At 31.3% G+C, this 71,445-nt stretch overlaps 6 protein-coding genes and 4 non-coding genes across 12 annotated transcripts; 6 read left to right on the top strand and 4 right to left on the bottom strand.

Annotated features, from left to right (window-relative positions):
* The first annotated feature begins 8,679 nt into the window (after positions 1–8,679).
* Positions 8,680–13,216, top strand: PSY (PHYTOENE SYNTHASE). Its single transcript, XM_022285988.2, has 7 exons — positions 8,680–8,993; positions 9,331–9,958; positions 10,070–10,120; positions 10,502–10,674; positions 10,810–11,045; positions 11,797–11,989; positions 12,944–13,216. The coding sequence occupies exons 2-7, from the start codon at positions 9,526–9,528 to the stop codon at positions 13,094–13,096; spliced, it is 1,239 nt and encodes a 412-aa protein (XP_022141680.1). The 5' UTR covers positions 8,680–8,993; positions 9,331–9,525; the 3' UTR covers positions 13,097–13,216.
* Positions 13,217–14,346: 1,130 nt separating this feature from the next.
* LOC148212028 (small nucleolar RNA Z103) lies at positions 14,347–14,429 on the top strand. The gene has a single exon (XR_015790619.1). It is a non-coding gene; the product is annotated as a small nucleolar RNA Z103 (small nucleolar RNA).
* Positions 14,430–14,611: 182 nt separating this feature from the next.
* On the top strand, positions 14,612–14,692 carry LOC148212029 (small nucleolar RNA Z103). Its single transcript, XR_015790622.1, has one exon. It is a non-coding gene; the product is annotated as a small nucleolar RNA Z103 (small nucleolar RNA).
* A 153-nt stretch (positions 14,693–14,845) lies between these two features.
* On the top strand, positions 14,846–14,927 carry LOC148212030 (small nucleolar RNA Z103). The gene has a single exon (XR_015790618.1). It is a non-coding gene; the product is annotated as a small nucleolar RNA Z103 (small nucleolar RNA).
* A 132-nt stretch (positions 14,928–15,059) lies between these two features.
* LOC148212031 (small nucleolar RNA Z103) lies at positions 15,060–15,140 on the top strand. The gene has a single exon (XR_015790623.1). It is a non-coding gene; the product is annotated as a small nucleolar RNA Z103 (small nucleolar RNA).
* Positions 15,141–21,826: 6,686 nt separating this feature from the next.
* SUS5 (sucrose synthase 5) lies at positions 21,827–27,253 on the top strand. 3 transcript variants are annotated; one of them, XM_088122668.1, is made up of 15 exons: positions 21,827–22,170; positions 22,839–22,993; positions 23,105–23,297; positions 23,531–23,649; positions 23,839–24,055; positions 24,222–24,317; positions 24,449–24,622; positions 25,018–25,134; positions 25,240–25,475; positions 25,550–25,774; positions 25,876–26,442; positions 26,536–26,674; positions 26,773–26,822; positions 26,921–26,950; positions 27,060–27,253. In XM_088122668.1, exons 1-15 carry the CDS (start codon positions 21,931–21,933, stop codon positions 27,082–27,084), a joined length of 2,583 nt encoding a protein of 860 aa, XP_087978794.1. In that variant the 5' UTR covers positions 21,827–21,930; the 3' UTR covers positions 27,085–27,253. The 3 variants fall into 3 exon arrangements, with proteins under 3 accessions (XP_087978794.1, XP_087978795.1, XP_022141346.1); XM_088122669.1 differs by having other exon boundaries at positions 21,828–22,170; positions 26,921–26,974; XM_022285654.2 differs by having other exon boundaries at positions 21,829–22,170; positions 25,240–25,406.
* A 1,923-nt stretch (positions 27,254–29,176) lies between these two features.
* Positions 29,177–33,828, bottom strand: LOC111011903 (NAC domain-containing protein 86). The gene is made up of 7 exons (XM_022285881.2): positions 33,681–33,828; positions 33,349–33,594; positions 32,304–32,584; positions 31,878–32,222; positions 30,708–31,172; positions 30,280–30,358; positions 29,177–29,879 (listed from the first exon to the last, which is right to left on the bottom strand). Exons 2-7 carry the CDS (start codon positions 33,503–33,505, stop codon positions 29,302–29,304), a joined length of 1,905 nt encoding a protein of 634 aa, XP_022141573.1. The 5' UTR covers positions 33,506–33,594; positions 33,681–33,828; the 3' UTR covers positions 29,177–29,301.
* Positions 33,829–39,584: 5,756 nt separating this feature from the next.
* LOC111011946 (putative glutathione S-transferase) lies at positions 39,585–42,536 on the bottom strand. Its single transcript, XM_022285950.2, has 2 exons — positions 40,828–42,536; positions 39,585–40,154 (listed from the first exon to the last, which is right to left on the bottom strand). The coding sequence occupies exons 1-2, from the start codon at positions 41,155–41,157 to the stop codon at positions 39,810–39,812; spliced, it is 675 nt and encodes a 224-aa protein (XP_022141642.1). The 5' UTR covers positions 41,158–42,536; the 3' UTR covers positions 39,585–39,809.
* Positions 42,537–42,688: 152 nt separating this feature from the next.
* EXPA13 (expansin A13) lies at positions 42,689–47,090 on the bottom strand. The gene is made up of 2 exons (XM_022285676.2): positions 46,536–47,090; positions 42,689–43,238 (listed from the first exon to the last, which is right to left on the bottom strand). The coding sequence occupies exons 1-2, from the start codon at positions 47,033–47,035 to the stop codon at positions 42,929–42,931; spliced, it is 810 nt and encodes a 269-aa protein (XP_022141368.1). The 5' UTR covers positions 47,036–47,090; the 3' UTR covers positions 42,689–42,928.
* Positions 47,091–52,741: 5,651 nt separating this feature from the next.
* On the bottom strand, positions 52,742–56,472 carry LOC111011777 (uncharacterized). The gene is made up of 6 exons (XM_022285666.2): positions 55,558–56,472; positions 54,709–54,931; positions 54,501–54,612; positions 54,333–54,394; positions 53,778–54,161; positions 52,742–53,665 (listed from the first exon to the last, which is right to left on the bottom strand). Exons 2-6 carry the CDS (start codon positions 54,814–54,816, stop codon positions 52,982–52,984), a joined length of 1,350 nt encoding a protein of 449 aa, XP_022141358.1. The 5' UTR covers positions 54,817–54,931; positions 55,558–56,472; the 3' UTR covers positions 52,742–52,981.
* Positions 56,473–71,445: the final 14,973 nt, after the last annotated feature.

Raw genomic sequence — 71,445 nt, forward strand, 5'->3', positions numbered from 1 at the left:
AAAAATACTAATCTTTTAACATCGTTTCTTTGTCCATGTGAGCATCTCATGAGCTGTGATATTTTTGTGATCAAATTTATTTTTTCTAATTTTTCATGTAGGGATATTTTTATTATTATTGTTTTTTTAATTCAACAATGTAGTATATGAATTTGAATTTACAACGGTTAATCAGTTGAAACTATCAAGCTATTTCCTTCAAAAATTTGGTAGTCTTTTATCTTTTCAAGTTAAGTTGGTCTTACCTCTCTCCTACTTTAGTTAAGTATAACTTTGGATTTGACATTAGTGAGATTATGAAAATAAATAAATAAAAGATGTTATCCAATTTAGTTACCTAGCAAAGTTGAAGGCAAATATACATTAATTATTAAGATTGATAATTATATTTTAGAAGTTTCAATTACTATGGTTATTTTTTATTGTTATTGAATCTTTTTTTACTGGTGCACAACAAATGTGGGTAGGAATTTAATCTCCGGCCTCAAAGAATATAACATGCATCTTATTCACCCTGCTATTTTCCGACTAGGAGATGTTGTTTCAATGAATTATATAAATTGTGAAATATACTGCCAACTTGACATCAGTGGTTAAATATATCTCTACTTTCTAAAAAATTGTAGGAGTGAAGTTTCACCCTACATTTCTGATGTAACATTCTAGAAAGATTATGTAGTAGAAGTTGTGGATGTTCTCAAGACGTATTCACAAAAAAATATGCTTTCAAATATACAAATTCTCTAAACGACACTCACAAATATTAAGAAAAAACAATATATATATATATATATATATATAAAAGTAGTTATTTAAAATTTGGAGTTAAGCGTACTCTGGAAACTTTTTTGGGATGATATATAATCTCTCTCACTACATGGTAGGTACGAATCGTTTTCAATTACTCATTCGAGTATAGTTCATTGACAAGCATTCTCTTTTTATTAGATGGATATAACAACGTCATAGAAGTATCGTTCTATCTCTATCTCACAGTCTAGTCCAATTAAAAAATAAATAAAAGGATTAACAATACATTAAATTCACTATAATTCAGAAGAATTAATAGCATTCAATATTTTAGAAGTCAAAAATACTAAAATTAATTATAGCGACAAGTATTAGTAATAGATAGATAAATAGCCCTTAAGAAAAAGATGGATAAATAACACACCTGTAATAGACAGTGGTTTGGTTAATTACTTAATCTAGAAGGGTTCCAACATCAAAATTGAATAGATAAAAATATCTTTTAGGGCTCGTTGATATGCCATCTAAATTCTGTTTATTGTTTTTAGATTCGGTACACATGTATATTTATTTTTAAAAATTGTATTTGGATTTTGATATCTAATGAAAATTTTGAAAACAATACTTTTATATGTTTTCAATGTTTCATATTTTGAATTTGAAACTTTAAAATGCAATAATGTTATAAATTCATTTCATTTTTTACTAAAATTAGAATAGGTAAATTTTTACATATCATAAACTATATAATATTTTAAAATAATAATTTTACAAAATTTATAACATAATAATATTTTAGATTGAACTAAATATTAGATAGTTACTACTTACTACTAGTTTACCAATAGTTTACAAATATATAACCGAACAAACAATTTTTTTAAAATTGAGATTAAACTTTCAATTTATTATCAAACACATGAACGAATACAGTGCAAACATGGAATACCACTTTGTTTTCTATTGAATCAATTTTTTGTTTTCAAACCATCAACCAAACCTATCTTTAATTTGTATTTTTTCATATATTAGAACTTAATTCAGTTATTTGCACTCTTTACATGAGAGTAATATTAAAAAAAAAATCCAACAATTATTTTTTTAGAATTAAACTTAATCTTCTAATAATTTGAACATTCAAATTGCCAACGAGTTGAGATTTATTCAATTTGCTTATGGATCTCGTTCATTGATAAGTTATACCTGAGATTTATTTTTATAATTGAGTTGTTACTATTATTTTTATTGTTTTTGTTGTAGGATACGTTTCATATGATATTTGCTTCAGTTATGTTGTTTTTTTATTGTTTTATTAGAGCATTATTTTTTTTCTATTCTCTTTATTTATTTTGTGTTTTAATCTCAGGCAGAGATCCATCTCTTGCTTGCAATATATCTTAAATAAATAAATGGCTTAAAAAAAAGCCTTTAATCAGGCCATTTTCTAAATCGTCATCGCTATGGGGGATAGGAGGTCGGAAAATCGATCCGACCTATTGAAATGTATCGAACTGACATTAGTTGGTCGATTTTAACGACAGATCAGTCGATAGTCGATATGTGATTTTCCCAAACTATTGGTTGTTTAAAGTGAATATATATATGTGTGTGTGTGTATGTATGCTATTCAATTTGCTGATATAAAGGAAATTGACCCAACCAACGAGTACGCCTCTACTTGATCGTCTCAGAATTTGATTCAATGGCACAATATACATATAAATATTGTACGATAAGAACTTTTCAAAATATTAACTTCATAAATATTGAACAAATTTAATAGCATTGCAATTGTCCTCCAATGAGTCCATCCATGATAATGTTATTATTTAACCTATCAAATAAATATGGGATGCAATCAATTTTAAATTTTTATGAGCATTTTTCAAAATCCAACTTTAATTTTATTGTTGTGGTCTTATAGTCATGGTAAAAGTTAAGGAAAATTACCTTAATTTTTTTTAATCATTTGTCTCATCATGCCCACCAAATGAAAATATGAAAATCTTTGTCGTAATAAAAACTTATTTTTTACCAAGTTAATTATATTATATTTAATATATCTAATTTTAGAGGCCACATGACCGTGCCCTGTATCCGCCCCTAATTATTATCAAAATTTTCCAATTTCAAAGATGAGATTTTTAGAAAAATTAAAAAAAAATTATAGTTGAAAAATACAACTATATTTATTAAAATAATGTTATTTTGTTAAAAAGGTAATTTTAGAAAGGAAAGAAATAAAGAGAAACTAAAAAACACTACGAAAATAATAAGAGTGAAATGAACCTTTATGATCATAATTTATTTGTGTAATTACAAATAAAGGTATTTCAAGTAAATATTGAAAAACAAACACATTAAGACAAAAGTATCTCACTTAGTGGCAATTAACATATATCTCCAACAAACATGATACTCGTTGATAGTCTCAACCGAATTTTTTTATGGCTTATTCGGAGGCGAAATGGAGCCCCAACTTGAATCTCCTTCCATCCATAAACACGTGCTTGCATGGTGCAATAAGCAAAAGAACAAAATTAATATCTTTTTTCTTTTTTCCAGTTCAAATATGAGGGGCATAAGCTTAGATTAAGATCGGAATCACTCCACAAATCAACTGGATCAATTATTACAGTCACAAAATTGTAAAATTATTTTCATATAATATAAATTAGGTATGGAAGTGGAGATTGAATATTGGACGTAACGGAATTCGACAACTAGTATCACATCCGCTAAATGACAAATTTAGTTGGGATTAGTCAATTAAATAAAATTAAAGGAAAAAAAAAAAGGAAAGGAAACGTGTCAAACGGGTGACCCTCTAGCTCTGGTGGTGGAGGGGACGCTGTTTCGTTTCGGTCTCTGCTTTTGTATTGGTCATGGCTTTGGCCTCTTCTTCCCCACTCGCTTTTCCTTTACTTTCCTTTCTGCACCGCCAATGGTCCCACCAACTTCCGTGTTCATTTTCCGTCGTCCTAATTGGTGATGATCTATCTCCATGTTTCTGTAATTCATAAATTCATTTTCTCTCTTTGAGTTGTCAAGTTTCTAACGGTGTATTCCTCGTCAAGTCCCAAATATTTTTCTTTTATACTTTTATCTTTATAAAAATTTATGAAATTTTCATTTTCGATTATTCATTGTTTTGCTATATATGCACGTGTCCTAAAAATTTATATAGTCTTACAGTATTTGTTCAATATAAAATTTAGAATGTAACTAATTGGCGTTGTTTTGGAATTCAAACTCATGATCAGATATAATATATCAATCAACAACGTTGAGTTAAATTCATATTGGTCTCATAAATTACTTTTTTTTTACTTCTAGATACTGGATGGCTGATCGGTGTTGACACCTAAACCTCTTATCAGTGCACCAACCGTAAGGTATCATAAATACTTTTTTTAATGTTGTTCGACTGACTTTTATACAATTATTAAATAATGCGGACTATCTGTATGGTAGATAAATTTTCTCCAACTTCTCCCGTTTTGGACGTCAAAATAACTCGATTTCTTTTCCTTATTCCTTCTCTCTTTAAAAGAAAGGTCATTTTCTTTCTGCACATTTGATTTTCAGCTTTTTAAGGTTTTTTTATTTAATTATTTTTATATTTAATAGTTTGGATACTGCTTTTCTCTTTGTAAATAACCAAAAACATGTGAAGAATGTTTGCTTCCTTTGGTTTACTTTAATCAGTTACAAATAATTACAGAGAATATAGAGAATATGAACCTAAAACAATTAAGACATTTAGATAATTTTTAAAGGTTAGAAGTTCAATCTCTTATCTATAGATTTGTTCTATTAAGAAAAAAAGAAAAAATTACAACTACTCAGTATTAGAAACTTGTAAACTGTGTATATATTATAACAACAAAAATGTAAAGTTGAAGCATAAAGATAAATATAAAAATTGTTATGGTTGTAAATAATCAGATTGATAGCGACAACGACCGCGAACAAATTAAACCTAGTGAACATCGTAAAAAAGTAACGAAAAGATAGTCGTGTCATGTATTTCAAATGACTTATTTTATTTGAAGTAATATTTGTGATGGGATCTTTCTCTAACAAACTTTAGTCCTTTCATTTTTTTTATATCTACTCTCTCAAAAATAGATATATATCTCTTAGGTCATTAATTGCTAAATTGATATAAGAAAAGGTACCACATTAGTATAGTATAGAGTTAAATCATTAAACTCTCCTTTCTCCCGATTTGATTGGGTGATCCAACCAATTTATCAGTTATTTTTCTATCCTCCAATGGATCATTGTCATTTCTTTTCATTTAAGTTTATCACAAATTTGGATACTTGGGGAATTTTATGATAATTAGGCTAAAGAGAGTGTGTTACGTAAGTAAACACCCACCAGGAGGAAAATATTAATAACTTTCTTCATGTAAGTATGAGAGTCCATGCTTCGATATTTGTTTAGATATTTTAATAACCGATGCATATCTATTTATATCTCTTTTATCCACCTTCATATGTATTTATGATGTAATATTATAAAAAAAACATGTACATATGCTTAATAGTAAATTTGGTTGTAATCAAATATCTACTCAAATTTTCCCTCCATATTTGTAACGTAATATTCTAAACAAAAAAAAGTTTATAAATGTTTAGTCTTTGATTCTGCGAACACGTTGTCGTTCAATACAATTAAAAGGAAAGGACACGTGGACAAACATAAGATGAAGCCGGTTCGTCCAAGACCGAACTGTGCGTCTGTCTAGCAGAGCTCATTTCAAGGTGTACCACCGTTTCCTCCACTAAGTTCGTGATTTCCTATTTTCACGCAAAATGAACCGTCTAATTCAAACGGGAGTCTCCCTCTCTCCTCTCCAACGGTTACTTTCCCATCCACTATAAATACCAAATTGAACTAAGGTGGCTGGTATGCGAAAACTTGCTAACTGTTTACTTATTTTTTATCACTTAGCACAAAGACTAATAGGATCGTCAAAGTGCTTATTCATTTTTCCAGGTTTTCCAATCTTGGAGTGATTTCGAAGATTTATTGCGACTATCAATATTTTTTTCGATAGGAACAATAAATATTTGAATAATTGATTATTTTTATGCTGATTTTTTTTCCTTTTCTTAGTTCAACAAATTCGGGGTGAGAGATAAAAATCTTCCACTTAGAAAAATAATATACATCTTATCAACTAAGCTATGCTCATATTTGAAATACTTTTACTCTTTAATGTTTTTCTATATCTATTTTTGAATGATTTGATTGCCTTCTAATATTGTCCTTGCAATAAAAATTCGACCCATATTAACAAGGCTGGGTGTAGTTTGAATTTAACATAAGATCCAATGAGTCACTTATCCTACTATTTATTTGTTTATACACTTTTCCTAAGATCATCAATATGATCAGCATAGTTGAGTTGATAAGACGTATTTTATTTTTATCAAATCTTGGAGTGTTTTTCTTTGTCGTTTGGGTGTAGTTTGAATTTAACATAGTCCTTATAAATTTTCAAAATTAATAGTGGTCCTAGTGATTTGATCAAACTCACAAATTTTTCCTAAGACCATTTTTACCCCCTAAAAAAAGTGTTTTTACTCTCTTAAAATCTAGTACAATTAGTTGACATTCTAATAGGGAACGTGGCACGTATAATTAAGAGTTTGTGAGATTAAAAATGAAAATTGAAAATTTTTAAAACTATAAAAATCAAATGAAAATTGAAAACTTTTAAACTATACAAATCAAATGAAAAGAAATACATAAAACTTGATAACCCACGTGGTTGAACAAATAGAAAACACACTCTGAGTACCACTTACGTATAAAATATGTCACATCTTCAATATGACAAAGACTGTGACAATTTATGAGGTTCGGTAAGAACCAAATTTCAACTTTCAAAATTTATTGAATTAAATGAAAGTTAAACTCAAATCATAAGTACTAAATTAAAAATGTTTAAATCACAATAACCAAATTGAAATCAAACCAAAACTATATTGACTATTTAATTTATGGAATTTGTAACGGATTTTTGATTTTTGTGTTTTGCAAATATGACAAAATATTTGAAATCTTATTACCAATCTAGTTATTCCGATTTTACTATTTCAATTTTTTAAGTATGTGAATTATACATCGTAGGGTACATAATATTGTTTGCACTCCATGTCCATTAAAGACATATTAGACTTTTGTTTATGCTGGAGTCAAAACTCCAAATTTTGCTATTTTTATAAAATCCACAAGTAGTTACATGCAAATTCCTATTGTTTATTTATTGTTTATATACTTTTGAAAAGGCTCCATTAATTAATTTGGACGACAAATTAGCCGAGATTTGTCCTCATTTTCATGAAACATAACCATCACAAATTTTTTTGTTTTAGTTCATTTTTCCTTTTTTTTTTTTCAAAAAACAATGTTTTGTTTAGGTCTCTCATCTCACGATCCCTTAACTAGAGTGGGGCCCACTAGGGTCGGTACCCTATTAGTAGAAGTACTCGATCTTCCTGCTTGCTTGCTTGCCACGTGTACAGCTGACGGTACATTGCATCTCGCGGTAAAGTGAATTTTGATAACGTTATCCTCCGCTGATTGGGCTGACTTGTCCACGTGTCGTCCACTTGTCATCTTCCCACATTTCTCCTTTATCTTCTTTGATCCTCTAATTAGTTGAATGAATCATACAAATATAATATGACACCTCTTTCCATATTTTAAAGTTTTTTTTATATATAATTTATAAAATTGCTCCAAAAAGGAGTTTGTTAGGTAAATAATTGTATATTTATTATAAAAGCATAATTTACTTTAGAATAAATTACACATTTAGAACTTTGTAGTTGTAGTTGGGTTTATTTGGTAGGTGCGTTTGAAACAAATAGTTTCAATTAAATTTGTAATTTTTAGAATTTCATTTCGATAGTAGAAAGTCGTTGCTATTAACGTCTCAATCCTTATCTTATAGCTAATATGAACTTAACGGTTGATTTATTAAAATTTGAAAGTTCAATCTCCGATCTCTACATTTGTAGAAAAAAAAAACTCTTATCTTATACAATTTGACCTATTCTCTCGTATCAAATCAACATTTACTAGTCTAATCGACCTACTACATCATAATTTATGTAAGTTAAAAATACAAAAATACCCTTGGCATATTAAAAGTTTAAGTAAAAACTTCAACTTTATACTGTAGGTACGTTTGAATTGTGAAAAAAAAAACATAGTTTCGTTGTTGCAAGGAGAAAAACATAAGATTTTTTTTTTGGTAAAAATGAAAAAATATTCTTTTTGAAACATAAATATGTGGTATTGAAAAGTACAGTAAAAAATATACAATAAAATTGAAGAGAAGATATAGTAAATTTGAATTAAAAAATGTAGTAAGAGATAAAAAAGAATGAAGGTGAAGCACTGCAAAAGAGTTTAAAAAGGGGAGAGATGAGACATAATAGAGATAGAGAGAATCAACAGTTGTTTATACATTATGGAGCCATGTTCAGAGCATTCACAAAGGAAGTTTTTTTTCCAAGTTTCAATACTACTTTAAAAAACGTACAAACTTTACAAACAGTTGGCAATTATCATTTGACCGTAGTTAGGAATATTTTTTTAAACAAAAGCCAATATTTACAAATATATATTTTTAATTTAGTGTTGAAGTAATATGTCAAGATTATTATAATTAAAATAAAAAGTTTTATGAACAGAGGATTGAATTATCAAGGTTTGGATGGTAATAGATTTAAAGTCGACTACTAACTTAACGGTTGATTCAAAATTGAGAGAGAGAGAGAGAGAGAGAGAGAGAGAGAGAGAGAGAGAGAGAGAGAGAGAGAGAGAGAGAGAGAGAGAACAATTTATTGGGCGAAATTCGGAAGCTACAATTCTGACACTATCATTCAAAAGTTTGTGCTGTCTCAGCCCCGTTTAAAAACTGAGCCGCAACTTGCAAAGCTCCATCGGGCTCAAGCAGTTTGCGGACCAAATTCTTCCACCACCATCCATCAAATTCAAGCCATACACCACCAAAAAGCGCACAGCAACCGCAACTCAATTCCCCACAAGAAAATAAAACACACCCAATTCAATCACTTTTTAGTTTTGTACATCAATTCTCGCAGTGGGAACGAAACCCACAAACTCCAATCCTCTGGAACACCCCAGAGAGAGAGAGAGAGCGAGAGAGAGAGAGAGCTTCCTCTTCTCTGCTTCATTGCTGTTATTCAACAATCGTGAGTGTTTCTCTCTGTTTTTTCATTTGATTCTGTTTTTAATTTAGGGTATATTTCGTCTGATTCTGGGGATTCGTTGAACCCTTAAGTCAAAATTTCCCAAATGACGAAAGAAACCGACCCCATTACCATTTTCCCCAAAAAAGAGAAGCAGTGAACTCAGCGTTCAATTTCTCTGCCCTTTCTCGAGGATTATCATCATGTGGGTGTTGGGTATTTTATTTGTTGGTTGTGGACTTTTTCTTTTAATAATACTCGAAATCGGGATCTTATATAATTAATATTGTTGGGACTGTATTGGGTGTATTTTAAGTATTATCTTTTGGACGAATTACAGGCGCGATACAAAAGAGATAACCAAGTGGGAGCTTCCTCTGTGTCGAATCAGCGCTGAGGATTTCTTGGGCGGTTCAATCGGATTCTTAAGCTGCTTTTTCCATTTCATTTCGCAGTTGGGTTTCTAGTTTCCTCTTCGATTTGCTAATTATAACTCCGAATCGTCGAGTGGGAAGTGGGATTTGAATCGTTTGATATGTCTTTTGCTTCATCGTTGGTTGTCTCTCTCAACGTCGAAGTTTCGCTGAGCTTCGGATTTCTTGATTCAGTCCGTGATGGAACCCAATTTCCCGATTCTTCTAGATTCTTCTTCTCCCGAAATCGAACGAACCAGATGAGTAAGAGGCAGAAATGGAGCAACAATTCGCTCTCTACAGAATTGAAATACCCATTTCTTATAGCAGCGAGCATGGTGGCGAATCCCGCCGGAGAAATGGCCATCTCATCGGAGCAGAAGGTGTACAACGTAGTTATGAAACAGGCGGCTCTGGTGAAGCGGCAGCTGCGGACCGCCGGAGAACTGGACGTGAAGCCGGATATTGTTCTTCCGGGGACTCTCAGTTTGTTGAACGAAGCTTATGATCGCTGTGGAGAAGTTTGTGCAGAGTATGCCAAGACATTTTATCTGGGTTAGCCTTTTCTGTAAACATTCTTACCAAAAATTTCAGCCATGTTTGGAGATGGAATTAAGTATCTCTGTTGCTTAAATTCTTCTCTGATTCATTTTTTTTTTCTTTCAGGAACTATGCTGATGACACCTGAGAGGCAAAAGGCTATCTGGGCAATATATGGTAAGTGGTATGAACATTTTTTTTGGTCAGAATTTCCATTGTTTCGTCTTTGTAGCTTTCATACATATCCGTTGCTGCAAATACAGCGTGTGGTTTTGGAATTACTGTGCTTTACTGAGTGCATCCTGCTTAAAGCATGTATACTTCTTCGAGTATGTGTTTCACGAACGTTTTCATTTTCGTTCTCAAGAAATTGGGTGCTTATGTTATGGCTTCGTTGTCGAAATCAACCACCGTAGATTAGTCCAGTGGTTAAAATAGTAAATTATGAACTAAGATACATTTGAAGGTCATAACCAGATATATAAGGAATGTTTTTGCTACACTCTTTTGATTGACTGTGGACTGATTTTCTCCTTATTCTTTGTTTATGGCATGCAGTGTGGTGTAGGAGGACAGATGAGCTTGTTGATGGGCCAAATGCTTCGCACATAACACCTACAGCATTGGATAGATGGGAGGCGAGGTTGGAAGAGCTTTTCCAGGGGAGGCCTTTCGACATGCTCGATGCCGCTTTAGCCGATACCGTTACTAAGTTTCCCGTCGACATTCAGGTTAGCGATGGTTTAATCAACGCAGATGCCATACACAATCTTATATGTTGTTATTTCTTGAAAATTTGGTGTCTCTAGTAGATGTGTGTGGCTGCAAGTTGTTTGAAGTCTAATAAGTTTCATGTGTCTTCTCAGCCTTTTAAAGATATGATCGAAGGGATGAGGACGGACCTGAGGAAGTCGAGATACAAGAACTTCGACGAACTGTATCTGTACTGCTATTATGTGGCTGGGACAGTTGGGTTGATGAGTGTTCCTGTTATGGGGATTGCACCTGACTCAGAAGCAAGCACAGAGAGTGTATACAATGCTGCCTTGGCTTTGGGCATTGCTAATCAGCTTACAAACATACTCAGAGATGTTGGAGAAGAGTAAGTACTATGGCCCTTCCCCCTTGAGTAATTTTGTTAAGCTGAAAACATAATGAAATTGGTAATTAAGTAGGTAAGAAAAACGCCAATTAGAAAGAATAATGATATTTGTTGTTCGAGAATCGTATTTAATAGGTATCTGAACTTTAGAAAATGTCTCCGTTTGATAAGCTTGTGTTCTTTTGTTTTGTTATATAGTTCTTCATAAAAATTTTCAAAATATAGGGCAAATTTTGGAAAAAAAAATGGTTTTCATTTTTTTTTTTAATTTGGCTAAAAATTCGAATATGTTTTGAAGAGAGGTGAAAAACTTACTAATGAAATTGTAGAAAATAGAAACATAAAATTAAAAACGAAATAGTTATCAAAAGACAACTAAACATCCAATTTTGTGTCTAATAGGTCTTTAACGGACAATTTTACCTATCTATTATAGACAAAATTGAAATGTTAGGATCCGATTAGGCACATACCTATTAAACACAACTTTAAAAGTTCAAGAACAGAAGTTGTAATTTAACCAAAAAACAAATAGACTTTGAGGGCCCAAATAGCCTTTACCTACAAGTTTCTCGACAAGCAAACGTTGTTTTGGTGAGGTAGTGGAGATGTTGGACGAGACAATTTTCGGTGGTGTGAGGTGTTTTAAGGGCTTATGTTTGTTTGTTTAGAAATTAGAGTGTTGTGATTTAATGAGATGAAAAATGTTAGATGTGATGCTAATAGAATACATGTGGTGGGTGTTGTGAAGTGCTAGAAGGGGAAGAATTTATCTACCACAAGATGAGCTAGCACAGGCAGGAATTTCAGAAGAGGACATTTTTGGGGGAAGAGTGACTGATAAATGGAGAAACTTCATGAAGAATCAAATCAAGAGGGCCAGAATGTTCTTCGACGACGCCGAGAAAGGAGTCTTGGAGCTTAACAAAGCTAGCAGATGGCCGGTAAACCATACTATTTTTACTTTTTACGATCTTTTTAGACCTGCTAATCACACTAGTTGACGAGAAATGGATAATGAGAGTTCTTTTAAAATATATATATAGGTCCTCACCGGTTATAAAATTAAGGTCCTCATGGGTTTTAAAATATATATATATATATATAATTAGGATGGATTCTTCAGACTGTTTTTGAAAAGTGAAAAACAAAATCCAATAAAAGTGCTACTAATAAAGCCTAAAAGACTAGATTCTTAAAACAATATGGCTTCAAAAAAAGAAAACGCTTCTAACAAACAAAAATAAATGAAAGAATTAGAAATTTCATTTCAAAATTTAATATGTATTTTAATAAATGTCACAACTTTTCATTTTTTCTTTTCAAATTTAGTATAAGTTTGACATTTTTTTTAATATTATCTTACACTACATTTAAGTTTTAGTTAAAGATCATCAACCATGTAGTAAGTTTGAATCTCCACCCACGTGCTTAAAAAAATAAAAGTTTAGTTTTAATTTAGACATGATATTTTTTGTAAGATTTTAAAATTTCTGAAAATGACTCTTAAAACCTTGGTTAGTAGTTCACTTTTTCTTTTTGGTTTGTTTATTATTGGAAAAAGGAAAACCATGAATAAAATTGCAATTGAACAACATGTTTATAATTTCAATTTAACTTTGCACGATCAGAGTGAATAATATGTGGAAGTTGAGAGGCAAACCCACAACCAAAGTCGGGATATATGCTTTAAACAGTAGCGTCATATTCAAGATGACTAATAAAATTTTTTGTTGTTGTTGTAAACTCACGGATCAAATGACTAATCGTACAACGATCTCAATAAAACCAAATTTGTTATCACAAACTCGCCAATTGAATGACTAAGAAGAGAATGTTGGCTTATATCCTTTAGTTTGTTCCCTTTAAAATAAGAATGTTGGTTATGATATTTGCAGGTGTGGGCATCATTGCTATTATATCGCCAAATATTGGACGAGATAGAAGCAAATGACTACAACAACTTCACAAAGAGGGCCTATGTGAGCAAGGCCAAGAAATTGATGGCTTTGCCAATGGCTTATGCAAGGTCTCTTATGGGCCCTTCTTGAACTTACACCACTACTAATTACTATACCAACTCAACAAGCACAATGAAATTTCAACAAGAAAATTTGTATATTAGCATATTCCTTCTTCAATTAGCCATAGTCGATTCCAAAATTTTATTATCGAGGCGTTTCAATCTATATTCTTTAGCAATATCGTTGCTGGTGATTTAAATGTGTTATTTGATGGATGGCCGTAGAGCTCATAGTTTACTTAGGGTTTTGTTTCCATTTTTTTAGACGATAGATAAGATATGTCAATTAACTAGCTTGGAGTGAAAAAAATACGACCTAATTAGCGTAATTTTAGCCCAATGGCTAGATGCACAGCGTGCTAAAAGCCACACTCTAATTTTGATTGTGATTCCTAATCTATATTTTTAAGTTAAGATTGGTATTTTGTGTAAACCTGATAATGTTGTTTTTTCTCTCTTAACAATTTACTCTACAGGCTCTTATCTATTTATTTATCTTTCAAATGAGTATTTTTGTGATCTATTTCTTTTTGCTTTCATCATACTAGACTATTAGCAGAGTGCAGTTTAATAAAATGATCTTCAACATAATAAAATTAGCTATGAATATATACTTTTGATCACGATACATTTTTTGTTGAAAAAAAAAGATCAAGCTGCTTATAATTTGCACATTATTTTGAATCTAAAAGGGAAAAAATTAGTTTTTAAACTACATTATTTAAAACAAAAACCTAGTTTTGTTGGCAAATGCAAACGGCTAACAAAAAGAAAAAAAAAAGGAAAAAAAAGAAATTTAAAAACGCGCGCAAGTAAACGAGAGTGAGAAGACGTGGTCCGTACACGTGGCATGAGATAAACGATAGCTGTGTAAACCCTAAAATCCGATTTTAGGGTTTTGTTGTTCTTCCAGTTCTATATATAAGTTGCTTAGCCCGTCGTCCTCTCAAGCAACCCCCTCGTTTCCACGGCCAATCTGCAAGGTATGGTGTTAGGGTTTTGATCTGAATCAGGTGTACTTTCTTTCTCATCTTCGTAGTGGTTTTAATGGCGTCGAATACTGATTACGAACATCCGCGAGACTCTGTTTCACAATCGGATGCTGCGTATGAGCCGACGCGATAGTTGTTCCGATTCTGTGAACTGCAGAGGCTTTCACTGCTTCCATACGAAGCCGGTCGCTGAATCGCAGTTTTGGAAAAATTCAAGGCCACTACTGCGTTCTCTGTTTTTGATGTTGCTTTTGTACTGTTTGAAACGTATAACTGTCAATCGAAGATGGATGTGATGACACTTTCCCCAAATGATCGAAGCTGATTATACTATGCTCTGGTGTATTATCACATTCTGTTCTGATCCATCTACTTTGATATTGATTGAATTGATTTTCCTCCATTTGAATTTGGCTTTACATCTTCATCTTACTATTTGGCATGCATATATGCGAACCTACTACTCTTCGATTGATCTATTGCTGATCTTCTTACTGGTTGATGACTTGAGATGTTTCTACATAGTAGTTAACTGAATGTTTGCAATGAAGATGGAAGTGATGATACTTTCCCCAAATGATCGAAGCTGATTTTACTATGCTGGTGTATTATCACAATCTCTTCTGATCCATCTTCTTTGTTCTTTATTTAATTCATTTCACTCCATATTTACTTGTCTTGACATTATTCATAGATGCGAATGCTACTGCTCTTCGAATCTAATTCCGATTTTCTTACTTGTAATTGACTTGAGATTTTTGTACATAGTAGTTATCTGAATGAAGATGGAAGTGATGATACTTTCCCCAAATGATCGACGCTGATTATACTATGCTGGTGTTTTTATCACATTTTGTTCTGATCCATCTTTCATCTTGATTGATTTGATTTCTTTCTTAGTTATATTTGTTTCCGTAATTGTATTTTATAGTTTTATTTCTGGTAATTAACTTGTGATGTTTGCATTGAGTTGTTTCAAATTGAATACTTTCTGTGAAGATGGAAGTGATGATACTTTCCCCATACGAACGACGCTGATTTTACTTTGCTGGTGTTTCTTAACACTTTTATCTGATCCATCTTCTAGCAGATTCAGTTTTTTGCCTCTATTATGTGTTTTTATCGTTTTTTAATCTTTCCTAATTTTTACTTGTTTATGCGTACTTTTGCTAAATTGCTTTTGAAAATTTAATTCCATTTCATTCTATAGTTGTGAAATTCCATTCAAATATAAGTTGGTTTGTTAAATTTACAGAATCAAGATTTCTACTAATAATTTGAAATACACTTTGACTACAAACGATATATATATATATATATATATATATATATATATATATTTTGTGGAATTGGTAATTGCTGAAACATCGAAATTTTACAAAGAATTTATTTGAATTGTTAACTTCAAAGTATTTGATTCTTCTAATTGTGGTATGTAGCTTAAATCAATGGATAATAAAAATTAAACTGGTTGTGTTGTGAAAAATAACTTGGTTTTATATTTTAAAATTTAAAGAAAAGAGGAAGTTTAACCATTAACTTTTGTGGACCCTTTTATAATATGGATTACACAATTTATTTTCTTGTAAGCGTTTAAAAATATACATAAGAATTACATTTTTATTTTTGACCTATAAAAGCATTATAGTTTTATGAAAAAAATTTTCTAGAAGAAAATTATATATATATATATATATATATATAAGATTGACAACTTAATAAAATACTTTGTACAAAATTAAGTAGAGAGGAAGTATAGATTGAGCAATGATAAATGAAACAAACTTCATCTTTAGAAGGATTTAACATGGTAAGTTAAATGCAATCAATAATTGAGAAGGCCTGCAAATTAATAATAATTTGGCAGTTTTCATAAGAAAGCAGTGTTTGTTGGAAGTTTGATTGGCACATTTGTATGTATCAAATAATGGTGGTAGAACAAGATAAAGGGAGCATACCATAATGCCTATTATTATTTAGCAAGTTTTTTAAAAACGGACTCTAGCTAATTAGAAATTGAGGGATATCCATTTGTTTTTAAATAACCTTGAAAGAAGAAAAGAATGAATAAGGTTGATAAAAAGCAATTTAGGAAAATGTCAAGCTAGAGAAGTTATATTTATTTAGTTTTTTTATTTTATTAATTTTTTTTAACTAGGGAGAGGGTACGAAATTTATTGTAAAATTGTGTGGAAGGACTACTGATTACCGAATAATGGTTAGCATTGATTTTCAGAATCTAACAATGTTTGAGATTTGATTGTAGCCAGAAATGGTTGCAGCAAAATACGTCAATAATAAAATACGGAACAATGAAAACATCCTCTAGCAATATGGCTTTAACAATTTAATTAATTGGGTCTGTAAAATTTTGATCTCCATTAACGTAGGCACTGCATAAAAAGTAAATTAGCGTTAGGAAAATACATTTTGGTTTTTATAACAGGTGTTTCTAGTTCTTGAGGTTAGAAAAATGTTCATAAATGGCGCATTAGTTTCTTTTACTATTGGTTTATTAATGGTAAATTGTTGATTTGATGAGTTGTCTTAAATTAAAGATGTTTTTTTGTCCTCAGATTTTTTATTTTCTAAAGGAATTTAAGCATTTTGCAATTGATTTTGTTTATTATTTCTCTTTATTTGAGAATATTCTTACCATTATATAGAAGTTTTGGAAATAATCAAAACATGTTTCTTCTCTAATGTTTTTTAAAACATTAATAAAAATAATTGTTTTATCATATTTGACTTAATGGATGCTCATTGTTCTTAGATAAAAATGAAGATAAACAAGAACCATGAAACTTACCAAATGGGGTTTTATATTTCTCTTTCCAGCTCAGGTTTCTTCCTCCTCTCCTCAACTTAACTGTGCCAGCTGTGCTGTTGTTGATGTTACATTCATTGCCTTGGTTTGTAATGGCCGTTCAATAAGGTGAGGTTGGTGACACTTTATTCCAGAGAAAGATTGTTGGGTATGCACCTAGAGTTTCACGTAGGCTAGAAAATGAGGACGTCACGGGTATATAAGTGATGAACATCTGTAACATCTTTGATAGTATTATACCATTATGGAAATGTGGATGGTCTCTTGTCTCTAACATTATTCATTTTTTATGATTCCAATGGGGGAAGTTAAATAAAAATATGCTATAGATTGATTTTTCCATAATTTGGAAAAAGAGAGTCCCATCGCTGCAAAAATAAAACTTAATTAATCCGTGTTTGCTCGCTCAACAATATATTTTTTGGACTTACACTGCCACTAAGAATATTATCATGTTTTTCTTTCTACACTGTCATCCTCTTTGTTATTCTCTCTTTTGGTCTTGTTCTTTCCTTCTTCATCCCACTCTTCTTTATCAACATGAAAAGACAACCCAAAATAAAATTAAAAAACAACCTAAAATTGTTTGCCTCATTGTGCTTCATTTTGTAAATTGTTTGTTGCATAGTGAAACATCTTTTCAATATCAAATTCTTTTTCCAAATTGTTCAGTTCTTCAAGCTATGGTTTACTTTATTCCTCTTTCATATAATGTAGTCTCATCTTGTGATTCCTTCTACATCTTCATATTGTAGTCCTCTAAGAATCTCTTGTTCAATGCCTTGGTTAGGTCTTTGATGAGAGATTGAAAAGTTTGATGGGTATATCATTTTCTAAAATTATTTTTATAAAAAATTTATTTATAATAAATTTGTCTTTCGCTTTTGGTAGAATACACTTTTTGTTGAGGATAAATATCTATTTGGTTCATAAGTCTGGAGAGAGAAGAGAGGAAGAAGAGGGAAAAATGCTTAAAAACGAAATAAGGGACATTTTAAAAATATTTTCTAATGGTCAAATTAAGGGACAAAAAATGTAATTTACCTTTTTTTTTCATACTTCTGATTTTTTTTTAATAGCTTCAACAATTTTTTTTGTTATTAAAAAATTTATGACTACATGACAAAAATGTAGGCTTAAAATACATCAACTAAGTTGGGAGGCATTAGGCGTATGTCCATAAATTCAAATCCTCATTTCCCTGAGATAAAAAAAAGTTGGAGGGATTGGTATGGTTAAAGTGAACAAAAATTTCCAAAAATTTCCAAAAATATACTATTTATTATTTTTTTTTGGAGACACCAAAATTATATTATTAAAGTTCCACATTTTAAATTTTGATAATGCAATTATTTTACTTTTGGAATCAATTTCAGTAATATTTTGCATTTTCATAAAATATAATTTGCTTGACTTATTTTTCATTTTATATTTTGCCCTTTTCAGCTAGATGCCTACTCTCTATTTTCCACTTGAACTTTTTGACTTTTATTTTTATTTATATTTCTTTTTATCATCTTCTATCATTCTCTCTTTAAATTCAAGTCCTTTGATTCCATTTACTCACTTGGGATGTTTGGATCTTCTCACCCACCCACCCATCAATTGATAGAAGTACTTTTATTTTCCAAATTCCTTTAGGATCAAATTCAAAATTTTAAAAAATTCAAAAAGAAAAAAACTAAATATAATTTGTGTCTGAAATGATATGCATATAACTTTAGTAGTAGTACCAGTTTGAGGAAGGGTGATCTAAACTTTTCAATAGATTAAATTATAAATTTTATTTTTTTACTTTGAAAATTGAACTTAATATCTTAACTACATCCTAAAAATTCATATCATGCTTACCTTTAAAATGCTAATGTCCATATTCTATTAGATATAATTTAAGTGAGTGACATGATCTGTAATTAGAGATATTCTAAACCATAATAATTAAACTTTAAACCCTAATTCAATCCTAATTGTATTTTCCTATAGACTAAGATGTAATTGAAAGTATTTTAAAACCAAGGATTAAATAAACACAATAATGGGGAAATAGAACAACATAATAGCTTAGAAATGAAAAATAAAAATGAAAAGGTATACAAATTTATTCTCTTCTGCCGCGTAAGCTTTTGATATTTGTCTTTTTTATATCATGTTTTGGTGTGTGTGTCACATCTATAGGGTTCTCCTTGTCTAAAGTTTACAATCATATTTCCTTATATCTTCATAGCTTTAGGTACATACCATAGAATATACTATTTTTACTATATATTAATATTAAAAAAAAAACTATCACCATTCCTAAAATTGATGGTTTGATTTCCATTTTTGCAATTGCTGAATTAGAAAAAAAAGAAAAAAAAATAGATGTGCACGATAAAATTATTTAAAAAAAAATTAAAAAATGTCATTAGAACATATTTGGCACATAGTTTAACTAGTCAAGATATTAACATTCTCTTTTATATATCTCTACTCCATTATTTGAATAATTGTAATACTTTAAAGAAAGAAGTTATTGGTAAATTGGCTGATTTTGTTAATCACTAATTGTTTTGGTAATAGTATCTTTTTTTTTTCCACCTCAAAGAAAAAAAAATAGTATGTTTATTTAGATATTGATTAACTATAATCTAATAACTTTTGATTAATTCATTATATAATGATTAGACTATAATTGGATGCGTATTTTTTCGTGAGTGTCAGCACCAACTTCCATACATCTCGATTAATCTCGCTACTTGCTAAGTTATGCTAGATTTGTAGCTATACAAGATTACAAAACTTTAGTTGGATTTGTATTAACTTTTTTATTCTTAAAACTAGAATAATGAATATGAAAATGCATCACACTTTGAACCTTTGTATCTTACCCATTCCCTCTTTTCTCCTTCTATCTTCCATCTATCACCATAGTTGGCAACCCAATTGCCACAAGACCATTATCCTCTGATGCTTCTTTTAAAAAATTTTCCTCCTTTATTCAACGAGAAATAAGAAACGAAAAACTAAAAACAAAAAATAAAAAAACTTGTTATTTATATTGAGTCTAGTATAATTAGAGTGATAAACATGACAAGAATTATTCCTATTATAATATTATTAATAAGTAGAATTATAAAATATTTCAAGAAAATATGAGGGTTTCAAATAAAAAAAAAAGAATGATTGAAAAAAAGATGACTATTCTAACTATATTTGGATCGCTTGTTGTATTAAAACAACTTTCAACTTGATACGTGAATATTTTATTCTCATTAATCGAAAAATAGATCATGTTTTATAATTGGTTTTTAAAATAAAGTTATGCTTAGACAATAACTTAATTAACAACCAAAATAATGTTCCAAACTTTATATATCTTAATCAATTGAACTATTATTTAAAAAAGCGTAAATATTAACAACTAAGCATCAACTCAACAATCATTTTTCTTTACATGCAAAACTAGACACCTAGAGAGAGAGAGAGAGAGAGAAAAGATCAATTTGAATACCAAAAATTTGGAGATAGGTAGATGAATGATTTTGGTGGTTTTGATTGAAAGTTCCTTTCTTTTCAACCATTTGATGAGGAATAGTATATTCTACTGGTTTGGTAAAGGACACCAAATCTTGGAATAAGGAATAAGCTTTAACTATACCTTAGGTATGTTTGTGGAAAAAGGAAAAAAAAATTTAATAAAAAAAGGGCAAACTAATTTAAGGTTACTGTACTTTGATCTTAAATTTAGAACAATAGTTAAAGGTAATAAGTTCAAACTCAACTTTACCTCTAATGGCAACTTGAGCATAAATCAACTTATTAAGACATAAGTTCCCGACCCAAATGTCGCAAGTTTAGAATTCCCCTCATCCACATATGTCGTTGTAGCAAAAAAAGAAAAAAAATCCACCCCTCGTACTTGAGAAATGTAATATTAAAAAAAAACTCTCTTGAATAGGTAATAGGTGTCTTATACATCAAAATGTTTATAATGAAGTTACATAAATATAAATATAACATAGAGTTTGAAAATAAGGATTTAGAAAATAAAAACATTATATTTTATTTTTGTAATGGAAAATAAAATGTTATTTTCATCATTGTTGTAGAGTAGATTTTTTTTTTTATCAAAGAGCAATAAAATAGAAAAAAATTATCAAATTATATTTTTGTGTCTAAACAAGAAAAGGGAAAAACAAAAACCACAAAACTAAAAAACTAGTACACAAAAGAAGGTTAATCAAACCCTTTTTTTTGTTTAAAGAAATAAATCTAAGCTATTTTGTTCACAATGCTTTTATTTGTTACTTTACTATTTATTTATTTTTCTTAAATGGTTAAAAATTTAGATTTTTTTTTTTTAATTTGTGAATAAGTAAGATTAATCTATAAAATAAAACGTTTTCCAAATTGACTTCAATTAAACAAATGAAGAGAAAAAGTTTAAGTTCAAAATTGTTCATAAGGCTATAAGCGGACTTAGCTTCGTGGTCAAGTTACAAAGTTGGTAGTTTAAATTTGAATCTCACATTTGTAATGTAATATGCTCAAACTAACAATCACAGAAAAAAAAGTTCATAGCTAGTTCCTTTTCCTTCATTTTTAATAACAAGAAAAAAAGGAAGAAACTATATGCTATGAGTATGAAATTAAAAGTCCACAGTTGATAATGCAATTAGAGTCAATAAATATTAATTAGGATGGCAGAAGAAGAAGAAGATGATGAAGATCACAAGGAAAGAATAATTAAGCATAAGATGAATTGAAGAGAATCTGATGTAAGTTAGAGAAATTGTTTTCCTTTATCCGAGAATGTTCTTTCTCCTTGTCTTCAACCCAAAAAAATCCCTCCTTTTTTCAATTTTGTTTTGTTGTTTTGAATTCTCTGTGATAGAATCACAAATCCCCTACGCCATTCACAAATATGGCCATTTGGGTGTCTCTATAAATGCCCCAAATGGTTGAATCACTCCTCTCCAAGCCAAGCTGCATTATTATTATTGTTTGCAAATATTGCTGTTTTGGTGTTGGTATTGGTTTTTCTGAGAGAATAAGGTATTATTAATGGCTTCTTCTGCAGTGTCTGTGGGTGGTGGCAGTGCCATTAATGGGATGCCTGAGGCGCTGAGGCAGAGCCATGGCTACATGAAGAGATGCTTTGGGAAGTTGGTTGAGAAGGGGAGTAGGAGTAGGAGTATGAAGCTCAAGGAGTTGATGGAGGCTATGGAGATGGCTTTTGATGATAAGATGGAAAGGATTAGGGTCATGGATGGACTTCTTGGCCATATCTTGTCCTCCACTCAGGTCTTGCTCTCTTTCTCGATATATACTTCTCCATTGACTGAAGTCAGACTCACCAATCTTGTATTAATATTCCTGAGTTCCATTTCAAAACCAATTGGCAATGAGATGAGTAATCTATGTCTATTATAAACTATCGTCATGTCGCTTTTCTTTTCAATGTGGGATCCTTAACATCTTGGCCCATAGATGGTGGTTCCTCCGAACTCACTTGTATATTATAAACTTTGTTTGGTTTCTTTATCTTTTCGAATTATCCTTATAAGTGGGCAGCATGAATCCCCTTTCCCTCTGGTTCTTTTGCTCTAGTTTACTTCTCTCTCTCTCCCTTGCTCTTTTTCACTTTACTTTTTTTTTTTCTCTCTAGCACGTCTCTCTAAATTACGTTTTTCTCTCTCTCACAAAATCCTCAAAAGCTAGCCTCTTTCTCTTTTTCTGAAATGCTCGATTCCTCTTCTCTTGACACTTGTATTCCTCAAAGTATTATTTTCTCTTACTCTTATTTTTACCTGTCTTTCTCTCTCTCTTTATCATATTTTTCTCTAATTTAAACCTCTCTCTCTAACACTTTATCATTTGAAAAATATTTGGCTATTCAACAACGAGAAGAAATAAAAGGGGTGAAATGAAACTTGTAATTAATTACATGCATTATATTTATTATTGTGTAGGTGGCAATTGTGTCTCCTCCATATGTTGCCTTTGCCCTAAGACCTCAACCAGGATGCTGGGAATTTGTCAAAGTCAACTCCATAGATCTCTCGGTTGAACCTCTCACCTCTACCCAATTTCTCAAGTTGAAGGAAACCATTTACGACAGTGAATGGTATATACATACATACATATATTCTTATTGTGTTTGTTGTTTTCATAAAATTATTTTAATTATTATTATTAAATGTGTAGTTTTAGATTCTAAAAGTTGATCATATTGTAGGGAAAATGATGAAAATGCATTGGAAGTGGATTTTGGAGCAATTGAGTTCACAACTCCCCACTTAACCATTCCCTCTTCAATTGGAGAAGGTCTTAGTTACACTACAAAGTTCCTCACCTCAAAACTAAGTGGCAAGTTGGAGAATTCACAACCCCTTGTGGATTACTTGTTGTCCCTTGATTATCAAGGAGAGGTATGCACAAAAAAAGAAAACAAAAGCTAAAATTTAATGGTTATATTTTAAAAATTGGCTATGATTTTAGAAAAGGCGAAATTTCGAAACCCACGTCTACGACATCGTTATCAAATGGACCAAAAAATGAATGAAAGCGAAGCTGACATATTTCTGATTACTTACATGTGGGGCTTCTATATATTGCTTTTTTCTTTCTCTGATTGTGATTTTTTTTTTTAATTGTCACACAGAAACTTATGATAAATGAGACCCTGAACACAGCTTCCAAGCTTCAAATGGCACTGATCCTTGCTGATATTTTCCTCTCTGCACTTCCTCCAGACACACCTTATGAAAATTTCCATCTCAAGTAAGTAACCGACCTTGTTAATAGAAAGTCCTGAGTTCGAATTCCTATAAGATGTCTTTTATTTCTGACTCGCCACCCTACACGTGAGAGAAAGTGTTAAATATATACTTAATGGTTTAAGTTTTTGGATTTAGCGACGGTTTAATATTTTCGACTCTGATCATGTTGACCAATTTTTATGGACTTCAGATTCAAGCAGTGGGGTTTCGAGAGAGGGTGGGGAGACTGTGCAGGAAGAGTAAAGGAAACCATGAGATGTCTCTCTGAAATATTCCAAGCCTATGATCCAACCCAAATGGAGAAGTTCTTCAGCAGGCTTCCCACCATTTTCAATGTTGTCATTTTGTCTCCCCATGGCTACTTTGGCCAATCTGATGTTCTTGGTTTGCCCGATACCGGAGGCCAGGTACGTGGTATCATCGATCAGGATGAAATTAATGAGAATGTAAGAATGTTATCTCTTTGATGTTATTTGCTCGAACCCGAAGGTATAGAGATAAAAAAGGCCAACATTATATTCATATTCATATTGATTCTTTACTTATGGGTGTGGCTTTTTTGTGGCTATTCAGGTTGTGTACATTCTAGATCAAGTTAAAGCTATGGAAGAAGAATTGCTTCTCAGAATTAAGAAACAAGGACTCAACTTCAAACCTCAAATTATTATTGTAAGTACTAAAAATAACCTTTCGATAGATAAGGCATGTCGTTAGATACTATGTTAAATCATCGTTATACTTAAAAGTTTAAGTTGATAGGTCGAATACTTATATATATATATTATTTGATAAATATGTAGATTACAAGGCTTATTCCGGATGCCAAGGGGACCAAGTGCAACCAATCGTCAGAACCTGTCTTTGGGACTAACTACTCTAATATTGTTAGGGTTCCGTTTAGGACCGAAAAAGGCATCCTTCGTCGTTGGGTTTCTCGTTTCGACATTTATCCTTTTCTCGAGAGGTTTGCACAAGTAAGTATTCTAAACGTAATTCGAAAATTAAGCTTGTTTGAACACAATTTCTTTTAATATGTTGTCACTTCTCTTTGAAACATATTTGAATTCTTATCCACGATTCAAAAACAAAAAAAAAAGACTTTGAAAACTACATTTTTTAATCACTTTCCAAATTTTGGCATAGATTTGAAAAAGTTTCTAAAACTAGGTAGAAAACAAAGAAAACGGAGTGAAAAGCAATATTTAAGAAACAAAATACTTATAATACGAGACCTTAATTCTTCCAAAATTTGGTTAAGATTTATTAAAGAAATATTTTTTTTGGAGGTGGCTAACCAAAAACAAAATCTTTATCAAACGGGTCGTGAACTTTTTCCTTTGAAATCTTGTTCTAACATGTTTGATATTAGGATGCCACTGCCACAATATTAGATCTCATGGAAGCAAAGCCAGATTTAATCATTGGAAACTACACAGATGGGAATTTGGTGGCATCCCTCATGGCCAGCAAACTAGGGATAACCCAAGTACTTACTTTCTTCATACTTTAATTTCTAATTAAGAAATGTCTTGAAGAAATAGCTTTTATTTGTAACACAAAATTTACTAACATAATTAATATGCAAAACCAGGGTACTATTGCACATGCCTTGGAGAAGACAAAGTATGAAGATTCAGACCTTAAATGGAAGGAATTGGACTCTAAATATCACTTTTCTTGTCAATTCACTGCTGATATTCTTGCCATGAATGCCACTGATTTTGTCATTGCAAGCACATACCAGGAGATTGCTGGAAGGTTAGAAAAAAAGAGGGAAAAAAATTGTAAAAGCAGAAAACTAAAAATGAAATGGTTATTAAATCGAGTGTAGGTTCAAATCTTAATCCTGTATTTGTGATGTGTTTGCGATGTTTTATCATTGAAAAACTTTATGGTTTCAGCAAGGAGAAGCCAGGCCAGTATGAAAGCCACGAGGCGTTTACGCTTCCGGGGCTCTGCCGAGTCGTCTCGGGCATCAATGTGTTTGATCCTAAGTTCAACATTGCAGCACCAGGGGCTGATCAGGATGTCTATTTCCCTTACACAGCGAAAGAACTGCGATTCACGTCGTTTCAACCCGCCATTGAGGAACTTTTGTTCAGTAAAGTTGAGAACAATGAGCATATGTGAGTCTTCATATAAATGCCTGCCATGCCATATTTTTTGTAGTATGAACCGTTTGTGTATATGAGATTACAAACCACTTCTCTGTTTTTTCATGAAACAGAGGATATCTAGCAGATAGGAAAAAGCCTATCATCTTCTCGATGGCGCGGCTCGATGTCGTCAAGAACATCACCGGGTTGGTCGAGTGGTTCGGGAAGAATGAGAAGCTGAGAAACTTGGTGAATCTTGTTGTGGTTGGGGGATTCTTTGATCCTTCCAAATCAAAGGACAGAGAAGAAATGGCAGAGATAAGAAAGATGCATGAATTGATTGACAAACACCAACTCAAAGGCCAGATCAGGTGGATAGCAGCACAGACTGATCGGCGCCGTAACGGAGAACTCTACCGCTGCATCGCGGACACGAAAGGAGCCTTTGTGCAGCCTGCTCTCTATGAAGCTTTTGGTCTCACAGTCATTGAGGCAATGAATTGTGGTCTACCAACCTTTGCTACTAACCAAGGGGGTCCAGCTGAGATCATAGTTGATGGGATCTCTGGCTTCCATATCGATCCCAACAACGGCGACGAATCGAGCAAAAAGATCGCCGACTTCTTCGAGAAGTGCAAGAGCGATCGCGCCTATTGGAACAACATTTCGAACGGTGGTCTGCAACGAATCAACGAATGGTAGTCACAAGAACTAGAAATACTTTTCAAAGTTATATTACATATTCTTGCACTTTTGACACCAAACTCTAATGATATTCTCTGTTTTGGAAGCTACACTTGGAAAATCTATGCAAATAAAGTGCTGAACATGGGAAGCACTTACACTTTTTGGAGGCAATTGAACAAGGACCAAAAGCAGGCAAAACAGAGATACAACCAAATGTTCTACAATCTGCTTTTCAAGAACTTGGTATGTTTTTGCTGCTGCAAATTTGCACATATCTTTGCAAAATTTATAACCCCTTTTCATCATGTTTTAAGTTACAAGCCTTTTCATTGTCTTCCCAGGTGAAGACCGTGCCGATTGCAGTCGACGAAAATCCGCAACCGGTACCCAAGTATGCAACAACAAATTCAACATTTACATTACACTTTCATACATATGGTTAAAAATTCAGGGTGAAACTAATCTGTAATGTTTGTTCTTCTTTTGCAGCACCAAGCGCACGCAATCTCGGGTTCAAAAGTAAGAAATCGGTTTCGAATTCAGGTTCGATGATCATCAATCCTCTTTGAACTCTAACATTTGGATATCATGAAATCAACTCAAAGATTTGAATCATATTTACCTTCAGGTTTTTGGAGCATAAAAAGGTCTAAGCCAAGAAACTCTTTACAAGAGAGTGTTGCCTTTCTACATAATATATATTCTCAAGAAGTCATAGATATATTGTAATTGGAATATGTATCCCTTTTACCTTATTGATGAAGAAGAGAATAATTTCAATGGTATTGATGCTGAATAAAGCTTTATAAGTTTTCTATTTTAGCATTTTTCTCTTCATAAGTTGATAAGAAAATATTGATTCTAGAAACTCTGCAAAATTGTCTCTATCTTTACTTAAAAATATATTGTAAAAGAAGTTTGTTGGTTGCAAAAATTATCCAATAATTTGTGAATCTCCATATAAAGTAAATTATGACAAGGTTTCAAAGCTTATCAAATTATTTTTATTAAAATATTACTGTTTTTGAAACGAAGTGACATCAAGATAAACATGTTAAAAAAAAAAAAAGATATGCATCTGAATTAAAACTTATGCTTCAAGGTGGAAATATTTTGATTGTGAAATAATTTTAAGACTTTTGCATTGTTTGATATTAGCTTCTAAATGATTTAATCTACTTGAGAACATGTGATTAATAGTCCTTTTAGCATAGTGAAATATATACTTGTTCCATATAAAACTTGTCATCTTAAAAAGAATATCACTTTTTCATGGGATAGAACCTATTAATTTATTCCAACACCAAGGTGAAGTAGAAAGGACATTGAAATATTTTTATAATAATGTTTTCGTTTATGAATTGTTTTAATAGTGAATACTTTCAACTAATTTTGTTTTAGACTACTAACAATACCATAATTAACTTTGTCTTAGCTATTAAGGTAATAAGACGAATAGTTTAGGTTTATTATAAACTTTTGCTAGGTGTCTTATTCCTTAATATTAACTACACGATAATTGACATATTTGGTTAGAAGTAATAGATAGATGAAAAAAAAAGTAGACCAGGGATAAAATAACCCTTCAAAATTGATGAATGTAATATAAATACAAAAAATGATTGAGTTGTAAATATGACATTTTTTAGATTAAATAACATCAATAAAATCTTAGACCTTAGGGACTTTTGAATTATAAATTGTCTATAAATTTTGATGGTGGTAATCAATTTAGACCTTAACTTAAAAAATATATAATAATTACATTCTATTACTTTGATTATTGTATCAATTTAGTCTTCCAACTTTTAATCAATTCTAATTATATATGTCCCAAAACTTTGATTTTTATTTTTATTTTTACGTGTAGTTCCAACCTTATTAACATCATTAATTAAATAGGCAGACTTATGGTACAAAAGATAGGATGGTTTCATATGGTATGATAGACCAATTGGTATAAGAAAAAATAATAGCAAGACAGAACTAGAAATCTATCAAATAGGATTTGATACGTGTTATCTCAAAAATGGAATGTATACGTAGCATATCTACTTTCGTCTATTATTTATTTGTCATATCGTGTCAAATCGATTCAAGTTTATGCAATAATAACATGTTATAATTTAGTTAACTACGATAGAAATTATACATAGAACTATAATTCAACGTTGGAGGGTAAACTCCTCTGGGCTGATCTGTCCTTCAATAGTGGAAATCACGACCTTTAGGTCGGGGCCAGTACTTAAACACATATGAAAGCACCCAAAGTGCCACACTTGGAGACAAGGAAGGATCCAAGAACATCCGCTTGGACCAGTGGTCTTTCGCTCGTCACTCACCCGAATAGGTAAATATCTTGATGGGACAGATAGCTATCATTCTTACCGCTATAAATACACCACTACCCCACAAATCCAATATGAAAATCTATCTGAAGTTGATATGTCTAAGCTCGGATTCCAAATTAACTTGGGCATCAGAGTGTCCTACCTATCCTTGCAAGGACCCCAGAGAAGCTCGCTTTGAACGTCTCTCATCGATCTAACAAGTCGCCTCTCGGGACTTAGGTAGATTTTGGCATCAACATTCAAGATTCTATCAAACATAGTTAGAATCTAATTTTTAAAGTTTTAAAGACAAAATGGAAACAACTTTCAAAGTTATAATCAATTAAAATTTGAAATTCAACAAACTCAAACAAAAAAAGAAACAAAAAACATAGGAAGTATCGATCTGCATAGAAAATAATGTTGAGAGAAAAGCTAAGTTCTTGCCCTCCCCACTTACATATATTATTATTCGTATATTAACTGTAAACTTTAAGTCACAGAAAGATTGAAAAAAAAATGTAAAGAAAAAAGAAAAAATCAATTATAATTAACCCAAATAGTACAAAGAGCCAATGAAGCAATGCTAAAGAAAATCACTGTGTTCTTCAAAATCAAGTTGAAGGCTCCCCCATTCACCTTTGATTTATTCCATTCCCCATCTTCACTTAGCAATTTTTCTCCATTTTCTTCTTCTTTTTCTTCTTCTTCTTGTGAATACACTGTGAAGATCAGCAGAAGCTCAAGAATTGAGACAATTTTTCTTTGGAAGTTATTCCATGGCTTCTTCAGCGATGACCCATTGAAGAAAGAGACTTTTCTTTCAGATGTCCTTTCGTGGAAACTAATTAAATTTGGGGCCGTGAAAGAGTTCAAGCTGTGGACTTTAACTGTCTCTGAAGGCATTGTTTGGTGGAAGAAGGTCTCCGCGACTTGTCGGGTCGAGATGAAGAGGCCGTGGTTGACCTTGATTTCTTCCACGACCTCGAAGCTTGGAGAGCTTGAATAGTGGGCTATTGTATTGTTTGATCCTTCCATGTCAAAGTTGATATGGTCTCGATCGTCGTCATTTATGAATGAGAGTGCAAAGTCGTCGTTCATTTGACTATTTTGATCTTCTGCAAGTAACATAGAAGAATCGTTAAGAATACAAATAGAACATCGCCAAATTTAGAGAAAAAAAAGTAACTTAGTTTTTATTTTTGAAATTTTACTAAAAATTCAAACCTGCTTTAAAGAAAAGTAAAAATTTTAATGAAGAGATAAAGTAAGCATAATTTTTAAAAACAGAAAACTAAAAATGGTTATTACGAGACTTTAACATTTTAGATTTAATAGTACTTTAACGTAATATCAGAACACAAGATGTTCTTGTAATATAATTTTTTCTGATAAAAAAAGAAAGGATTAAATTAATATAAAAATAAAACATAGGAGAAGGTTTTTTTCTAATAGAAAAAAGAAAATCTTTTGGGTTGATTAAAGAGATTAATTTAATTTGTGTGATTTGTATGTTACCTTGAAGCTGGTTTTGATCTTCCATTTGGAAGCTTGAAATGTTCTCTATGGGAACTAGCTTGGAGTCTTCCATGCAACTCTGTCCAATACATGTTTTAAACTTAATAAATTTCTAGTGAAAATAGTATTCAAATCATGGAAAGTTTTTTCAAAATATATAATAATAATAATAGAATATAAAAAAATCCTTATATAAATATAAATTTTGTTTTATTTCATTGTAATCCATTAGCTATTAAAAGAACCTCTTTGGGAGGATTTCGTTTTTAGCTCTCTATTTTTAAAAATTATGCTTGTTTTCTCACCGTTCTTTAGTATGTTTTTCACACTTGGTTTTAAATTTGGTTTAGATTTTAAAAAAGTTTTTGAAAGGTTGATAACAAGACAAAAGATTTGTAAAAGTTCGTCATAAAAATTTATTGGTATACCTCATCGAGGACTTGGTTAGACATCCCGACCCATCTCAAGTTCTCAACCCCGATAGCGCCATCCGCATCTCCGACGTCTATACACTTAGAATAGGGATCTTCCCACGAGCTCTCCACATCGAATCTTCCAACAGAGCTCCAATCTTGGAAGCAATCTTTGGGAGCCATGAAAGTGAAGTCGTCATTATTATTAGAACAAGTATAAACATTGGCAAGCCCTCCATCCCATGTTTCTGCTTCAACTACACAAGATTGGTTCGCTAGCTCATGAGAGGCCTGAGCCACTGAAAGAATCTCCTGCAATATGTCGGTCGACGTCTCGCTTCCACCGCCGAGCATGGCGGGGTTCACCGGTTGCGGCGTTTTGAAGTGGTCGGAGTAGCCGGAGTGAGGGAAGTCCTCCACCTCCAACGGTGGCAAAGTGAAACGGTGTTGTAACCTTGCACATTCTAAGGCTATGTCCACCTACGAGAACAACCCCATGATGTAACAAAGTGTTGAAGTAAATGAAGAATAATGAAGAAATTGATGGGAAAAAAACTCAACGAAAGCATCTATAATCGAATTTTAAAAACATTTGAACATATAGCATGATATCAAGTAGCCAAAAGAAAAAGAAAGAAAAAAAAAAGACCATACGAAAACACTCTTAGGGTTCTATCTCAAAACCAATTAGAGAGTAGTTCATGTATATTATAAATTCTACCAAATCTTGGTTCGGATCTCATTTTTTGAACCGTGGGATCCTTAACAAAACTACCACTAAATCCAAAAATTTAGATATTAATTTTATTCACGAAATCTAACATGTAAATAGATTAATATCAATTAGAGCAGAAATGATATTAAATTATCACTAAACCCAAAAGTTATTTTCTGATCTCTGATCTCTGGAGTCATAAGATTAGATATATTTGGTCATTTACATTTACTCTCTGAACAAAAACCTCCCAAGTTTATTTTTGTTAAATCAAATTAAAGTATACAGCCACTAAAATTTAACATCTACAAAAATAATCTTACCCCACCTAAATTTAGCTAAAGATCCCCAAACAGATAGCACCTTAATGAAGTCAAATTATCAATTTTAGAACTTATTCAAGTTCATGATGAAATTGAAATTGAACCACCGAGGGGGAAAAAAAACTTTGACCTAAATTCAATCCTCACCTTGGAAGGAGGGTATGGAATATTTGCATAACTTTGGAAAGAAGGGGCTGAATTAGAAGCTTCTTGAGATAAAAACCGAGACCATTTTCCTTCTCTTCTTCCACCAAACATGTCAAATGAACAATCCTTGTTAACCATATGGGATTGGAACCCATCAAATGGCATTGAATAATTTGAACTCTCTGGTTCTTCACATCTTCCTTCAGAGTAAAGCTCAGAAGATTGGTCACTATTAAGGAACTGGTTAGAGGATGAAGTAATATTGCAATACTGCTGATTGTCTTCTATTTTCGGGGCGATTGTAGTCGGACTCTTCTTGAACACGCGACAAAGCGCATACGCATCCTGATGAGACAAAAGATGAATATCGTATTAAATCACTGCTAGAGTACTTACAAAAACTTAAACGGATGGGTTATAGAGGACCTGCAAGCCATTTGAAGCGGCTTCACATTCCCGGTCATCGAGACGATACTCGTGCATGACCCAGTCGGTGCGGGCACCGTGGGGGGCTCGGCCGCGGTAGTAAACTAGGGTTTTCTTCATCCCCACAGGCCTTGATTGGGAATTCACTTTTCTGTCTTTCCCTGTGGCTTTCCAATACCCAGCTTTGGTTGCTCTATTGGTTCTTGACCCATTTGGGTACTTTCTATCACGAGGGCTGAAGAAGTACCACTCAAGATCCTTGCTTGGCAGCAATGACTTTCCTGTAATAAAAAACCCTAATTCATTTACTTAAAAAGATAATAATAATAAAAAGGAAAAAACCCTACTTCATTTAGTTGTTTTTTTTTGGAAGCTTGAAATTTAGAAAAATGGAAGCTTTGGAAGCACTGATTCTAAAGCTTCGAAGCCATGGATTCTTTTCTGTAACCCATCGTTCGTGTAGCTTTCTTTTTTGACTTGACTGTTTAGAAAATATTTGTCTCAATAGGAAGCTGCATAAATAAAGGGCAGAGAGAGAGAACTTTTCTTTAATAAAGCTAATCCCCCACCACAAACAAAATTGACCCATAATAAAGCACCATCATTTCTCTTTTTCTTTGATTTATGCTCTCTTTTAACTAATAACTAATCAGAAGAAAGAAGGAAGGAAAAAAAAAGATGTAATTTTTCATGGAGTATAAGGAAAAAAAATGTAATCTTTATCATGGAATACTTGTATTTGATGGTAGGGGAAATATTTCTTCTTTTTCTTGCCACTGTCTTCGTTATCTCTTCAAATTTTCAAGTAGTTTAACTATTTGATATAACATTGCTGAAAGCATCTTTTCATGACTGTATATGACGTTCAGATGTTGTCTATTTAGAATTACACTACTTAAAATATCTCATAGGCTAATTTGAGATATTATCTTTATTTATATATTATTCTGGATCTCTTCTCTAGGTAAGACATCGGGAGGAGAGAAAGGAAGGAGAAAAATCAAAAGATGGAAAGCGAATGAATTACGGCGGAGTTGATTAGTACCTGGCAAATCCCATGGCTCACATTTGTAAAGATCAACTTCAGGGATGATCTCGAGCTCAATCTCGCGGCCATTGATCTTGCGTTTGAGGTAGTATGCAACGAGTTCCTCGTCGGTCGGGTGGAATCGGAAACCGGGTGGCAATGAAACAGGAGCCATGTAATAGTTAATATGTGCAAGAGATTAGGACACAGGCCTCAAACAAAAAACACTGAGACCAGCCCTACCAAATGAATCACCTCCAAACCCTACAAACACATAAATATCATCATATGGGTCAAAGCAGATGTTTTAAAAGAAGAAAAAAAAAAAGGATAGAGAGAGAGAGAGAAACCTCAATTTGGAGATGAAAAATGGTAGAGTTTGAGAGGAAGAGGGAGAAGAAATGTGGGAGTTTGGGATTGGATATGAAGGGGTTCTGTTAAGATGCAAACAAAAAGAAAAGAAAAAGAAAAAGGCAAAAGAATAAAAATAAAAAAACAACAATAATAACAAGGTATTTTTTTGGCTTTAGCTGCTTTTGATTAGTTTATTTAATTGATTGTGGGTATGGAAATTATCCCATGCTTCGTACTTGTTCTTTTCTTGGATTCGGATCCACATGGAGTTGTATGTTTTTTGTTTTGTTCGATTGATTTGTGTTGTACAAGGAACAGCATATATTATAACCTTAGCTTAAACTAAACCCACTGTTGTTGGAGAACTAATGTCTCTTTCACATGCACTTTCCTTTATCTTCCACCGATCTATTTTATTGTCCCAAAAATCGCCAGCTTTTTTGTTTCCTTTCATTTCTTTTGACCACTTACAATAATATGTTGTTTTTTTCTTTTTGGAGGATAGAACTATCATTTATGAGGGGTCCTTTGAAGTTAGAGTTTAATGTGTATATAGTTTCTATAGGATTGTAGTCTATATTAAAGTATAGATTACTATCCAAGGAATAGCTTGGTGGCTTGAGGCCTCAAGGAATAACCTTGAGGTCTTGGATTTTCAAGCCACATGGGACGTAACTTCCACTGAGTGATGACTTCTTGCGTATGTACAGGTATGGGGACAATGTGCATACCTTAGGTATAGGGGCATAAAGGCTAAAGGGCGCGCCACTGGTTCTTGGGTAATAAAAAAAAAAAAAATTAGTATAGGTTATGTTGGTAATCCTCACGGCTCTACTTTTGGTTTCACCCAAAAGGCCTCACACAACGGAGGTAATTGTCATTATTTATATACCATGAATCACTCTCTTAATTCCGTAGTCAATGTGAGATTTTGTTTGCACTCCTTACAAAACCCAACAATCCACCTCTCGAACAAAGTATCACCGAGTCTCTCCTCAACTAGTCATGTCAACTCTCGGACCAGAACAAGAGCCTTGCTCTTATCTAAAGCTTCAGGCACACCATAATAGAACACAATCACGGATCACATAACAACTACATCTTTCGAGGTTCACTATTTCTTTGTTTGACACTTAAGGATTTCATCGACACAGCTAGCTAGGTTAATTTAGACCATGGCTCTAATACTATTTGTTAAGGACAACGGGTACCCCTAGTACCCAAAGTATCTCTACAATGGTATAATATTGTCCGCTTTGGATATAACCCTCACGACTTTGCTTTTGGTTTCACCCAAAAAACCTCACACCAATGAAGATAGTTGTCCCCATTTATATACCATAGATCACTCCCTTCCTTAACCAATATGAAACTTTGTTTGCACTCCTTACCAACCCAATAATCTTAGATGGGATGATGCTGAAATGTACAGAAATGACCAAATTTCCACATTTGGTTAGGAATAAGAAAGATCGTGAACATATAAGTTAAAGACAATAATATCTCTAATGAATTATTTGGAGTGAAATCAAAAGTAAAATTTATGAAAGCTTATACTGAGGCGAACCATAAATATATCATACTATTGTATTATTGATATATGTGACGAGTCGATTGCCCTTAATAAATTCTTCTTTTATTTAATACATTTTGGTAGTGCATAAAACAAGTTTGTTCTTAAATTAGTATTGAAATGTTTTCAGTGCAAAAGTAAAAGAGTATGATGACGTAATTATTACTCTTCAGATCACAGAAATCGAGGAGAGCCCACAATCTCTCCTACATTTGCATGTGGAAGTTCAATGTATTTAATATATGTGGATATAAAATATCTTGCAAAGTCTATTTCATTTGAAGTTTCATAATTTAAGGTTTAAATCTTCTTCTCATTTTTCTCTTTGTTATATATAAAGGATTACCCATAACCATTTTAAAATGCCCTTTTGTTTTGCAATACTAATGTATGTTCAAAATAGTATTTTATAGTTACAAAAGATATTAAAATTAATCGGTCTAATTTATTACCATTTTGACTACCGTAGTTTCTAATGTAATTTTTAGTAAAAGGTTTGAATTCACACTCTTAAATTTGTATAAATTTGTATGATAAATTAATTTCTTTTACCATACTAAATTTGAACTATTCTAAGTTTTTTTTTTTTCGTATAACATGTGGAGAAGGAAGATTCAAATTCACGACCTTTTAATCGAATATAAATCTTTGAATCCATTGAATTATGGACAGATTCATTATTCTAAATCTTTTTTAAGTCTATTACAAAAATAAAATGAAAACAAAAAAAAGGTCTAAATAAAAACCAAATGAGTAATTGAAGTGGGAAGAAAAAGAAACAAAATTGTGAACAATTGAGGGATGTGGAAAAAGAGAACAAATGGGCCCATTGGGACCCACGTGGGGCCAGCTTTAGCCACGTGGCAGAACAGGATAATGTGTACGTCATCTCTTACTTTTGGTAGGAAATGGAAATGTTCCAAAATTCTTCCAATCAATGCTTTTCCTTTTCATCAATCAACCTTTTGGTGCTTTTTCCTCCTTTATGGTCCATGTCTGATGCTCCACCTATTTTCCTTTTTTTTTCCTAATTATTCTTTAATGTGATAGTTATTAAAAAGTTAAAATGATAGAAGTTTTTTATCTAAATTTTTTTTACTACAATAATATGCCAGGGAAGTTGAAATCGATTTATAAGACCTTTTGATTGAAGATATATACTTTAGTCAGTTGAAGTATGCTCAGATTGACATTTTCTTATAATATTATAAATGTGTAGTGAGAATTTGAACCTAATAAAGAATGTTACTATTGTTTTGAATCTAGGATTGCATTTGACTATTAACAAAAATATAAATATTGAATAATATTAAATTTTTGTTTAATTAAGAAAATCTTATGTTAAATTATAAATTTATTGTTAAAGGGAGGTAGCTCTCGTGAGGAGTCACTAGAGAAATTTTTACCATTTGACATTTTGATGTAAATGTGCATAGTAAATCCTATTAGGATACCCTTCCTTTTTAAACTCGAAGCAAGTTAAAGTTTAGTGAAAAAAGGTTTGGAGGTTTGATGACTCTCAAACGTAATCAAGATTTATTGGATCAGAGTCGTTGTTAATTTATCATGTTTCAGTTAACATCTTTAAATAGACCTAATTATCGAGTACCATAGTTGCTCCCGACTCGAGATTTGTATCTTTACTTTTAATATATTTTGAAAGGGAAAAAAAAGAGGCTTAAAATTGTGAATTTGGAAGGCATAAAGAATGTATAAAATTGTATAGGGGTAGGCGTAGGGGATGATAGGTGTGAAATAAAACTCTCTCCCTTCAAATTTAAACTTTTGTGGGGGAAATCGCATCTTTAGTTTGAGCAAAACCTACGCATTATACATATACAAAACTTGTCCATGTTTCCAACCCAATCATATATATAATATTAATATACTATACGTATATATAATACAACATAAACAATATTGTACTCTTTTTTTTGGGGGGGTTACAAATTACTTTTAATTATGAAATTGTCACTGCACATGTTTGATTTCAAATGGTTATTTATCGGTTAAATTACAACTTTAGTTTTGAACCTTTTGTGCCTATAGCAGGTATTTCAACTTTAAAAAGTGTTTAATAGCTGTTTATGATGAGAAAAAAATCTTCTACTTCTTATCGCATGAATAAGCAGAAAATAACTGAAAAATTTAAAGAAAACAATAAAATAAAGAAACACAAGAATTAACGTGGAAAAACTCCAAACCGAATAAAAAACCACACCCACAAGGGAGAATCCACTATGTGAAAAATTATTACCTCCCCGACCTCAATTACACAAAACACTATTCAAAACAAATACTGCTCAGTTAACTAGTAGTTGGAACACACCTCCTCCTTGTACCTTTATGATATGGGACAACTTCTACTACTTGGTGAGTACATTCTCTCCTTGTATCTTTCTGACGTGGGACAAACTTCAATTCTAATATTTTGCCAAAATCCAACAATTTGAACTTTCAATTTTATGTCTGTTACGTCCTTGTCATATTCGACATTTTGTAACATTCATGGGCCTATTAGAAATAAAATTCATCCTAAGACCACAACTTTTCAATTTTATGTTTCATAAGTATTTGAGAATTTTTAAAGTTTTCGAATATGACAACACCTACTAGACATAAAAGTAGAAAATTTTAGGAACTTACTAGACATTTTTTTAAACTTCAATGATTTATTAAACACAAAAGTGAAAGTTCAAAGGTCTATTATAGACACAATCGAAAGTGAAGTTTAGAGATCTATTATAGACACAACCCTCAAATTTTATCAACTAAACTTATAATTTAACCTTATTTACCCATCTCTACCGCATTAAAGTTTTCTTTTACCTTATCCAACTTCTCTTGTTCAAAAAATTTCACCTACAACCTCGTAGAACTCACTATTGGTCTAAGGCATGATTCCAAAATCAGACAACCTCAAATAAATGGACTATTATATAAAATGTGAGAAAATATGAAATAGTAAATATTCGAACATAGAACCCGATGTCATATGATAGGTTAAATATATTTACTTTTAGATATATTCTCTAACATCAACTAGGTTACCAACACGAAGATAACTCAAACGGTTTAAGGTACATTACTCATTTTGTTAAGATCAAAGGGTCAATCTCCAATCTCTACCTTTGTAGTACTTAAAAAAAACTAAAGAATTAGGTTAAAATTATAAAAAAAATGGAATCTTTTTTAGTATGAACATTAATTTTGTATAGAATTAAAAATGTTAAGCTCTAAGAATTTGAAGTCCAATTTGGGATAGATGGATGGATACATTGTGTCTAAGATGTGTTCAGACCAGTTCTTAAGAATTGTCTCAAGCCATAAGGTGGGACCATTTTATAATTATAAGTTATTTGTCACTCATTGTTGAATTATTAATTGTTATTTTTGTGAAAAGGAATAGAGAGGAAGTTTGGAATATTTTATTGTCTTATTTATATGGCCAAGAAAAAAAATTCATTAATTAATTCGTGCCAAGCACCTTGATACTACGACCGAAAGTATTCCTTGATGCACCTTCCTCTCTTTATTATTATTTTTTTATTATATAAAATTCATTCACTAAATTGAAGCTGGAATAAATTAATTAAAACCCGAACGTAGTTTAACTGATTAAGATATATATAATTAACTTTTTGTGCTTTATTTTATTTCTCAATTTCATAATAATATTCAATTTTTTCATGCTATTATTACTTCTTAATATTTATTATGCATTTTATAAGTCAAGAATGATAAAACAATACTTTTGTTCACGTTTTGGAAAAAAAAAATTGGAAAAAGAGACAAGAAACAAGAAACTCGATTTTATTGTTTCAAAATTTTCTATACAATTTTGGAAATATTTCTAAAAAAAAAGAGAAATAAAAACCATAAACAATTGTCAAATGCTTAGATTTCTCAATAAAATTGAAAACAAGAAACAAAAAACGACAATATTACCAAACAGACCCTAAATTACTAGATGGAACTAAAAACAAAAGTGAGACAACAAAGTGAAAACAAAAGCCACCTAACTAAGTGGATCATAATCCAATGACCAAATGAGATTAAAATCAATAGATAATAGATAGTAGTCAAATTAATTAGGTGAGACCAACACAGCGAGCATAACTCAGCGTGACATATGTCTCCAACCAGGTTGTAAGTTCGATCTCAATCCTGTACTAAAAAAAATTAGGTGAGACCAGAAGTCACCATCGAGTAGCGCTATAGCCGAACCAAGTGAGACGAGAAGTCATCTTTAAGTTCAAGTAGATCCTAATCACCAATTAAGTAAGACGATAAGCTATTAGATGGGTTGTAATTCGACTAGGTGAGATTATAAGTCACAATACACAAATTCAACCATTTCCCACTATTTGGAATTCAAAATCACACCAAAAGTTAAAAACTTCACAATACAATCCAAACTCTTAAAATAACCCACGAACACACCAAAATCACAAAAGAAAAAAAAGACACCATTGAAATTTGAAAAGAACAATCATGTGGGGAAGATCATGGTGATATGATCATGTTGAATATTGAGAAGCCCAACATGTTTTTATTCAAGCCCTAGGTTCTTTCTCATGGAGGTGACAAACTCATAGACCTTCGTAGGGCAAGAAATGGCACTGCCCACACTCTCCTTTAGCAAACATCTCTTTTGCCAAGCTGACAACTTGGGGCTGTGTTCTTCCACTTTAAAGTTTCCAACTTTCTCATAAGCATAGAACCAACTTGTCAATGGGATTGCAATCACATCCACAATCCCCAACCTTTCACCTCCAAAGAAATCTTTGTCCCCTAAAGCTTCCTCCAATTGCTTCACAATCTCTAGGAACTCCTTCTTTGCTCCCTCTTGCTCGTCTCCGTTGCTCCTCCAGATTTTGGAACCCGTTTCAAATACCTAAACCGAAAAGAAACTGGTGAAAGATTTTACTGGTTGAGGTCGAAAATTTAGAAATATAAATAATGCTGTGTGGTATAGATCGATGATGATGTTGAATTGTCACACTCATCTCAAAAGATTAAACCATTCGACTATTAGAGTAAGTTTAAACTTGGTACGATTTTGTGTTTAGGTAGCTGGAAACGTTAAGAAGATGAATTACAAAAGTTAAAAAATGGACAGTTGCCTGACCCAACAACATTTGGCGTCAAGAAACACATAAAAATTAATTCTTTAAGTTAGCTAGGCGTCCATTTGGACCAATAAATCACCTATGATGGTTTTCTAATATATATGATATTGTATTTTCATGAGTCTATTTCTACTGCATATAATAGATAAATGAGTCCCACTCGAATTTGTTAGCCTCTAAAAATACAACACACAAGAATAAGTCATTAGAAACTGTTATCGGCCGATATTACTATAAACAAAAAATTTTCTTTATCAAAGACCAGGTCCTTTTCTTGGATAGCTACAATTTTATGCATAATCTATTTTCAAATACAATTTAAAAAATTTGGCCAAATTTTAAGAACTAAGAAAGTTAAATTTGGAACTACCTAACAAAATCATGAACAAACGCAACCTTTAAACTTAAACAGCTAGAGTACGAAGAACAACGACAAACCTTTTTATCGATGTAGTCAATCCAGAACCGAGCTTGAGCTCTTTCGTACGGCGAAGAAGGAAGAAGAGGAGAAGGGGAAGGCCAAGTCTCATCAATATAGTGAACAATGATGGAGCTTTCATTCAATGGCTTCCCATTGTGCAAGAGAACAGGCACTTTCTTGTAAACAGGGTTGGATTTGAGCAACAACTCACTTTTCCCACATTTCCAACCAAACAAATCCTCTTCTCTACTCTCATAACCCAATCCCTTCTCATTCAAAGCAATCTTAACCCTACAACAGAATGGGCTGAGCAAACAGTCCAAAATGATTATCTCCTCTTTAGACATCTTCAAGATTTTTCCCTTTTTCTCCCTCTCTAAAAAGGCTCCTTTTTGTCTCTGTCTCTCTCTGGTTGAGCTCTCTTTGGGCTGCTTGTGAATTGAGGAGGAGGATGAGATGTTTATATAGAGATTGGCATGTTAACAATGTGGTTGGCTTGTTCTTCAATGGGTTTTGGTTTTTTCTTTCATTGTTTTGTGATTGTGATTCTCATTTTAAGACTAATTAAAACCAAAACTTTGTTGGTGAAGCATTGGAGTAATTGATATAATGGAGAGTGGGGACAGCTGAACAAGGAAGTATATATAATAATGTGCATAGTTTACAAGGTCAATGCATAGTTTACAAGGTCAATGAAAGAAACTATGATCACCATATGCATGACCTGGCTTTGTTTTATTATAATAATGCTTCAAGAGGAATTGAGTTTAGGAGTGTCATCGGAGCGGGGCGGGAATAGGGATGGCTTCTCCATTCTCGTCCCCGCCCTCCATTTCATTTTACGTCTCTGTGAAATTCTCCATAGAATTTTTTGGGGATAAGAGTGAGGATTTCTTATGGGAAACTCGTAGGGATTCGGTTCCTGGTAGGAAATTATTTCCTCGTGCATTGGTAATTTGAATTGTGAAATGTATATATAACGGAACGGGGATGAGAACATGGACAAAATATCTCCACCCTTGCTTCACGAGAAGCTTAAACGGGGATTCCCTACCCTTTATGGGCCCGTCCTGGGAAAAATAACATTCTAGTTAACTGAGTTTCACAATGGGTGAAGTTCGGGTGTTCAAAAAACCCGACAAACCCAACCCAAACCGTAAGGGTTGGATTTGGTTAGATGAAGCCTCGGATTGGGTTGAGTTGTAATTTTTCCCAACACGATCGAGTTGGATCGGGTCTCCGGTTCAATCTTTAAAAAATCGGGTCAACCCAACTCAACCCGAATTTATGCATATATGTGTATTTTTCTTAATTATATATATAATAATATCTTTATCTTCAATGTCAACCGTCCATTTAGTGTTAATCCTAACATTTTATTTAAGGATTTTATATTATCTTCTTCCATTTTGTATCTTAATTCCAACTATCCTAATCACAACTCCCCTTCACTTTCGTGGTAATTAAAAATTAAAAAGAAAAACACAAACCCAAAAATATTGAGTTGGGTTGAGTTGACCATCCAATTCAAACCCGACAGTTTCTATATATGGTCAATCTGAAAATTCGGAGTAGTCCCAAAATCCTCCTATCCCGACCCAACCCGTAAACACCCCTACTTTAAAGCAAGAATTTGGGTAATTAATATATAATTTCGTCCAGTGTTATTGTTTAATTTCATTCCTAATTGTATATTTCGGGTTAGTTAAGCTATATTATATGTTGGAACATGTGAAGCTGAAGGGAATAGATTTTCAATTTTATGGGTTGGCCTGATCTCTATTTTGTTAATCAAGTATTCCCAACTTAGCTAACAAAAATGTATTTGATCTCACACATCAATCTGTTCCACCTGCATTATAACAAAACTCAATCCTCTACATTCTACAAGATCAAATTGCCATATATCCTTAACCTTCACAAATACCCCACTGTTCTTGTACAGTTGATGAAGAAACGAAAAGGAAAATCTATTACCCTTCGCCCAAGAAAGAACAAAGATAAATTAAGCACAAAAAATAAACCCATACAAACCCCTTGTATATATGCCTACAGGAGAGGATGGAGAACTAGCTAAAAAAACTTTTACAGACAAAAATTACTTTTAAGTGGAAAATTTCAAGATTCGAATTGCTTGCCTTCAAAAGTCTGCTCAAAGTTCCAATTCTTTGGAGCGACATTGTAGGAGGTAATTGTTACTCCATCACTGCTAGTCACTTCAAAGGAGAGGGCTTGATTGTTCAAATCAGCATTAATATGCCAGTTTTGCCCCCAGTTTCGGCCCATCGGGAGCCAACCGGTTCTCGAGCCCTTGATCTTTACAGCACTGACATCTCCAGCGCCTGCAACATTACTTATCAACACCGAGAGGTAGATGCCATACCCAGAAATCGTGTATCGAACTCCCCCCTCTTTCCGGCACTTGATCCTGTGAAAGCGAGATCAACAAATATTAAGACTCCTGTATTAGAAAGATGAACCAAGGGCAATTGGAGACCAAGCAGCATTTTCATACAAGTCTCACTATTGTAATCACTTTTTTCTCTCCTTTTTTTGACAAGTAGAAGAGAAATTTAAGAAAAAGAAAGGATAGATATCCGTCGATGCAGCCGACAAACAAGCCATATATCATGGTTCATGGCATTTTCAATATAACTTTAGCTTCCCTTTTGGACGTATGACCATAGAGAGGTTGATCCAATGGTCGAGTATCAAAGAGAACTAACCATTTAAAACCTATGGAAGAATTCCTTCTTCTTAATTAAGTTTCCTAAATCCAAACCACCTCTTGTAAGGGGAAGGGAAACAAACCATAAACAAATTCACTAGGTGACTACTTTAACGGTGAGATCCATCTACAAAGAAAGTTTCTAAAGAAGTTCTCCATCTCTGTTGCCACACTCTTAGGCCAAATGAACAAGAACATGGAACGTGTCGGCATACACAAAAGCACAAATATTGGATCAACATTAATTCTATCTCCCTCTCTAAGAAAGTTACTTCCTCTATTTAGATAGTTACCCTTGAACTTTTTCCATGCATTGGACCCAATCAGTCAGTGATTTAGTATTTCCTTTCAAAGGTATTCCAATTACCTCTAACACATGAACATCTACTTGCTTCATTTGCTTTATTTACTCCAACTATCATAGTTGATGTCCAACGGACTGATTTCAATTTTATTCTCACTCTAGAAGTCCAATAATAGGTATTAAGAATTTGGAGTAAATTATGAAGCTTCTCATTAGCTTCAGTAACAATTACAGTATCATTTCTGGACTGAAGGTAGCTGGCGTATGAATAATATCCTTTTAAATGTGAAAACTTCCAACCAGCCTAGTGCCTCTCTCAATAAATCAACTCAAAGTACTGAGAACAAACCAGAAAAATGGAGAAAAATCTCCTTGAAGCTTTTATTCTCACATGAGATTTTCGCTGAAGAAAATGAGAGAGGTTGGCATCCTGATGCAGCTTGTTGTGCATCTTCCCCAAGTCAACCGAAAGCCTTTTCTTCCTCTAAGCACTGATTGGAATAAAATCCACGCTAACCATATCATATACAATTTAAATTACCCATCCTGTTAGCAGCCTCCAACTCATTAGCTACAACTTACAACAGATGCAAAATCTCACAAAAGGCAGGTCTTTTCAAGCTGTATAGGGAAGCACTTTTTACATAATTTCAAGAGGACCCTAGCAAATATCTTAATACTGTTGTAGAAGCCTGTGACAAATACTTACTGGCCTATAATCTGCAATTCTGATGGCTCTAATTTTCTTTGGGATGAGACATATAAATTAGGTATTTATGACCACTCCTCTCTCAAAAAAGTCATGGAACACCTAAGGACTATCCTTTTTAAAGACGTTTCATGCCTTTTTTAAAAAAATCTACAGAACACCTAGCAGGGGTGCAAGATTGCATACTGAAAGGACTCTTAAATGTGTCACAGATTTAAGAAACTTCAAAGGAATCCTTTCATTACAAGGAACTTAACAAGAAAACCCATCAGGATTACAAGAGGTTTTAAAACCTTTACAGATTTGAACTTCAAAAACTCAAAATCTCTTTGTCCACAAACGTTTCATCCAACAAGCTCCTACAACCTTCCCCAGGTTGAATCTCACAAGTAAATTGCTTTCTTAGTTTCTTATTCTTGCTCAAGCAAATCCCTTCTTGCAGATTGCATATCCCACAACTCTAAAATGAATCTAACCTAAAAGAAAAGTGTTAAGACCGGGTCCTGGTAAGATTTTCAATTGGTTCCTAATTAGCTTTCACCTTTTAGCGTTCTCTAAATGGGAAAACTAGATAAATACATGCCACACAAGCATTACCATTAGACATCAATATAAATTTCCAAGAATTATCTTTCACCTTTACTTCATGATTGTAAATTTGAAATGCCTTTGTTACTGCAATATAAATGTCACATTTCTCTCAGAAATGTAACAAGAATAACAGTTAACTTCCTATCAGGGTAACAAGAATAACAGTTCCTTTCCTTACAAGATCCCTGCCTCTAAACTCTAAAAACCACAAGAGCATTCATTTTTAAATTTAAAGTTTCTAAAGGAAAATATCAAATATAACATCACTAGAGTTCTTGTCGGTTGTTATTAATACCCAACTAGATTTTTCAAACTAATTGAAGATTATACTCATCACTATGTTGCGTTGAAGATTGTGTAAGCTATTAAAACCTCCAAGTAATCAGAAATCAGCATCTATCAAGCTTGTTTTTTTCTTTTTAATTTGGAACTATAACATTGTGAAGAGTCATCATAAATTTTTTTGGATAAGAAACCAAGCTGTCATCGAGATAAAATGAAAGAATATACAATGGCCATACAAAAAACAAGCCCAATAAATACCGTGAATCCAAAAGAATACCGCTTAACTGATAATTACAAAAAGCCTTCTAAACCGACACCTAGAGAGGTATTAAATCTAAAAATATCCCAAATTTCCTCCCAAATTCCTCACAATCCCTCTCAACCCCCTAAAAATTCAAGCCAAATACCCCACAAAATAGGGAAAAAAGTCTGCTACATTAGGATTCCCCTATCCCGAGAAGGGAGAAACAACAAAACCTCCTCCATCATCACCCTACACCCCCTGTTAGGAGCCAAGGAACTTTGGCTTATTAAGGAATGATGACATCAGAAATAAGTCAAATGCAAGTATGTTAAGGAACGTTTGTTATTCTGATCTTTACTTTACCAGTTAATTAGGCTTTAGTTAGAGGAGGTTAACCGTGTCTTAAAATAGACATTAATTCTGATCTAACTAACCATTCCAGTGAAACAAACAATATCATTTTTAACCTCTCAAGTTCGCAATGTTCTCTCTCTAGAACCTTGTTTAAATTTTACCATAAATTTAAAAAACCGTAAATGGCTGCGAGTCTAACAAAGTCCATCTAATATATAGCTGAAGGAAACCACAGTTACAATGGTTTTTCATACAGCAACAGAGTCAGACGTATCGGAAAGTTAAATCATACATAACATCATGTAGTAACTAGTCAGCAAACTTCACGATGTTTACGGCTCAGATCAAGTCATATAAACGTATTCCAATGGTTAACAAGTGAGTAAAATTAGAGTACTTAGTAGAGCATTCAAAGATCTCAGTCCCATAGTTTTACTGATTTCAATCCTCAATCAGATCATCCAAAAGAAAGACAAAGAAGAGATGCGAGTTGCAAGACGCGATACATACCTCCGATACTGAACAGGCATGTTTCCGGCCTTCCAGATAGCGATCTTCTCAAACGCTTCAATCGGGAGCACAAAATGCTTATTAGGAGGGTTACAATGGCCTCCACCCTCAGCCGTGAAGCCATAATTAGGCGCACAAAAATTAGTAACAGTGACAATGATGGAGGTGCCAGGGATACACCAGCGGAGGTCCTCAACGCACCTAAGCTGGAAGCAGGCGCCGCAGATCTGGCCGCGTTCGAATAGCGCCTCACTGAGCCCCACCGTGGCCATGCCATACCCTGCCTTCACTAAATCGCCATATCCACACGCTCCGCCCACCGAATCCCGGGGATCGGCGGCGGCGTAGTAAGTAGCTCGAGCAGATCTCCACTCGGAGAGCGACGGCGCGGCCTCCGGCGACGGCGGAGAGGTGGAAGAAGAGAAATGGGAGGCTACGGGAGATGCGAGAGCTGCTGCAACTGTGAACAGGAAGAAGTGAAGTGGAAGAGATGGCGACATCACTCCGCAGAGAGAGTGAGGGGCAAAGTGGGGAAGAAATAAAAATTGTAATTACTATTTTTGAAATCGGTGAATTTATATTATCGTAAAAAAAGGATTATAAAGTTTTTTTTTTAATTAATTAATTTAACTGAAGTGAATAGTTTTGTTAGTTCCGCATAGAATATGTATAAATTGTGGGGTTTCATCTTCCAAATGCTTTATCTCGTCATGTCGGTTATGGAATCGAGGGAGAACAAAAGAAAAAGACATCTTTTTCTTTTGGAAAAATAAATAAAATAAAAATAAAGATGGATAAAATCATTTTATTAGGATTCCATTACTAACTTTATTATCCCAAATTAGATAAATCGTTTAACTTTAATTTAAAATGTGCTGGTAGATTCTTCCATTTTTAATCTTATCTTTAAACATTTAAACATTTAATACTGTGTCTAATATATTTTTAAACTCTCAATTTTTTATTCAATAGATAAATGAAGGGATTATTAAACACAAAATAAAAAAATTTGGAAACTTATTAAATACAAAATCAAAAGTTTAGGAATTCTATTAAAACTTCAACATTTAAAGTTTGAAGGTGTATTAGACACTTTTTAAAGTTCTAACACTTATTAGACATAATTTTAAAAGTTCATAAATCAAACTTAAAATTTAACCTTTTTTAGTTCAACAACATGTAAAATGGAGATTTGAACATTTGATTTTTTGGTCGAGTCGAGGATGTATGTCATGAGTTATGTTCAAGTTGGCATAACCGACCATCTATTTGATATCCTTAAAAATTGGAAAATTGTTTGTGTTGGGATTGAAGACAAAAGAATAATAAAATTGAAACTTATTGGATTAAGTAAAACTAAAAGTCCAAGACCTAAATCTCTTTATGTTGCCTTATTTTCATACCTCAACTTCAGTCGTGGGAATTGAACTTTTTGTGGTTACACAAAATTGAGGAGTGTGGCGGCAGTGGTTGGTTGGCAGAGAAAGAGGAGAGAAAAGTGGTTTGTAGAGCATTGTCGGCAATCCGTTCTCTTGAGGTTAGTAAGGTTTTTCGTTCTGTATTCCTAAGTATCTATTGGTATAGTACTTAAAAGCTAGTTGACCATTGTTGTGGCATCTAGAGGGTGCTTTGTAGAGCGTTTGTGAGGTCAATTGTATTTATCCCAAAATCATAGTAGAACTCGTTGTTGTGGAAGATTGGACGTAGCCCATAATTGGGGTGAATTAGTATAAATTGCGTGTGTCATTTTCTGTGCTTTCCCTATTTTTCTTAGTATTGTGTGTGACTTAGTTTTCATTGACGAACTGTGTAATGAGAAAAATATTATTGGTGAATAAATTTTCCCAACAGTTTGGCTTTGATTGCTTTGAATCAAGTCTCAATCACCTAGGATTAAATTATATTTTGCCTCAAAACTTTTATACATTCAAACACTATGTTATACATACATATATATGCATGCATGTGTGTACGTGTACACTCTTAGTCTTTAGGATTTGAGCTTAATTTCAATTTGGATCTTATAGTTTAATTAGCCGACTGTTCACAAATCATTATTCTTATAATGACCATCATATCGAATATGAGACACTTCTTTTTCTTTTTTTTTACCGTACCAATGAACTGATATTATCTATTTAATTAACCATGTTAGTTGATTATATTAAGACAAATGATTGATCAAGAAAATAAGCAAAAATATGTGAGGTTCTTTTAAGGTAAAAAAATGGTTTATGGATTATTTGTGAAGTTTAACCAAACTATAGAGATCAAATTGAAACTTTCGGGATTTGAAATTTGATCAAACAATACAAGAACTAAATTTGTAACTTAATCATTACATTTTCATTTTAAGAAATATTTCTCAATAGTTTATGAAAGTGTATTGGCCCTTAATTAACATATTATTTTGGTTCCTATACTTTTCACTTTAGTTCATTTTGATCCCTGTAAATGTTCATTTTAGTCGATCTACTTTCAACTTAGATTCATTTTAGCCCCAATACTTTTAAAATGTTTGTTTTGGTCTATATACTTTTCAAAAGCGGTCATTTTACTACTTATGTTCAAACTTTTAACACAAATTCTATATATAATGGAAACTATTTAATATAAAGTCATGGTTACATTTCAATAAATATATTGAGTTCATTGAAATTGTGATAGAAAAATGAGATTAAAAATAAAATTAAGGGACTAAAATGGTCACCTTTAAAAATACAATGATCAAAACGAACATTTCAAAGTAGAAGAATTAAAATGAACCCAAAATTAAAAGTAGAATGACAAAAAATAATATATAAACTTTAGAAAGAAATTGGAAATTTAAATGATAGGGTAATGTATCTTTTGAAAATGTAGATAAAAGAAGAAAGTGTCGGTTGAAGTGCAATGGTGAATGGCCCTTTCCCTATTCCCTCCCAATTAAAATATGGGACCCTTCAAAATACTTGCTGCTCAATACTCAATTGATCTTCTCTCAATAAATAATGCACAAAAAGCAAGTTGAGGGAAGTACTCTGTATTGTGTCTAAATCCTTGCTCGGACCAAATCTTTTATTCATTGCATTAAAAAAATTGACAACTCATTAATTTTTTAAAAAAGTCTCTATTTGTACGCATTTTTCTGTTAGTTGTCAAATATTTAATGGTGATGAGGACGAGATTGGTCTTCATTAGTAAGGCTAATCAAGTATTTTCTATTCAATTTTGAGTTTTAAAGAGGAATTTTCGTCCTTTTGCTGATGATTTGTCTTCGGCAAAAAAATTTAATTTCTAGTAGGAGATGGTTATTTTTTAGTACAATATGTGGGATGGAAGATTGAATTTACAACCTCTAGTTGGGGATGATTATTATAATGAAATAGTAAAGAATTGTTATAGATGAAGATTTTTGTTGATACTGATTGAAATTTTTCAAATTTTATTTTATTCATCAATGTAATGTCTTTTTAGGACAAAAATGTGGAGTGTGAGAATTTGGACTTTCAACCTCAAAAGAATGAACTTCGTATCTTTACCATTGAACTATGCTAATACCAATGGAATATTAATACTTGTTTGAATTGATTTGTAATCTAATTTCAACACTGATATATGATCTTTAAGCATACAAGTGTGGAGTTGATCTATTGTGGAATTTGATCAACAGATATGATGTTTTTTATAATGAAGTATAGTTGATAATAGATGATATCAATGAAAGATGTAGAAATAGGGCTGTCGAAGGAATCTCATTCCATGGGACACAAAGTAAAATAAAGTCGCAAACACTTTAGCAATTCATGCAAAGATAGAAAATATCCAACATGGATTGAGAGAGTTAAGCGCGCGATCTACCCTATTAGAAGAATTGATTTGTTTTCTTGTCCTTCTTTCTTTTCTTTTGCTAATGTAATAAAAAAAATGTCCTTCTTGTAAAAATGAGAATAGAAATTAGACGAAAAATCATTATTGTGTCGTGGAAAAACCACTGCCTTAAAAGCAATTTCAGCACGACCACAGTACTAAATCGTATATACGTTGGTTGCTCCCCAAAGTTAACACAACACCCAACTTATTAGAGTGGATTGAAATCGAAAAACTAGCCCATATTTTTTGTAAGCATCGTGAGAGAAAATGATAGAAACCTCTATGTAATTCTTTATATTTTTTTCCTCCAAATCAATAGACCCATATATATGGGGAAACTAAGAAAACTGTTATAAAAATAAATTAAATATTATTAACACATACAATTAATTTATAAATGTTACCATTCTTATAAATTAATATCACGAAAATAAAATGTTTAATGAACGATTATTAAGTTTCAATAAACGTTGACCCCTTTTCTCGTTTACCTCTATTTGAAACCTCAGATTTGGAGGGAATAGATTTTGAAATTATTTCTAGTGTTGGATTAAAAAAGAATTTTGAAATCTCAAATGATTTCAAATCCTGTTTTTCAATTATTTTCCATTCCATATAGCTCAAATTTGGGAGGAAAATCTATATTTTGCCCTCTTTTTTTTGAGAAAAAAAATAACAATTTAATTTTGCCATATAACTTTACCTATCTACACTCGTAAAACTCTCTTCTACGCAAAATTATCTTCTACTATGTGTCGGAGAAAGCCAGGTGTCGAAGGTAAGCTCTATTCGGCCCGAAGCATTGATTCCCCATAACAAATAGGCTAGCTCGAGATTTCAATTGCATATCATGTGCTCTAGAAGGTCCCTCAATTCCTCGATAGCACCTCGAGGTGCATTTTGTTGTCTTACATGAGACTCGGGATATTCCTCACTCCATGACATGGCACCTTTCGCTCATCCATTCCGCCCGCCGTTCAGACACGACGCCCTTTTTCATTATCAGTAGATCATCAAACGGAAGATTTAGTTTCAAATATCTTTTGTAGTTTTCTTTATTGTTATCTTTATTTTAATAACTATAATTTAAATCTGTACAATGAGACCTTTTGCATCATCAAGTAACCTCATGGTTTGGTTTTCTATTTTGTTCCAGTATATTTAATTTTCTTTCTATTTAATTATTGCTCGGATCTTCTCTATGGTTTTTGGTAGATTTTTCTTCTTTTTATTTTTTTAATTTTTCTTCTTTCCTATTTTTTTTATTTTTTAGTACTGCATATCGTAAAATAACCAACTATGATTAAAAAAAAAGAAAAAAAAAGAACACTTTGTTGTTAAATTGAGGTGAAAAAAGATTTTCATATATGTTTTTGGTTTGAGATTTTTTTTTTCTTTTCGTTTCCAATTTGTGCTCATTCAATTTTTTAAAGAGAAAAATAGGTTTTTTTTTTGCATTTTTTTAAATATAAATAAAGTGAGAACTAGCAAATATAACCTATAGAATTTGACACAAAGTAAGAGTTGGAAACGAAACGCTAATATGTTTTAAGTCAAGATACGATAGATACTTAGTACTTGTACTATAGCTTGCTTTTAGTAAGCAATTCACAAATTGTTTGACATGCAGGGGGAAGGAAGACCAAAAATGTTAAGGGTATAATAGTAAAATGTTATACTTTCTTTTCATTTCTTGTAAACATCCAAACAATAAATTTTAATTATAAGTATTTAGAATCATTTTGGTTCCAAACGCAATCAGGAATTTAAAATCATTTCCATAATTTAAAACCTCGAAATTTGAAACTATTTCCTACCAATTCTACATGGGCAAACCGTTTCAAAAATAAAAACAGTTTTTTACAAAGTATTTTTCCTTTGTCATTCCCAACACCTTTAAGTCGATATAATTTATTTATTTTAAATGACACCATGGTAAGCTCATGTTTGAGATTTTATTTTTATTTTAAAAAGCTCTATTTTTATTTTAAAAAGCTCTAGTGTTGTCTTGTTTTTATTTGTTGTCTTGTTTTTATTTTTAGTGTCAATTCTCGTGAATAAATAATATTACTATCTTAACCAACCCATTGAATTATGTTCAATTACTTAAATAAAAAAGTTTTGACCATTTCCTCTCTAAACTGCCTTGTTCTCATTTTTAATTTTTTCCTAAACATAAATAAAATCATTATTTCCTCATTCTTGACTTATAAAATACATAAATTTTACTTTTCCATTAACACTTTTATTTATTATTATTTTTTTATGAACAGTTTCAAACACAGATATGTTTTTTTTAATATCAAACATTAAACACACGAGTTATGAAAGGAGAGAAAAGAGACAAAAAGGCAGAAGGAACAATTAATCTCTTTTCAAGGAAGTCGAATGTTCAGTTTCCACGCAGAGGTTTTACACAAATAAGTGGGGAATTTACAGTTACAAAAACTGATACAATTATTTTGGTAAACAAGAAGAGACACGATTATAAAGAACTAAGAAATGCAACTTATGAAAATGACATTGTTAATTAAAAACTAAAAAATACCAAAATCTTACCAAGCCAAAGCCTGTACAGAATTCAATTCTTGAATCTATAAGCAAAGCCTGATCCTCTTCTCCTCCCTCTCTGCATCTGTGATTATGTTGGACTTTGTACCTCTCTCTCTCATGCATCTTTTGTAAGGCACAAACCCTTTGGTATTCTTTTCATGGCTACTTATTAGCTCACAAGACAATGCTTTCCCAATCAATTCATCTTTACAAACTGAATCTCCATCTCTGTTGGAAAACGGGATATCGTTCTCCCTGCTGTTTACCGATCCCGTGTTCGATCCGCACCATGATTCGTCCTTGTGAGTTTCCTTGTCATCAACTTCCGGATTCAAATTTGCATCTGCTTGCTTGACATAGTGCACAAAAGAAAATGGGCTACCGCCATAAGAAGCCCACCACGATACCGGGACTGCAGAACCAGCTGCTACTTGATTCGAGTTTCCGCTGTTGAGTTGTATGAAATAGAAAGCTCCATGATTCCAGGTGCCCTCTGTATTCCCCATAGAAGACTCCATGACCATGGAGTTCCATGGTGATGTTTGCTTATATTTTTCGCGCGGTTTACGGTCAGCCTCAGATGCACGGATCTCCGCGGTTGGGGTTTGTTTGTGGGGATCTGTTACTAAAACTGTCCTTCCAAAGAGCTTAAGACTCTGGATTGACACTTCTTTTGTAGAGACGTCTTTATCATGTACATCATCCGTTGGAAACAACTCTAGATTCTGTCATCCATAACAACAGAGCTTGCTTTTAGTTGCATCAAAAGGGATTAAGTAATTTCCACAAATCAATGAATAAGATAGCTATCAGAAGGAAAACAAATAGAAGTTGCACCTTTGAAAATCTCTCATGGGGGATTGAATTTGATGTCCCTGGGGCTGGTGGTGTTGGAGATTCATTGTCCAATAAAGATGAGTTCGGTTCTGTCGATGGAATAGATGAATCTGGAGATGCACTGTCATGAAGAATTCTCGAGTTCGCAAAAACGAGCGTATCCGAACCGCTTGCTGCTGCTATTGTTGATGTTGGAGATGGACATTCTTTGTCTGAAAACTGCGGAGACAAAGACCTTGTCTGTTCCAAAATGGGGACTGCTTTATGAGCCTGAGGTACTTCTTTACGTGGATATGGATGCGCTGGTTTTCGTTTCGGACGCGGAGGAGGAATCTCGATGCATCCCACTAAATTTGTGCTACACCCATTTGAATTCCGCGTGACCTGAGGAAATTAAAGTAAAACATGAGAAGTCGGAAGATCCAGAAGAACAAGCATCAATCCTTCAAGGGATCATTTGCACCCCTTGTGATTCTTAACAATTACTTGCATGATTCATAAATCAGAATATGTATATTAAGGCAGATAATAGGTAGTGGAATAAGAGCATTAGACCTTGGAGAAGAACTTTTGGGCATGGCTACGAATCTGAACTGCAGTCTTGGTGCCCACATGCTCTGTTACACAAAGATAATTTTTAAGAGAAAATGGAAAAAGTATATATATATAAATCTATATCTTGTGTTTGATTATATGCCATATGATGTTTTTGTTCAACTATACCTTCTATTTGTCTCCAATCACGACCATATAGCTTCAATGCTTCAATAAACTTTTGATGCTCTTCCTCCTTCCACCTTTCTCTTTGCTTTGTAATTGTATAGGGCTTCCTTATCTAACCAATGAAAACATAGGGCAAGTTTTTTAGAAAAGCTTGAAATGAAATGGATTAGAATTCTGGAACAGAGAAATTGGGCAATGCAAACCAAACCTTGGGAGAAAATTCCTTCACAGTTGAAAAATTGTCCTCTTTCAATTGGATATTGGCCGAAGAATGTCGGTCAGGAGACGCAGTTGATTCATAGACTGCAGAATTCATGTTGTCAGAAGAGAGACCTCCGCCAGTGAGCTGCAGTGATGAACAATGGAGCCAAACACCTCTGTCTTCCGATCTCAACGAATTTGGTTTTTGAAAGAAACTACTTCAACTCGAGCTGTAATGGATTCTTACAAAGTTAGAATTCCCAGAATGATCAAAAGAAAAAAATGGTGCACGGGATATCACGGATAAGATTATAAGAACCAAACAAAAACGCTAATGAACTGAAGAAATGGTGAGAATACGAGTAAACTTTTATGTCTTCTTCAGTCTCACCCGATGCCCCATTTATATATGTATATATGTTCTTAACAAACAGAAAAAATATCTACCCAGTTTTATGACATGTGCAAATTCCATAAAAACAAAAAAAGGAGAAAAAAAAGCAGAATTAGTGATCGGTTTGGATATGTTGTCATAGTAGATCGAGCCAATCAGCAAACTAATAATGTCAAACAGCTTTCAGATATTCTCGGAAAGTTCTGAAATGCAAGTTTCCTGTTTCTCGGGAGTAATTGTAGGAGGCCCAACTTTCAAATTTCAATATCAACCAATAATCATCTAATACATCACATGGAAAAAAGAGACATAGACGCAGCAAAAACACGTTCTCCCTATTATTTCTCGATTCTCATACCAATAATTAATAAGATCTGAACGACTTTGAAGCTACCAAAACGGACCAAAGGAATTGTTGGTCCAAATTAAGGGGAGAGGATAAGAAAAATGGATTATACATACTTGTGATTGCATGCTTGCTCTGCTTTTACAGAGGCCGATTCCAAACACCTCTGTCTTCCGGTCTCCTCCAAGTTGATTGCTACTCAATTTCCAAAAACCAAGAGATCCTCTACACTTTTCAACACTTGGAATAAATAATTCATTCTACAGCTTGATATCGAACCGATTTAGTTCCAATTCCACTTCCAGGTGCGTTAACGATCCTAATTCTCATGAGAAAACCAACTCCAGAACCGAAATTTCGAGACCGTGTTCTTAGAAACCCTAAAATTGAGTAATCGGCGACAGAACTAATCTCTGGAGATGAATCAGATTCGCGCCAGTGGACTTCGCTGAAATAAAGAGAGGTTTTGTCCGTACAAGAGCAGGAGAAGAAGAACTAATTGCACGATTTGGAAGGAGAAGCATGAGAAGAACACAAAAACGCGAGCAAAAACTTCATTTTCAGCATCACAAAACTCTTGGTTACGCAGAAAACAAATTACAAACCAGATCAATCGCCCTGCTACGAATTGAGACAACAACTTGATGAACAAATTACACGGGAAACAATAATCGTAACGGAACAGAGATGCGGGAGAAAGCTTAGAAATCGAGATGAAACGCCGATGGACCTCGAAAATCAGTCTGCTCCGTCGAAATTCCGAATCGAAACTGGAATCAAAAGCCCAGGAAGTCGAGGGTCTCGAGGCAGAAGGCAATTATGTGAAGAAAATGAAGAAAGAAAGAGGAAGAAGATGAGAAAATGGAGATTGGAATTGGCAGTGGATGAAAACCCGTGAAGAATGAAGAAGGAGGAGAAATGAAATGATGATGTAGCTCGGGAACACCGAGACTGAGAACTTTGGCTTCCGGTGAAGATCAACAAAAGTCGCTACCACATATTCCCTTTTTCCTTTTTTTTTCCCCTTTTTGTTGATGCAAATTGCAAAATACAATGGATAAGTATTAAAAGAAATAGAATGCAACAAAATTACAAATATACAAAATTAAAACATTTTTTAAGATATATATGTGTACATGGACACATGACAATAGGTTCGAGATCAGCGTAAACAGTAAACGGATATTTTCATAATATTATAAAAAGAAAATTGACAAAATATGAAAAGTATCATTAATATAAATATAATATTAATATTAAAAGACATTTGTAAATATGGCAAAAACATTTAGTAAAATAGCAACCACATTTAGTTTTTTCAAACATAACACTTTTTTAAAAAAGGAAACGGAGGTCCAATTTTAAAATGACAACTTTATCCAAATGATATATATATGTAATATATCTGATCAATGATATGGGTGTCCGTGCAATATGTATGTGATATACATCTATACTATTGATATGAATATCTAATATACTATTGGTATAAGTAAAAAAAAATTGCTATATTTGAAAATTTAAAATTAAGTGTATATTTTGAAATTTATAAAAGATTTTTGCTACAATTTCTCTAATATTAATCATTTCAAACTTATTTAGAAAGAGAAAAATGCAAAATTGTTAATTTAAATATTTTTTACAAATTTTGTACTTTTGTAACATACCTAGGAATATCCATTGATATCTGCATGTTATCAATATTTATATTGGCATTTCCACGAAATTGAAATCTCGACATTTCATCAATACTAATGTTTAAAACATTGACCTTAATTGTGTCAAGAAAAAAAAATATTGACCTTAATCATATACTGAAGCAGTAATTATAGTTATGTGGTAATTAACATATATGTACGACCAAAAGATTATGAGTTCGATCTCCACCCCACATATTGTAAAATATATATCCACCCCACATATTGTAAAATATATATATATATATATATATATATATAATTGATGAATAATTTTTCTTAAAAAAGATAATAAACAATAATATATTTTAAAACAAATGTTGTAGTCACCATTATTTTCTGACAGAATTTTTAAATTTTAATAAAATGGAAAAAGGAAGAGAAAAAAATAAAATTTGTGGCTCACGTCCGAAGCTTAACAGGATGACATGTGGCTGTTTCTTCTATTATCTTCTGTTGGCCAACCCCTTATAAATTGGGATAGCTTCTATCCCATTCATGACGTCATTATTTCGTACCCCGTTTTATTAATTTTTCGTAAAACCATTCATTTGTATTTTTTATATATATAAAGACATTGATTTGTGTTACGTTTAAGTTATATTAATGAAGATTATTGGATTAATAATTAGTAAAAGGTTTGTTATTATTTCATTATATTGGAAATTGTGAGAGTACAATGGAGTTTGAATTTTAGATGAAAATACATACATGAATGTCATAATTAAAAAAGCAAATCAATTGAATCTGGACGTGGACAGCCTCTGTTTTTATTTTCTTTATTATTATTTGGTAAATCCATCAAATCCATAAAGGGAACAAAAAATCTTGGCCAAATAAAATTTGTTAAACTTTTTTTCTATTTCAAAAATTGACCTTCCATCAGTTTTTTTTTTTTTTTTAAAAAACGGTCATCTATACTTTTACTTGTACATTTACAACATGGATATAGTTAAACTAACTAATACTTTATCAATCTCATTTATAGGTGTAAAGTTTGAATTCTTACCTCATATTTGATCTATATTTAAAAAAACTATTATAATTATATTTTTTTATCTACTTTATATTAAAGTCTCCATATGGTTTACTTTTTGATTTTCATCTCTAAAACTTTGCAACGATAGAGATATTGTCCTAACTTAGGCTATTTTCTCACTTCCCATGGGTGTACTAGTTTTTTTTTTTATTTATTTCAAATTACATCGTTTATCCTAACTTATATTCTAGATTTTAAATGTTAGTATTGATTAATATTTTTTAAAAGGGTTATTAAATTGAAACAAAATCATGTGTTGCAAAAATAAAAATAAAAAAACACATTATCTAAAAAGAAAACAATATTGAAGGAAAATGATATTGAAAAGATACTTGCTATTTGCTAACCAGGAAAAGAAAAGAAAAAAGAATAAATAAATAAAATATCTCGGTCAGGGGCTGAGAAGGTAGGCCAGGAGTTGTGGATGAGGAACCGGATATTAATTAAATGGAAAAAAAAAGAAAAAGAAAAAAGAAAAAAGAGAACATGTCAGGTGGATTTGAGGCTGTCCCTAAATTATCTGAATGCGCTTTTTCGCCACGTCACCATCCGTTGTCCACTTTTCCACGTGTACATTGCTGGACCAATGGGACGTCCGCCTTGTGGATGTCTTCCGAGCAACTCGCTTCTGATTGGGCGGGGGACTTTTTTGGCATTTTTAAGGAAAAATAAAAAATGGGAAAGAAATTGGCAGCCACAAATTTACCGACAGCGACCGTTGTGTGGAATAAAAGGCGGATATTAGAGTGGCGGTTTTAACTTTCGGAGCTCCTATGTTCGACACGTGGCGACTTTTAAAAAATTATTATTATTATTTTTAATGGAGGTTTTGCGTGGGCTTTCCATTTTGTAAGGCCTTGGATTTTTCTCTATCCTCATTCCTCGCTTTTGGATATTCTCCCCCCACTATATGATGATACATAATTTTCTTTTTATCTCATGTACTTTGTGAGTTGTATGTTTCTTTTAGTGGGATATGTTTGAGTAGACGTTGATGCTTTAAATTGATCTGAATTTACATCACTCTTCTTGATTAATAAAATTTACAAAAGTAAGAGAATAGACACTAATGTAATGCTTATATCAGATATGGGTATAGGTTAAACGTAACGAGTGTTTTAGAATTTTTGTAGCGTAATTTGATTACAAGACTTTTCTCTTTATTTATAGGGGGAAAATCTAGAATCTTCTAGATATCTTCTTCTTTTGAATTCTCCATATCTAAAGGATTCAAATTTGAGGGCCAAGTAGATTTCAAAACATGAGAGAGAATGTGGGCAGCTAATGGTGCTTGTTTCATGGACTAGAGTCCAAGAGACTCGACTCATGCAGCTTGGCCTTATCAGCTGCTCGATCTATAGGTTCTCCCCATGAGGCAGAACTTTCTTGAGTTAGGGTCATGGGCTAAGACCAACACACTTGATTCATGGAACACTTGATTCATGGAGCATGGCTTGTTGGTTGAACATACGGTGTTCGTATCGAAAGCTCAACCTTTTTTAATGTTTCTAACTAAGTTTGGGGGTTTTAGTTGACCTGGGTCAGCCGTCCTATTAAGCTTTTATGAAGTACATTCCTAAATTATGACTCTACTTTACTCATTATACGATAATCATTTCTCTAGAGATATTTAACTGGTTGAGGATTATTATTAATTTCGCTTCGTTTTCCCTTAAACTAAAATTTTTGTGTATTAAGATTGAGATGAAATTAAACAAGAAGTTCTCGATTGAGATCTAACATGTAAGAAACATGAAAGTCAAACTATGAGAAAGATTCTTGGCCCTTTTAAAGAATCAATATCAGACACCAAGAGAGTTTAAAGAAGTGAATAAGAGAGAGAGCCAAACAATGCATGAACCTGTAGATTTAGCATCGAAAATCCTCTCTCATAATTGAATGTGGTTTAATTTTGGATCTAGGATATTTTAAGGACCCATCACTTTTTTTACTAGTCTATTTCCACATGCATTGCAAGTAATTTTTTTTTTTATTTAATCTTTTAATAACTTCAGAAAAAAGACACTACTATGTATTTATAAATTGATAGACATGAATGTAATTAAGTTCGTTGGTGAAATAATAGTAGAAGAAAGTTATTGTATAATTGTTGATTTTGAAATCCAAATTCAATTGGAGTTCTATTATTAATTATAATTAACACTACAAGAATTTTATGCTTTAGCGACGAAAAAAATTCATTGTCATTGCCCCGATTGGTTTTTGACAATGAAAATATTTCTATATCTATTAAAGAAAATTTTAGCTAATTTTTAATTCAGTACTTACTAAAAATGTTATTTTCATTAAAAAGAATTGAAAATAATGACAATAACACTATTGTCTTAATGTTAGTAGGGGAAAAAATAATTAATAATCATATAAATTGATAAATTGAAAATATCAGTAGTAATTAGATTTTTAATTTATGTCGATACACAAACTTCTAGAATATAAATAATATCAATATTAATTCTGAAATAGTTTATAACCATTTATTCGAAGGATTGATATCTGTATTTCAAAAAAATTTCCTTAATATTGTTCACATATTGATATTGAAATCAAGCTATTTGTGTCAACCTAAGCTTAGTCAACCGAATAAGAAATCTATCTCGAACAAAATGGATAGTGGATTTGAATCTTCACCCTCATATTTGTTGTATTAAAAAAATCAAATTATTTTGTAAGATTCAAAATGTGCTAGGCTATTGTGCAACGCTACAAAATCTATAAATTTTGAAGAAATCCAAAGATGGACAAGAAGCAAACTAAGAGACAAAGTAAATTGTTCTAAAAGAAGTAGATGTGAACTCCATGTATATAGATGTAGGGGAAGATGGTTAGGGATGTTGATGGGCGGGGCGAGGCCGAGGAAGAGGAAGGCTTCCCATCTCCATCCTTGCCCCCCATTTAATTTCCTATCCCCATGAAATTCCCCACGAAATTTTGTGGGGATCGGGTCGGGGGTTCCCACGTAGAATTCGTGAGATCGAGTTTTCCATAGCGATTTTTCCCCATTTATTATTTTTAATTTTAAAAGTATTTTCAATAAATATTTTTTTTCTTGAAGAAATTTTTATTTAATTACTTAATTTCTAAGGTCTCATTCTCTCATATATATATTAGGTGGGTGGGTGAAGAAGAATACATGATTTTTTTAGTACATGTATGTATAAAGAAAATAATATAATTTATTTCAGCGTGTGTCTAAATATATTAAAAAAAAATGATGCGGAGCCAGGAATGAGGACGGTTACCTGTCTCCGTCCCCATTTAGGTGGTGGGGAAAATTTTACCCCATCCCCGAGAAATTTAAACAGGGATTACCCGTCCCATTTAGGCGGGTCTCGTGGGAAGGAGGCCTATGAGAAAAATGAACATCTTTCAAGATAATGGATAAGTCAGTAAAATTGTTGCAATTTCAACCACTTTTGAAAGTACAATTAAATGTAAAATCATAAATAATAAAAAAAACCTGCAAAACCTTTCATACTCAGCTCTTCCTATTCATAGTTTTTTCAACATTATTATTAAAGTTATTAAAAATTAAAAAATGACGTGCTTAATAAATCTAAAAATTGATAAAAATACACAAAGTCCGAAAATATTTTTTCAGTAGTTATTTAATTTAGAGATATATGGGTCTGAATTTTTACTTAATGGGTCACCAATTTGGGCTTTTAAAAGTGGCCCAAATACATTATTACGGCAGCTGGAAACTTTTGGGCAGAGAGTCCATCAAAATATAATTCTAACAAATAAAGCTTAATAAACTAAAAATTTACCCAATAAGCATATTAGGTAGAATCTAAATTTTATTTGGAATGAATTTCTTCTTTATTTCAGGTTTTTTTTTTTCTTTTCCAATCTCTTCCTACCCTTGTATATCACTCATTTAAGTCTTATATCAGACCGTCATCGATCCATTGATAGAATGTTTTTATTAATTTTTAATTTTTTTTGTTACGTAATCAATGATAATATATCATTTTCATTCTATATAGATATAGTATATTAGCGATAGATATCTACTACAGATAGACGTTTAATATTGATAGGGTCATGATAGACGTGTATCACCTATATGGACTATTACTCATAAATTGTGCAATGTTTAGATGTGTAGACATAATTTTTTTTTTGGGCTTGAAATTCTGCATTATTTGTAATTTTTTAAGCTTTGTGCTGGATTTGCTAATATTTTGGGCTAGTTTCTTTCTTTTTCTTTTAATTTAGGGGGTATTGGGCTAGGTTGCTATATATACAATTGCCCCATAAATCTAAATACCTTAGGGAAAAAAAATTAATTTTCACATTAAACATGACATGTATCAATTGGTTTGCCTTAATTTTTATTTTCATCGAATTGCATTTAATGAGTGTTGTAATCTTTACCTTAAAACTTAAAAAATACAGCAATTGTTATCTTTAACTTGGATAAGTATTGTAATTTTTATCCTAAAACTTTTAATATCATTCAATTGCACCTTAAGCTTAGCTGAGAGTAGCAAATATTTTGATAAGATTTCATTAGAAGAAATGCTAAAAAAAGTATTCAATATGTGTTCGATGAATTAAAAACATACCTTTAGTAAGAAATTGATAAAATTTCAAATAAAAACTATGCTAGAGTTGGTTTTTGTTTGTTGAAAGTTTAGAATTTTGATGGGATTATTCAATGGTTGCTTTTATGCATTAATGAAATTTAATTTTCTGCGTTAATGAAACTTAATTTTTTGCAAAATTTTATTTCACTCATATTAATGAATCTTTGAAGATTTTCACATTGATTTGATTTTTGCTCAAATTAGTGGGTGAATCAACTAATTTTTAATAGAGGATAAAAATGACAATAATCATCCAAGTTTACGGTCTAATTTCATGAAATTAAAAATCTCGATCAAAATTGATACATCTAGCCAAGGTTACATGTAAAAATTGATTTCTCATTTATTTTTTTTTCAAATATAGCATGAGTGTGACTTTTGTGGGTATGTTTTACATTAGATTTGAGTTTGATTTTAAGTTAGACTATACTATTTTTTTTATCTATTTTAAATTTATACTACATTTGAAAATACATGTAAAATAGTTGCCTCCAAAATTTTTATATAGCTAAGTATTAACAATAAATTGTGTCATTTTTTTTATCCTTCATCAATTTATTAGTACAATTAACATGCATTCCAATTTCAACCAAACCATATATTTTATTCTATTAATGCTCGATCATGCATATTCTCATCCCAAACCAAAGCTTATTTTTAATGCTTTTCTGATTTAATTTCAATTATTATTTTAATCACACTTATGCAACCATACAAAACATAGCAATAATTTAATTATTAAGGCATGTGATCTACAACCCTACCCTTCCTTTTTTAAGGCATCCATTAAATTACATTAAAATTTTTAAATCAAGCTTAGCTAATGGTGACATCTTTAATTACTATTATTATTATTTTTTAAAAAAGTTACAGGATTAAAATGGAATACTCCAAAAAATTTTATTAAGAAAAAGTGCAAAGCAGATATATATAAAAAAAAATGGAATTCATTTCAAAAGTATTAAGTTTTTATGACTTCCACATTGACATGAAGGGTGAATCAATATTTTTTGTAGTATCAAAAAAGTCTACAAAATATTAATAATATAATATAAACATAATATTAATATAAAATAAAATTTAAATTATTTAATAGTAGTGAGATGCTTATTCATTATGTTAAATACTTGTTTTCTTACTTTTACATTTTAAAAAAAATAATATCTATCAACATTCACATTTTTCTGAACCCACTTCTAATTTTGGTAATATTCTAACACAAAAATTGGAAGTTCCAATGCAACAGCCTGTTCCATTTATGGCATAGATCATTTTATTTTATTATATATATATATTAAAAGTTTAGTATATAACTTTTTTTTTAAGAAAAAACATATATAAACTTTTAAGATTGTATTATTAGTGTCTAGTAATATTTACTTTCATTATCGTGTCTAATTCTAATAGATATATGAACTTTCAAAACGTTTAATTTAGTCTTTAAACTTTTTAAAAATTACTCTTTTCGTCCTTGATATTATTCTACCGCTTAGTATTTAACAACCAAATATTAAATTTAGCCAATTTTTGTAGCTCTGGTATGTGTAACGAAAACAAAAAGAACAACAAAGTAGAAACAAAAGAGAAACTGTACGAAGAACTTCTATTCATCATTGAATTGAGAATTGTTACAAGTATTTATACAAAAAGAAAATAACGGACCACTAACTCAGGCCACTACCTTTCAAATTCTCTCTAAACCAACACTACGACCCCTTTAAGGCACTAACCTATAAACTCTCCCCAAATTACATCAACTCTTCCACTTATAAAATAACTTCTAGCTACGAAAATACCTACCAAAATGAGTACCAAACATAATTCTTAAAATGTTGAAACACTAATATAAACTAACATAGATTTGTACTAATTCTTAATAGTATAAACCATCATCAATACACATTAATACACGTATTTGACGATATAACTTATCTATCTATTAAACCATTAACAATAAAATAATGATGAAAATAAATATGATTTTTTAGGATTAGAACAGATAATTTAAGAGATTGAAATAGAAAATAGAAATCACCCTTGAAGTTATGAAAATGCTTTATTATACATTCATTCACCAATATGTTTCTAACATGTGTCATACCTTATCCAAAGTGTATAAATTAAATGAGACAATATAGTTTTAGACCAACAATTGGAATCTTTGCATCTTGCATAGAAAAAAAAAATAAAAAAAAATCAGGGAAATTATACTAAATAAAAAAAATAAAAAATTGGAATCATTGATTTTTGAGCTATTGAGAGCTCTATTTTAATTTTCAAAAATTTAATAAAAAAATTATTTTAATCATTGTCATAATTTCTTAATATAAATGTAACATAGGCACATGATTTATTTATTTATCTTATAATGATATGTTTGTGAAGGACAAGTATTAGAATGAAAAGTAGTATATATAACTGTAGGATGGAGATGAAGAACTTAAGTTAATAATTATTATAATAGATTTAAATTAAATATTAATTAAAAATAATAATGAATTATTTTGTAAAGCATGTAGGTACTAATTGTTCTGAATAACTACAGCAGTAAATTAACCACTTGAAACAAACTTTGAAATAGACAATTTTTAAATTGAAATTTCCTCTAATTTTTAAAATATTCAATTAAAAATTTAAACATGGGAAAAATAATTTTATGTTCGTTAGTACTCCAAAGAAACGATTTGTTCAAGACACATGATAGTATGATTCACTCTTGTTTTATGTGTTTTGAATTTTTTTTATTTATTATTATTTTTTTCTTCTGTTTCTTTTTTACAACTATTATCTCATTTTTTGTTACCTATTTTTTATGGATGAAAAGAAAAATAGAAATGCACAAAAGTAATTTTAAAAAAAAAAGTAAAATACTTAAATTGTTATATAATTTAACTTTTTTCTTTTGTATTTTATGATATTAAAAATGATAAAATAGCACCTCTTAATAATGTCTTTCACAAATAAGCAAACTTTTGTTCTTCTCTAAGCTTCTAAATTAATTTGAGAATATTGCAAATTAATTGTACATGAGGAAGAAAAACATCTCAGTATTATGGTCGCTTTTACTTTTAACTCGTTTATTTTTATCTTTGTAATTTTAAAATGTTTATTATTGGTCACGTACTTTCAACTTTTATTCATTTCATTAATTACACTTTTAAAACGTCTATTTTAGTTCATGCACCTTAAAAGTGACCAATTTAGTATTTATTTATAAAATTTAAAAACAAATTTTATACACAATGAAAACCTTTTAATACAGATTTACGACTACATTTCATGAAATATCATGTTAAAATTAAGATAAAAAGAAACGAGATAAAATGAAAATGAAGTGACCAAATTGATCCCTTTTCAAAAATACAGGAACCAAAACGAACGTTTCAAAGTGTACCTGAACTAAAATGAATCAAAATTAAAAGTCCAGAACCAAAATATACCTTCTAAATCTATAGTAAAATAATATTTAAACAAAAAAATCTATTTCCCTCTTCCCCACTAAAAGGTAAACAAATTTACTATCAAAGTGGGGGCAAAATCATGGGAGGAAAGAAAAAAGTTCCACTTAAAAAGCAAATTATGTACTTGCTACAAAGGTTTTTTCCCTTCTTTTTTAAAGTATATAATTTAATGTTGTTGAAAAGGTAAAAATACTATTATGATAATTGATGTTGGCCTTAGTTTTTTTTTTCTTTTTCTTTTTTTGACCTTTTAGATTTTCAAAAGTACCAACTTGGTTGTTCCACTTATTGAAGTACAAAATTATCTTTAACTAAAGTTATTCTCTTTTTATTTTAATTTTAAAAAATATTAGGAAATATGGTGAAATTTCTTCGAATTAGTATATTACAGCATAGTCTTACAAAATCTCTCGAGTATTTATAAACGATAGAAATATATTTTTTTAAAAAAATTACAACTTGACTCATAATTGACATTTTCTCGGATAAAATTAAAAATGATTTAATGAAAGGAATATTCTATATTCTGACATCAAAATTGGACAGGAGTCATAAATTCCTTCGAGAAAACAATAAATAAATATCTGTTGATTGATACTGAAATTATTGAAAAACCAAAAGAAGTTGGATGACAAGAATTCATCTTTCATTTATAAAATTTTACAGGTTTTTATTTATTTATTAATAAAATTATAATTATTTGTTACTCACATGGAAGATAAATATAAAAATCAACGTAGCTCAATTATTTAAGATATACATTTGATGAGTTGAAATGTCAATTTTCTATTCTATATGCTTAACTCAAAAAGTTAAATAATAAAAAATAAAATATTGAACCGGAATAAAATACATATTTGTTCTCTATTTGAATTTAGAACCTACGTAAAAAAATAAAGAAATTAATTTTGATTTAAATTCAATATATGTTTTTTTTTTTTTAAATCTAGTACACTTTTAGATGGTTGATTAAAAGATGGAATAGCGAATTTATAAAAATTTAAATCACGACTATTTACAAGAAAATCAAATGTTTGATTAATTGTTCCCTTGTTCCCTCGTCCAACCATGTTATTGTATTTCATAAGAAGATTATGGTAGCTAGTTATTAGGATTTAATATTCTATGAATTTAATATAGGATTGTCATACCTATATATATATACACACAAAGACTTGAAATGGTCACAATGGTTTATTAAATACAAAGACTTCTCGTTGTATCCTCTACGTGAAATGGTCATATTGGTTTATTATACAACCCAACTTGTACCAAGTTGATTATTCTCACTAGATAACCGAATTTGACTAGTTATTATTTGTTATATTCTATCAACATTGACTTGACACGTCATAATCGTTCAACATATTACTCCTAGTCTTGATGCGACTTTTGCAACTCGCATATGTCTACGCATACAACCTTTTATATTCAACATTGTGCTGCAAAATTACATGATCTTGTAAGTCCTCACTTACATAAAATTACCATGCAATGAGTTATTCAAAATTATCTATAAATTATAATCTCAATATACCATAGGCAAATATTATTTTACTTTCTAATGATTTTACTTTTCACTAGAAAAAAAAAAAGCAGCCTACAAATGATTAAAATGATGAATCTTCTTAATAAATTTTATAGAACATAATTGAAATAATCAATCAAAAATACAAACACAATAAAAGAAAATTCAAAAGGAAAACCACATCCAACACTCAACAGCTACACTCAAAATTGACATTTTATTTCAACATGAAATTGGCCCAAACCCATAAATAAATATCTCATGGTATTGTAATTATTTTCGGATTGTTTTAGTTGGTAGAGCTCATGAAAATATGAAAGTTACATATTTAGGACTCATTCATAGAAAGTTTGAAAACACGCAATAATTAATGCTTATGAAGATTTTTAAAGTTGAGTGAATCAATCATATCTTAATCCTAAACTTTTCATTTACGGGTACAACCTTAAATTAAATTTGAATAAACGGTGAAATTAATAATTCTTCAAAATTAAATTAGAAAATTAAATTAGAAAATTGCTCGTGAACTAATCATTTAACACTTTTTTTTAATTGACATAAAAAAAGTTCCAGAAATGATTTCAAATCAGAATCCAAAAAAATTGTTTCAAATGAATATAATTAAATTTATATATTTTGTATTTGTTTGAAAAGAAAATACAATAAAAAGTTTATCGATTTTAACCACAATTTATTAATTAAAAATTAAAATATAACAAGGTTAACAAAATAAGTATACTTTAAAATTCCATGAAATCGTACAAAATTTTTTATTAACAAAATATTTTAGGTAAAAAGACGATTTGAAATCGCATATATTACCTCTATGTGATAACAAACAACTCACATCAAACTATTAAGCAACGAAATGCATTTGAAATCACTCAATTTTTATTTTTTAAAATAAAATATAAATATCATTTAGTTGCTTATCTATCTTATTTACACCACCATTAAAAAACTCAAAGATACTTATTTCTTTAATATATATATAACTTTCTATTTTCTAATGGTAGTAAGCGGAGATATTGGTCCTAATTCCTAATAAAACACCTAAATATTATTCATAAAATATCAAAAGAGACAATTTTGACAAAATTTTGGAAAAAAAAGTTGAAACGTATTCAATCTCAAACATGAAGTTTAATTTGATAAAATTGAAAGTTTTTTAAGTTTCTTTTTTCCGTTAATGTACTCGAGAAGGAGAAGGAAATTGTCACTAAAACAAGTTTTTTTTTTTTTTTATCACTAAAACAAATTGAACGTTTGAAAAGTAAATTATGTGAAAAACAATAAAAATTAGTTAACGAAAAATTGATTTAAATTCAACAATAAAGTTTTCCAAAAAAAAAAAAAGACAAAATGCATTTTTAGTATCTAAATCTAGAGCAGTGTCTATTTTGTCAAATTTCTAAATGGACATTTTGGACTTTGAAATTTTTTGAAAAAGATTATAAATGACGCATGAACTATTGTTTAGTTGACTAACGTTAGATATGTGATAATTACGGATCAATTTGATAATGTTCTCGTATTCTATTTTTCGTTTTTTGTTTTATGTTCGTTGTTCTAGTTCTTTTTAGGAATAAGTTTGGTAACCATTTATATTTCCTATTTTTTGCAAATAATAAATAAAAACAAAAATATATTTGATAACCAGTTATTGTTTCTTATTTTTGTTTTACAACAATTTGTAAAGACGGTGATTTGAATCCAGGCCTCTTGATCAAGGATATATAACTTTAACTAACTTATTTTTATTTTTAATTAGATTAAAATTGAGTAGATATGATATAAGTTTGAATAATATAATTCATCAAAGAAATTATAATTTATAAACTTATTTGTTTTTAAAATATAAATTATTAATTTTAAATAAAAATAAATTTCCAAAATATTTTTAATTTTAAAAGCAGAAACTATATTTTTGGTTTAGGAAAATATAATACCTTAAATATAGAATAAATTTTTAATTTAATAAATAGCAAATATATTTTTTGTTTAAAATTATAATGGCTTAAATAAAGAATAAAATTTCAAAATATTTTGAAGTTATAAAATAGAAAATATATTTGTTCTTTAAAAAGATATAATAGCTTAAATATAAAGAACAAAATTAATGCATGTGAATCGTGGATTTCTTTACAAAATATTTTTAATTCTAAAACTAGAAAATATTTTTTTTTTTGTTTAAGATAGTATAATAGCTTAAATCAGAATAAACTTTTAAAATACTTTTAAGTTATTAAATAGCAAATATATTTTTTGTTTAAAATATATAATGACCAAAATATTTTTAAGTTATAAAATAGAAAATATATTTGTTCTTTAAAAAAACATAATAGTTTAAATATAAAAAAAATAAAATTAATGCATGTGAAGCGATCCAAAAAGTGGTTTAATTTACAGGTGGATGCCTACCTAACAAACCCAATACCCATTTTGTTTTGTAAAGTACAATATATCTTATATAGTGATACGTTGGAACACGCAAAAAAACGAAACTACTTTCCATAGTTTCTAATCTCTTAGAAATTTTCTCAAATTTTATACATTTTAAAAAGGTTGGGTTATCAAACAAGTTGATTTATCAAAAAAACTAGAAATATAAACATTATCAAAGGGACCCTAAGTTGTTAACTGTATTTAGTTTATTTTTATTTGACAAAATATATTAATCTAATAATATTTTTGGGATTAATTATTGGATTTTTACCTTTCCCTATTTTTCTCTTCCTCAATTAAGTGGACACCTACTCTAAGTTTGAGGGACAAAAATGTATTTTGATATAAAAAAAGAAAGAAATAGTAAAGCATTGCATTTTTATATACAGTTATAATTAAGTGAAAGAAATCCTCATGTTGAATTTAAATATAATTATAAAGTTGGTAATTCAACGAAAATCCATAAAATGTTTTTACAACAACTCTATTGATTAAAAAAGGGGCAGATGATCTGAAGAAATTAAACCAAATATTTAAATTGTATTATTTAAAAATTAGAAAATCATTTCTAAAATTTAAAATTTTTGGATAGGGTAGCCTCCAAAAAAGAAAGGAATCTCATATTTTTAAAATAGTACTGTCTACTTTAATGTTGGACAAGCAAATATCCAACCCATACACAATAATTAAAACTTATTTTCTATTATTGTTCTTTTCCTTTTCATTTAATATTATTACTTTTATCTACGCAAAGAACATGATCAAATGTAGTGCTTATAATATATTTTCCCCCCTGTATCTTAGATTTTTTAAATGTATAAGTTAATTATTTAAAGTTCAAACGTATTTAATATTATTAATGTTTTGATTAAATAAATGGCATTTCCTCAAACATAAGTATGGTTGGGGGAAGTGGGGGTTGAAAAAAAAAATTAGGGAAGCATTCACTTTTTTTACTAGGGATGGATTAAATATTGGGTGGATAAAAAATTTCGATAAACTGATCCAATCGAGCAAATCGATATCGGTCAGTTTAGAGATCGATCTGTGTTATATAAAAATTGATTGGTTGATGTCACTAAAATTGGTCCAACCTAACTGACTTAATGTAATTTAAATAAGAAAAAAAAAATTATACGTATTAACATATATAAAACAACATCAATCATTATGAGTTGGCCTAATGATTTGGTAAATTCTAAAAGATTTAGAGAGAGATGAGTT

The sequence above is a fragment of the Momordica charantia genome (genome assembly GCF_013281855.1).
Source record: "Momordica charantia cultivar OHB3-1 chromosome 4 unlocalized genomic scaffold, Mcharantia_2.0 BLBB01000004.1, whole genome shotgun sequence".
Classification (NCBI taxonomy): Eukaryota; Viridiplantae; Streptophyta; class Magnoliopsida; order Cucurbitales; family Cucurbitaceae; genus Momordica; species Momordica charantia.

Bases quoted from the DNA above. Each gene is read 5' to 3' on its own strand.
- LOC111011946 (XM_022285950.2), bottom strand. From the start codon at position 41,157: ATGTCTAAAGAGGAGATAATCATTTTGGACTGTTTGCTCAGCCCATTC. The intron at 40,155-40,827 runs GTTTGTCGTTGT...TTTTCGGTTTAG, and splicing joins TTGACTACATCGATAAAAAG to GTATTTGAAACGGGTTCCAA.
- PSY (XM_022285988.2), top strand. From the start codon at position 9,526: ATGTCTTTTGCTTCATCGTTGGTTGTCTCTCTCAACGTCGAAGTTTCG. The intron at 9,959-10,069 runs GTTAGCCTTTTC...TTTTTCTTTCAG, and splicing joins TGCCAAGACATTTTATCTGG to GAACTATGCTGATGACACCT. The intron at 10,121-10,501 runs GTAAGTGGTATG...TATGGCATGCAG, and splicing joins GGCTATCTGGGCAATATATG to TGTGGTGTAGGAGGACAGAT.
- LOC111011777 (XM_022285666.2), bottom strand. From the start codon at position 54,816: ATGAATTCTGCAGTCTATGAATCAACTGCGTCTCCTGACCGACATTCT. The intron at 54,613-54,708 runs GTTTGGTTTGCA...TTCATTGGTTAG, and splicing joins TGAAGGAATTTTCTCCCAAG to ATAAGGAAGCCCTATACAAT. The intron at 53,666-53,777 runs GTGCAACTTCTA...TATGGATGACAG, and splicing joins CCCATGAGAGATTTTCAAAG to AATCTAGAGTTGTTTCCAAC.
- SUS5 (XM_088122668.1), top strand. From the start codon at position 21,931: ATGGCTTCTTCTGCAGTGTCTGTGGGTGGTGGCAGTGCCATTAATGGG. The intron at 26,675-26,772 runs GTATGTTTTTGC...TTGTCTTCCCAG, and splicing joins ATCTGCTTTTCAAGAACTTG to GTGAAGACCGTGCCGATTGC. The intron at 26,951-27,059 runs GTAAGAAATCGG...ATTTACCTTCAG, and splicing joins ACGCAATCTCGGGTTCAAAA to GTTTTTGGAGCATAAAAAGG.
- EXPA13 (XM_022285676.2), bottom strand. From the start codon at position 47,035: ATGTCGCCATCTCTTCCACTTCACTTCTTCCTGTTCACAGTTGCAGCA. The intron at 43,239-46,535 runs GTATGTATCGCG...TCGCTTTCACAG, and splicing joins ATGCCTGTTCAGTATCGGAG to GATCAAGTGCCGGAAAGAGG.
- LOC111011903 (XM_022285881.2), bottom strand. From the start codon at position 33,505: ATGGCTCCTGTTTCATTGCCACCCGGTTTCCGATTCCACCCGACCGAC. The intron at 30,359-30,707 runs GTATACCAATAA...TGTATTGGACAG, and splicing joins CTAACCAAGTCCTCGATGAG to AGTTGCATGGAAGACTCCAA. The intron at 29,880-30,279 runs GTAACATACAAA...TGTTACTTGCAG, and splicing joins AGATCAAAACCAGCTTCAAG to AAGATCAAAATAGTCAAATG.